Below are 72,089 nucleotides of genomic sequence, written 5' to 3' on the forward strand. Positions count from 1 at the left end.
ACAAAAGACCTTCCAATGGTGCCAGAAATAGGCACGTCGATGGGAGAATACTTGGCTTGATCCTTCTGCTGTGGCTATGCCTTAAGGGACTTCCTGGGCAAGTATGCAAAGGATTTCCCCCGTGGCCTTGGAGCCTTGCGTTGGTGTTCCCTCGAAGCGGAAAGGGTGATGTAGCGTAGCGGTGGTAAGTATTTCCCTCAGTTTGAGAACCAAGGTATCAATCCAGTGGAGGAGTATCTCAAGATCCTGCACAAACACAACAGCTTGCTCCCACCGCTATGAAGGGGTTGTCAATACCTTATAGATTGTTTGCCAAGTGAGAAATGAAAGCAACAAAGTAACAAAGCAAAGTAAAAGCAGAGGTGTAAACGATGGATGTGAATAGACCCGGAGGCCGTAGTGTTTACTAGTGGCTTCTCTCATGAAAGAAAGTAGACGGTGGGTGAACAAATTACTGTCGAGCAATTGATAGAACCGCGCAAAGTCGTGACGATATCTATGCAATGATTATATCTATAGGCATCACGTCCAAAACAAGTAGACCGATACTTTCTGCATCTACTTCAATTACTCCACACGTCGACCGCTATCCAGCATGCATCTAGTGTATTAAGTCCATAAGAACAGAGTAACGCCTTAAGCAAGATGACATGATGTAGAGGGATAATCTCAAACCAATGATAAAAACCCCATATTTTTACCCTTGATGGCAACTACTTGATGTGTGCCTTGCTGCCCCTACTGTCACTGGGAAAGGTCACCACATGGTAGAACCCAAAACCAAGCACTTCTCCCATTGCAAGAATCATAGATCTAGTTGGCCAAACAAAACCCAAGACTCGGAGAGACTTACAAGGATTTCAAATCATGCATATAAGAAATCAGCAAAGACTCAAACATATATCATAGATAATCTGATCACAAATCCACAATTCATCGGATCTCGACAAACACACCGCCAAATGAGATTACATCGGATAGATCTCCATGAAGATCCTGGAGAACTTTGTATTGAAGATCCAAGAGAGAGAAGAAGCCATCTAGCTACTAACTTCGGACCCGTAGGTCTGAAGTGAACTACTCACGAGTCATTGGAGGGGCGATGATGATGATAAAGAAGCCCTCCAACTCCAAAGTCCGCTCCGGCAGGGCGCCGGGAAGGGTCTCCAGATGAGATCTCACGGAAACGGAAGATTGCGGCGGCGGAAAAGTATTTTCGAGGCTCCCCTGATTTTTTGCTGAATATTTGGGAATATATAGGCCAAGGATCTAGGTCAGGGGGCGGCCAGGGAGGCCACAAGCCCTGCCACCGCCGCCTCCCCCTTGGTGGCAGAGTGGGAGCTTGTGGGCTCCCTGGAGCCCACCTGGCTTGGCCCAGAGGCCCCCTGTTCTTCTTCCGTTCGGGAAAAAATCATTTTGGGGGTTTTATTCCTTTGGACTCCGTTCCAAAATCAGATCTGAAAAGAGTCAAAAACACAGAAAAAACAAGAACTGGCACTTGGCACTGAATTAATAAGTTAATCCCAAAAAAGATATAAAAGGTACATAAAACATCCAAAGAAGACAAGATAACATCATGAAACCATCAAAAATTATAGATACGTTTGAGACGTATCAAGCATCCCCAAGCTTAACTCCTGCTCGTCCTCGAGTAGGGAAGTGATAAGGAACGAATTTTGGATGCTTTCATGCTACCTAGCATAGGTGTCCTTTGTAACTCCTCTTATGTGACGTGAATGTTCAGATCCATTAGATTCAAAACAATAGTTTGCTATTGGTGTGGAAACAATAATAATTCAAGCAAACTAGCAAGATAATCATGAACTTTCAAAATAACAAGGCCAAAAGAAAGTTATCCCTACAAAAGCATATAGTTTGGCTATGCTGTGTCATCATTGCACAACGAATTTAAATAATGCACAACCCCGGTATTGGCCAAGTAATTGTTTCACACCTTTACTTTCTCAAACCTTTTCAACTCTCACACAATACATGAGCGTGAGCCATCGGTATAGCACTATAGATGATGTGGAGTGTGGTGGAGGTTGCAAGACAAAAAAGGAGAAGATAGTCACATTAACTAGGCATATCAATGAGCTGTGGAGATGCTCATCAATAGATATCAATGTGAATGAGTAGGGATTGCCGTACAAATGATGCACTAGAGCTACGAGTATGTGAAAGCTCTTAAAGAAAACTAGTGGGTGTGCATCCAACTTGCTTGCTCACGAAGACCTAAGGCAATTTTTAGGAAGCCTATCATTGGTGACAAATATACAAGCCAAATTATATAATGAAAATTTCCCACTAGCTATATGGTGCTGACAAAGCAAGAGACTCTCAATCATGAAGATCATGGTGCTTAATATGCACAAGTGTGGAAAAAGTGGTAGCATTGTCCCTTCTCTCTTTTTCTCTTTTTTTATTTGATGGGCTCTTTGGCTTCTTTTTTTTATTTTGGTGGGCTTCTTTGGCCTCTTTTATTTCCTCACATGGGACAATTCTCCATTAATGATGATCATCACACTTTCAACTCAAAACTTAGAGCAACTATGACTCTATATGGAATGCCTTCGGTGGTGTACCGTGGCAATGATATAGCATGGCATAGACATCAATCAAAACATCATGCTAGCTATCTTATGATCATGCAATGGCAATGTAGACGTGGTGGCACATGTCATGGTGGTAGTTGCATGGCAATATATCTCGTAATGACTTTGAAAAAGCCATAGTAGGTAGGTATGGTGGCTGTTTTGAGGGAGGCTAATGGTGGGTTTTGTGCACCGGCGAAAGTTGCACGACACTAAGAAGATAGTGATGGTGGTAGGTGAAAGTACATCTAAACCATGGACTCAACATTAGTCATGAAGAACTCATATACTTGTTGCAAAAGTTTTATTAGTAATCGAAACAAAGCATTCAACGCATACTCCTAGGGGAAGGGTTGGTAGGTATAAACCATCGCGCGATCCCGACCGCCACGCAAAGGATGACAATCAATATACTAATCATGCTCAGATTTCATCACATAGCGGTTCACCATACATGCATGCTACGGGAATCACCAACTTCAACACAAGTATTTCTAGATCCACAACACCTTACTAGCATGACTTCAATATTACCATAACCACAACTCAAAACTAATTGAGATGAATCAAACTTCTCGAACTATTCAATGCACATGAAGGTGGAAGTTTTCATATCCCTTTGGATAACTACCCCTTTTGAGACTACTTTCAAAGCATAGATCAGCTACCAAGCCACGCACCGCTGTGCTCTAAAAGATATAAGTGAAGCACACAGAGCAAAAGGATCCAGCTCAAAAGATATAAGTGAAGCACATGTGAGCTGAATTGTCTACCAAAAGATATAAGTGAAGCTCGACAAAATCATGGTGAGTGCATGTCTCTCTCTCTAGGTGTGCAGCAAGGATGATTGTGACACAACAAAAATAAAAGACTCCTACGATACAAGACGCTCTAAGCAAAAACACATAACATGTGGTGAATAAAAATATAGCCCCAAGTAACGTTACCGATGGATTGAAGACGAGAGAGGGGATGCCTTCCCAGGGCATCCCCAAGCTTAGGCTTTTACGGTATCCTTGAATAGCTTGGGGTGCCTTGGGCATCCCCAAGCTTGAGCTCTTGCCACTCTTTATCTCTTTGTCCATAAGAACTTCATCCAAAACTTGAAAACTTCACAACACGAAACTTAAACAGAAACTCGTGATAACATTAGTACAAGAAACCAAACCACCACTTCCTTAGGTACTGTAGCAACCTTAAATTCTACTTGTGCTGATGTTGGGTTACTGTACTTTCAATCTTCCATGGCTAATACCCCCCGATACTATCCATAGTTTCATCAAAATAAGCAACCAACACAACAAAAACAGAATCTGTTAATAGCAGACGAGTGTGTAGCAATCTGTATATTTCGTATACCTTGGTACTTCACAAATTCTGAAAAATTACGATAGTCTGAAGAATTTTCGTAGCAATCAGCAGAAAAAAAGAATTAACTCAAAAGCTCTTACAGAAAAAAAATGAAAATTCTTTTCGTGAGCAGAAAGTTTCTGTCTTTTCCAGCATGACCAAATGATCATCCCCAAGACTAATCATAACGGTTTTGCTTGGCACAAACGCAAAAAGAAACACAAAAAACACAATCATAACAGAATTATGAAAGTGTGGAAAACACAAAACAGAAAGAAAAAGGATAGATTCATTGGGTTGCGTCCCAACAAGCGCTTTTGTTTAACGCCCTTAGCTAGGCAAAAAGTGATGGAATCACGTATAGTCATCTTTGGTGCTCAAACCATAAGTAGCCCTCATCATAGATTCATAAGGCGATCTTATTTTCTTTCTAGGAAAGTGCTCCATGCCATTCTTTAAAGGAAATTGAAATCTAATATTCCCTTCCTTCATGTCGATGATAGCACCAATAGTCCTTAGGAAAGGTCTACCAAGAATAATGGGACATGAAGGATTGCAATCTATGTCAAGTACAATGAAATCCACGGGTACATAGTTCTTATTTGCAACAATAAGAACATCTTGGATCCTCCCCATGGGTTTCTTGACAGTAGAATCCGCAAGATGCAAATTAAGAGAACACTCTTCAATCTCATGAAAACCAAGAATATCACATAAAGACTTTGGAATCGCGGAAACACTAGCACCCAAATCACACAAAGCATTACACTCATAGTTTTTTATCTTGATTTTGATAGTAGGTTCCCACTCATCATGAAGTTTTCTAGGTATAGATACTTCTAGTTCGAGCTTCTCTTCAAGAGATTTCATCATAGCATAAACGATATGCGCGGTAAAGGCTTTGCTTTGGCTATAAGCATGTGGAGAGTTTGCAATGGATTGCATCAAAGAAATGCATTCAAACAAGGAGCAATTATCATAATTGAATTCCTTGAAATACAAAGTGGGAGTTTCATTACTACCCAAAATTTTGACTTCTTCTACTCCACTCTCCACACCTTTATCATCAAGATAGGTGGACTCCGAATCATTGGGGCATTTTTCAACCAAAGTGGATTCATATCTAGCCCCTCCATAAGTAGGTTTGACACGCGAAAACAAAGATGCAAGAGGAGACACACCAAGCACTTTAAGATCTTCCTGATTTGCATCACTAGAACGCACCCTTTTAAAACATTCATGTCTAGCGCGAATTTGGGCGGTTCTTTCTTTGCTCTCTTTCATGGAGATACGCATAGCTTTCAAAGTTTCATCCAAGTTGACCTTGGGAGGAGCGCATCTAACTTTCAAAGCTTCAATATCACAAGACATCCTATCAACGCTTTTAGCCAAATCGTCTATTTTGAGTAGTTTTTCCTCTATGGACGCATTGAAAATCTTTGATATTACTCTCTAGACGAGAGGGTAATTTGTTGTGATTTCTATAAGTGTTGCCGTAGGAATTGCCATAATTGTTAGAGGAGTTACTAGGAAAAGGCCTAGGAACATAGTTTCCTCTAAAAGCATTATTGTTGCCAAAATTGTTCCTACCAACAAAATTCATGTCCAAACTAGCGTTGCTACTCTCAATCAAAGAAGGTAGTGGCATGTCATTAGGATCTACAGTAGCATTTCTACTAGCAACCAAATTCATCAACTCGTCCATCTTAGCACTAAGCGAGTTAATCTCTTCTATAGCATGCACCTTTTTGCTAGCAGGCGACGTTTCAGTGTGCCACTGAGATTAGTTGGTCATGATATTGTCTAGGAGTTATGTAGCGTCTCCAAAAGTGATTTCCATGAACGTTCCACCTGAGGTGGAGTCCAAGATATTGCGAGAAGCGGAATTCAAGCCAGCGTAAAAGATTTGTATAATCATCCACAAACTCAAGCCATGAGCGGGACAATTTCTAATCATAAGCTTCATCCTCTCCCAAGATTGCGCAACGTGTTCATGATCAAGTTGCTTGAAATTCATGATATCGTTACGTAAGGAGATGATCTTAGCCGGCGGAAAATACTTGGATATGTAAGCATCTTTGCACTTATCCCAAGAATTGATACTATTTTTAGGCAAAGAAGAAAATCAAGTTTTTGCGCGATCACGCAACAAGAAAGGAAAAAGTTTCAACTTAATCACGTCATTATCCACATCTCTTTTCTTTTGCATATCACAAAGCTCAATGAAGGTATTGAGATGGGATGCGGCATCTTCACTAGGAAGGCCACATAATTGCTCTTTCATAACAAGATTCAGCAAAGTTGCGTTGATTTCATACGATTCCGCACTAGTGGCGGGAGCAATCGGAGTAATAATAAAATCATTATTATTAGTGCTCGAGAAGTCGCAAAGTTTGGTGTTTTCAGCCATGATGACTTCAACAACCAAACAAGCACACAAGCAAGCAAGAAAACCGGCAAAGGGAAACGGCAAAGGCAAAAGAAAATGGCGAAGGAGAAAGGCAAATGAAAACGGAAAATGTGAAGTGGGGGAGAGGAAAACGAGAGGCAACTGACAACAAAAGTAAATGCAAGAGATGAGTTTGTGAGACCTAATTGGATAGATCTTGATCTCTCCTCCCCGGCAACAGCGCTAGAAATACTTCTGCTACTGCAACAAAAGACCTTCCAATGGTGCTAGAAATAGGCACGTCGACGGGAGAATACTTGGCTTGATGCTTCTGCTGCGGCTACGCCTTAAGGGACTTCCTGGGCAAGTATGCAAATGATTTCCCCGTGGCCTTGGAGCCTTGCGTTGGTGTTCCCTCGAAGCGGAAAGGATGATGTAGCATAGCGGTGGTAAGTATTTCCCTCAGTTTGAGAACCAATGTATCAATCCAGTGGAGGAGTATCTCAAGATCCTGCACAAACACAAAAGCTTGCTCCCAATGCTATGAAGGGGTTGTCAATCCCTTATAGATTGTTTGCCAAGTGAGAACTAAAAGCAACAAAGTAACAAAGCAAAGTAAACGCGGAGGTGTAAACGATGGATGTGAATAGACCCGAGGGCCGTAGTGTTTACTAGTGGCTTCTCTCATGAAAGCAAGTAGACGGTGGGTGAACAAATTACTGTCGAGCAATTGATAGAACCGCGCAAAGTCGTGACGATATCTATGCAATGATTATATCTATAGGCATCACGTCCAAAACAAGTAGACCGATACTTTCTGCATCTACTACTATTACTCCACACGTCGACCGCTATCCAGCATGCAGCTAGTGTATTAAGTCCATAAGAACATAGTAACGCCTTAAGCAAGATGACATGATGTAGAGGGATAATCTCAAACCAATGATAAAAACCCCATCTTTTTACCCTTGATGGCAACTACTTGATGTGTGCCTTGCTGCCCCTACTGTCACTGGGAAAGGTCACCACATGGTAGAACCCAAAACCAAGCACTTCTCCCATTGCAAGAATCATAGATCTAGTTGGCCAAACAAAACCCAAGACTCGGAGAGACTTACAAGGATATCAAATCATGCATATAAGAAATCAGCAAAGACTCAAATATATATCATAGATAATCTGATCACAAATCCACAATTCATCGGATCTCGACAAACACACCGCCAAAGAAGATTACATCAGATAGATCTTCATGAAGATCATGGAGAACTTTGTATTGAAGATCCAAGAGAGAGAAGAAGCCATCTAGCTACTAACTACGGACCCGTAGGTATGAAGTGAACTACTCACGAGTCATTGGAGGGGCGATGATGATGATGAAGAAGCCCTCCAACTCCAAAGTCCTCTCCGGCAGGGCACCGGGAAGGGTCTCCAGATGTGATCTCGCGGAAACAGAAGATTGCGGTGGTGGAAAAGTATTTTCGAGGCTCCCCTGATTTTTTGCTGAATATTTGGGAATATATAGGCCAAGGATCTAGGTCAGGGGGCGGCCAGGGAGGCCACAAGCCCTGCCACCGCCGCCTCCCCCTTGGTGGTGGAGTGGGAGCTTGTGGGCTCCCTGGAGCCCACCTAGGATGGCGCAGAGCCCCCCTGATCTTCTTCCGTTCGGGAAAAAATCATTTCGGGGTTTTTATTCCGTTTGGACTCTGTTCCAAAATCAGATCTGAAAAGAGTCAAAAACACACACAAAAAACAGGAACTGGCACTTGGCACTGAATTAATAAGTTAGTCCCAAAAAAGATATAAAATGTACATAAAACATCCAAAGAAGACAAGATAACAGCATGAAACCCTCAAAAATTATAGATACGTTTGAGACGTATCAACAGACAATCTTCAATATTTATGTGTGTATGCTAAGGATGCTCACCATGAATCCAATGACCAACATCGTAAAGGCCCAAAATCTCGACAAACCGGCTATAAGAGATAGTCATATGAACATCATCAATCATCTATGTGAGAGTGTTGTATGGACCAAAGTAACATGTGGTGTAGAAGAGGAGAATGACACCTTCATTCCAGTCACATTTGAAGGTCATGGTTGGACCAAGATCCATGTCATCAACGGTCTTGGCAGTGTCATGTGGGAAATGGACAGGATTGGAGCAGAAAAATGGCAGATCCAAATAGGAATGAGGTGCCACGCCACTCATACGAACCATCCTCGCTTAGAGATCATGCTGCATGCGACTATGAAATCAACTGTCTTCAGCATCATCAGCCATCTCGAACTGATTGATGTCTGAATTCAAGATACGAGGCAGTCTCCATTGTCTTGAAGTGATGAATGAGACGATTACCATAGACATGCACAGTCGTGGAAATGGAACGACCATGAGCCACCGACAGAGGAGAGCCCCGGACTTGAGGCAGAAGTGCCTCCGGAGCCCGTCGGGTTCTTGTCTTAGACTGACCAACTAGAGGCGTGGGAACAAAATCTTCGTCTTCTTCCACAACATAGTCCTCATTATCCGGATCCGAGGCATAGAATGGTTGAGACTGACGGCTGTGACTGGGCCATATAGTGGTCCTCTTGGTGGTCGGCTTCATCTTAGGCCTCACATTCTCCCTAGAATTGGTGGAGCTCTATCGGAGAGCGACTGAAAATGATAAGAGGAGAGGACACCGATGAGAGGTATATAAGGAGGAAATATCCATGGGACACACAACACATAACAAATGAAAATGTTAATATTTTGCCGAAGAACATAGGAAAAGCCTACGATTAGGGGAAAATTTCAACATGACCAAAGTGAATTGGATGACCAATGACATAGAGTGGAATGCCAATGTGAGTGAGGAAGACATGCTGCTACTTCTCAAACAACAGCGCCAGAAATTGACACGTTGATGGAGACTTGCTTGCGTTGGTTTTCCCTTGAAGAGGAAAGGGTGATGCAGCACAGGAGCATTAAGTATTTCCCTTAGTTTGAGAACCAAGGTATCAATCCAGTAGGAGAACCTCGTCAAATCCACAGTACCTGCGCAAACACAAAAGAGCTTGCACCCAACGCTATAAAGGGGTGGTCAATCCCTCCAAGATTGATTGCAAAGTGAGATGTGAAGGCGGAAAGTGCAACGAAGAAAAAGTGTAAGGCTAAAAATATAGTGTGGAGTAGACCCGGGGGCTATAGTGTTCACTAGAGGCTTCTCTCAAAATAGCAAATATTACGGTGGGTGAACAAATTACTGTCGAGCAATTGATAGAACCGTGCAAAGTCATGATGATATCTAAGGCAATGATCATACATATAGGCATCACGTCCGAGACAAGTAGACCGATACTTTCTGCATCTACTACTATTACTCCACACATCGACCACTATCAGCATGCATCTAGTGTATTGAGTTCATGACGAACAGAGTAACGCTTTAAGCAAGATGACATGATATAGAGGGATAATCTCAAACGAATGATGAAAACCCCATCTTTTTACCCTCGATAGCAACAACACGATGCGTGCCTCGCTACCCCTTCTGTCACTGGGTGAGGTCACCGCACGGTATGAACCCAAAACCAAGCACTTCTCCCATTGCAAGAATCATAGATCTAGTTGGCCAAACAAAACCCACAACTCGAAGAGAATTACAAGGATATGAAATCATGCATAAGAGAGATCAGAAGAAACTCAAATAAGATTCATAGATAATCTGATCATAAATCCACAATTAATCGGATCTCGACAAACACACTGCAAAAGAAGATTACATCGGATACATCTCCATGAAGATCATGGAGAACTTTGTATTCAAGATCCAAGAGAGAAAAGAAGCCATCTAGCTACTAGCTATGGACCCGTAGGTCTATGTTGAACTAATCACGCATCATCGGAGAGGTCATGGTGTTGATGAAGAAGCCCTCCGTATCCGAATGTCCCCCTCCGGCAGGGCACCAGAACGTGCCCCAGATGGGATCTTGCGGAGACAGAAGCTTACGGCGGTGCAAAAGTACTTTCGATGATCTCCTGATTTTTTTTGGGATTTTAGGGAATTTATACGCGAAAGACCTAGGGCAGAGGAGGCCCAGGGAGCCCACAAGCCTAGGAGGCGCGGGACCCCTGGCCGCGGCTAGGGGGCTTGTGGGGTCCCTGGTGACCTCTTGCCCTGATTCTCAGGCTTCCCGATCTTCTTCTGTTTCGGAAAAAATCTTTTTGGCAGTTTTGTTCCGTTTGGACTCCGTTTAAAATCCTCCTCTGAAAGGGGTCAAAAACATGGAAAAAACAAGAAGTGGCACTTGGCACTGAGTTAATAAGTTAGTCCCAAAAAATTATATAAAAGGCATACAAAACATCCAAAGTTTGACAAGATAATAGCATGGAACCATAAAAAATTATAGATACGTTGGAGACGTATCCAGCATCCCCAAGCTTAACTCCTGCTCGTCCTCGAGTAGGGAAGTGATAAAGAATGATTTTTTGATGTGGAATGCTACCTAGCATAGTTCTCCTTTGCAACTTCTTTCGTGTGACATGAATGTTCAGATCCGTAAGATTCAAAACAACAGTTTGCTATTGATATGAAAACAATAATACTTCAAGCAAACTAACAAGGTAATCATGAACTTTCAAAATAACAAGGCCAAGGAAAGTTATCCCTACAAAATCATATAGTCTGGCTATGCTCCATCATCCTCACACAACTAATGTAAATCATGCACAACCCCGGTATTGGCCAAGTAATTGTTTTTGCACTCTTACTTTCTCAAACTTTTTATAACTATCACACAATACATGAGCGTGAGCCATGCATATAGCACTATAGGTGGAATAGAGTGTAACGACTAAGATGCGGTCCTTTCCGATCTGGGGATCGAGGCCCCGAATTGGAAAGGAGAGCATCTAAGCGTTTCGCAAACATGGTAACACATCACATACATAATATCAACAGAATGACAATAAGGGATTCAATTGCCATCTCATAAATATATTAGAGTACATCACGCATACAATCAAGGTAGTTCCGCTACGGACTACAAAACAAGGGAAATGGCTACGCTACCCTGCATGCTGGCCCACGATCACGACCACGCCTCAATCTTTTGGATAGTTCACGTACAGGCGGTCGTTCTCCTCGTCGTACTGCCACGCCAGCTGCGTGCCGTCGGGATCACCTGTCTCGGGGGTACCTGAACCTGTTGGTGTTGTGAAGGAATCTGTCAGCCACGGGGACTCAGCAATCTATGACCTCGGTGCCAGAACTAGTCAAGTTATTAGGTTGGATAGGTGGCGTATTTAGGTAGCAGCATCCTAAGCTTTATATGGTGGCTAGCTTACGTAGAACTTGAAATGAAGGTGGTCTATTCTAGCGGTCAATCATAGATGATCACTAAGTGATGCTGAATACCTACCTACGCCAATCATAACCCCACCGTGTTCCCGATCGAAGAGAGATCTTCGTAGGGGAGAATCACGGCTACGCACACAGTTGGCAATTTTGTTATCTTATGTTTAAGTTATCTATTACCGGATGTTAACAAAATATTCCAAGTTGCCTCATAACCGCAGGCACGGCATTCCGAAAGATTAAACCCTGCAGGGGTTCTCCAACTAGTCCATCACAAACGTACATGGGCCGCAAAGTAATCCTCTATCACGAATCTCGTGATCTCGTCGGATTCCTTAGAGGAAAACCTCAACTCTGGGGAGAACCAAAGCTTCACCGGGATTCCTATACGCAAGATATATCGCTAAGGTAAGACAAGACTAGCAGGACCTCCCATCGTGTCGATGACCCTGATAAGAGCCACGTATCTCAGCCTCAGGACACGACGGATGAGCTAGACGTCGGGATGGCTAAAGCTCTGGGTGACCAGTGGGGCCCCGGACATCGCTCAGGTGGGACCAACACTCATGAGGAGCACTGGCCCGGGTTGTTGATTAAATTCCTCGGGGAGGCCATTCCCTATGCAGATTATTATTAAGTGATTAGCAGATTAAAACCAATGTTGGGTCCTACCGGACAAGTCTTAACACTACGCGATTTATCGAGGGGGTCCCCATAACAACCTCGAACGTGTTAGGAGCGATCAATATGGAATCAAACACCGGTAGCCGGTAACTATGGCGACAATAACGGAACAAAACACCCGGCAAAAGGCTAGGCCTTCCATTATTTACCAAGTATATATGTGCATTAATTAAATAACAGAATTAAGATAATGATATCAAACTCATGTTATCACATGAGGCAAAGCACCTGCATCTAGCAACGCAAACATTAGTAGCTGAGCAAAGCCTACTTAGCCATTCAAGTTTGCTAGGAAGGGATAAGCGTTTGGTTTCATGGCATATCAGGAGGCAATTTATTTCAGTGGTAGGCAGCAAGCATAAGATGGAACAAACGTAATCTAGCATAACAAGTCTAGAGATGGAATCAAGGTCATATCATCTTGCGTGTGATATCCTCAGCTTGGATGGTTCTTGATCGTCCTGCACGTACTCTCCCGAATCCACATACTCGTTCTCCGATCCCGGTGCTACCCAACACAAGAATAACATCCAATGAACAACAACACCTCAAGATGCAACAAGCACATGATGCATGAGATGAATATGAGCATGCATCACTATTTCTATCACTAGCACAAGCATGAGGAGTAAATACATGTTCCTGGACAGAACTGCATCCTAAGCTATCTTGACATGTATGAGAATGACATGATCAGATGTGTCTCGTGAAAACGATGCAAAAGCATATAAAGAACATTACAAACGGAGCTACGGATCAACGGGAAACAACGAAACAAGATATGAAGAGCTACGTGTCAAATTCATCGCAACACACACCAATGGCTCAACTCTGGTATATCTAGGTAGCCAAGACATAAAACAATCCAACATGGATGGGGTGGAGCAAAGAAGAACACCACATCATCAACTAAGCACTCACCATCATCAAAATGCGAAAACTACACAATCTGCCATAAACTGCATCATAGCACTTTGTGAGCTACATGCAAAGCAACTACAGCCACCTAAACATGCCAAATAAGATATGTGGCTGTAGCTATCCAAGAGTACTACAATCACAAATAAGGATCTCACACAAAGGAGTTAAACACAGAAAGTTACAAGGCTGCAAACTTGCCCAAAAATATTAGATTTCAGGGACTTGGTGAAAATTCCAGATTCTTACTATATGTCTATGCTCTGAAGCATTTTGACAGCAGTCAAACCAATATCTACAGGACTCCAAATGAAATGAAAATTTACAGGGAGCTAGACAAACATATCAGATTCAACTTTCCAGTTGAAAGCTAAGGCTAAATGACAACACATTGATCTGCACAACCTCATCAACATGAGAAGAAAATATAAACAGATTCTCAGACTTAGTGAAAATCTCAGATTTTCACTAATCTGGAATTTCAGCCACATGCCTACTTTGATTGGGCACAACTTGCACATATGGATTCCTATACATGAAATGAAACCAACATGTGGTAGAGAGGGTCACCCTCTACTACCACAAACAAGAAACAAACCCTTGGGCTCACCACATCACATGGAACCAAGCTCTAAACATGGAACGAATCAGAAATAAGTCATCTTCAGAAAATGTTCCAATGGCAAAAATGATTTCACCAATGGATTCCTGGGATGATTCTACCCCAAAATCATATACAAAACATATGCACTTGTTTGGAACAAGTGAGCACAAACTAGGAAGGAAAAACTACATAGAATCCTATATAGTGAATAGTGCATCATCACATGTGCAAACCACTAGAACAACTCCTACCCAAGATAGTGCACACTCTCACAAGGCCAATGGTGACATGAGGGTTTAGACCCCATGAATGTGTGCCATAGCACATCACCATTCCCACACAAACAACAATAGCACAAGCAAAACTACACTAACACAAGCTATATAGAATTAACTCCCACATAGCTCTCACACAAGCACTTGCAGTACACATGATATCTTGCACATGTGCTCCCCAAGTAATATCTTGCCATGACATGGGTGGGACACACACACATGATCACATACACACACACAAACATACACACTAGATAGGACACACTCACACACATGATATGTGGTGAGGGGGGGGGAACCCTTCCACACACATACACATGCTTGCACAAGGCCTCCACCACATCACATCTATAGCAAGCACTCTTCCAATGTGTGCTACCAAACACATATCTACCAACACCATCACACTCCCACACCACAAAACACAACCTGCACCATCAACTACTTGCACCACTAGCTACAAGGACTAGGCAACAACAAAGAATGACTTGGAGCAAAAGGAATAGGAGCCACATGCTATTGATAGCTGAAAAAATAAATGGCACAATTCAAACTAGTGCAACCTGCAGCTTCACATCCAAGGAAAAGCAGCAAAGGAAGAAAAATGCAGAGCAAAATAAAAATGGGGGAGAGGATTCAAAACCTCAACCCCCTGGTATACCATAATACACTCTAACACTCTCCTAGGAACCATGCACTCGACAGAGGAGGGCCTCCACATAGGAAAACATGCCCTGCTTCTCTACTACTGCGTGAAAAAGGAATACAAAAAAGGGGGAGTGCATCGACAAGGGATCGAACCCTGCACCTCAGGTATACACACATAGACACACACCACTGCGCTACTATACACGAGTCTGACAGTATGGGGGAGTAATTCTAGGTAAGTTAGCAACAACAGCTGGTGCTCTGCTTGCACACAGGGTCATCGGTGACAGGAAGGATGCCGGGCATGCCCTGCTGTTGCTGCGCTGCGCCGCGCTAGGGAGGAAGACTAGCACCTCAACTAGCTACTGCTCCTGCTACACTGCCTGCACCAACACCATCTACTAACTACACAGAGCACCACATGCAACATACAAGCACATCAGATCTACTCCTCCTGCTCGGGATAGGGGTGCATCGCTACAATGCTTGGCCGGATCCATCGATGGAGAAGGGAGGAGGAGGTGACTGGCTCTCCTAGGAAGGAAGAGAGGGAGATCAGAAGGGAAGAAGCCGGTTGGACACGCCTTGAAGCAGCTCCAAAGCTCCCTGCCGCAGAACCGAGGAAGAGGATGGGGTTCACTGGAGCAGAGGTGTTGACGAGCTCCTGGCTGTCGTTGAGGTCGCTCCTCGACCTCAGCGATGGCGGGAATGGAGCGTGGGGAGCATTGCCTCGCTCCTGGACATGGCGGTGGCGCGGGACATCGACGAGAGCGGGGGTAGACGTCGGTGGGCGCTACTCTCTCTCTCTGCTACCCTAGTTTATAGAGGCTTACCGGGAGGGGAGAAGAGAGATGGGGAAGGAGATGGTGGCGGCGCGAGATGGGGGTAGAGTGGAAAACCTAGGGAGGGAGAGGGCACGGACGCCGAGGTATTTAAGAGGGGGCCTCGACGTCTGTGATGCTCACGGCGGCAGCGCGCGCCCTCTGTTGGCCTGACGGAAAGGAGGCAGAGAGATGGACGGCGTCAGATGGAAGAAGGGATGCGGGAGATGGGCCAACGCGCGGGGGGGGGGGGGGGGAGGGAGACTGGGCCACCAGGAGGGAGCAAGCCCACCAGGTGGCGCCACATAAGAGATAAGAAAGACCCTGGCTTATCTATTTACACGAAGAAACAGAGAAGGAAATAAAGCATAGCAAAAATATACTGAGAAGAAAAACCAAACAAAAATACCCGTGGACATGATAAATCATGACCTATTTGAATAAAATGTAAAATGAATATATGGGGCAGATTAATATTTACAAAACAGCAATTGTTTGACCTGTTTTGTAATTATTTGCTCGTCTAAAACAAGTTTTCAAAAATAGCAAATCACATCACAAATACAGCACAACCAAGAGCTAAATGAGGGGCATTTTTAAAATAGCGTAGGAAGAAGTGGATCTTGAGCTTGGAATAAAGGGAGAGGGAAGATTTTCAAACCTATGCCCAAGGTTGAACCTACTAGCACAAGCATACTCCACACAAGATTTCATATCTCACATCACCACATAAGATCACATGAAAACACATGACTCAAAGCAACAACACATGACACAAGGAATGATATTGAATGCATGCATCCAAAGGAAGAAAAATAATAAGGTGACATCACATGAAATGATGAGCATGAACTCTCTCATAGCATTGACAAGGTGGTCCCACATAAGAAGGTTGCAAAAAGGGAAGGATTTACACTTGGGGCATTACATAGAGTGTGGTGGTGGTTGTGAGACAAAAAAAGGAGGAGATGGTCACATTGACTCGGCATTTCAAAGGGATATGGAGATGCCCATTAATAGATATAAATGTGAATGAGTAGGGATTGCCATACAAAGGATGCACTAGAGCTATAAGTATGTGAAAGCTCAAAAGGAGAACTAGTGGGCGTGCATCCAACTTGCTTGCTCACGAAGACCTAGGGCAATTTTGAGGAAGCCCATCATTGGAATATACAAGCCAAGTTATATAATAAAGATTCCCACTAGCATATGGTGGTGACGCAACGAGAGGCGCTCAATCATGAAGAACATGGTGCTATAATGAAGCACTAGTGTTGAAAAAGATAGTATCATTGTCCCTTCTCTCTTTTTCTCTCCTTTTTTTATTTGGGCTCTTTGGCCTCTTTCCATATCGCCTTTTTTTTGGGATCTTTGGCCTCGTTTTTATTTATTTCCTCACACGGGACAATGCTCTAATAATGATGATCATCACGCTTTTATTTACTCACAACTCAAAGCTTGGAACGATGATGACTCTATATGAAATGCCTGTGGCAGTGTACCGGGATGTGCAACAATCTAGCTTGGCGTATGACAATGAAACATCTCGCTAGGTATCTTACGATCATGAAATGGCAATATGAGAGTGACGGCACAAGTCATGAGACGGAACGGTGGGAGTTGCATGGCAATATATCTTGGACTGCCTATGAAAATGCCATAGTAGGTAGGTATGGTGGCTGTTTTGAGGAAGGCATAAGGTGGGTTTGTGTACCAGCGAGAATTGCGCGGCACTAGAGAGGCTAGCAATGGTGGAAGGTGAAAGTGCATCTATACCATGGACTCACATTAGTCATGAATAACTCACATACTTATTGCGAAAGTTTTTATTAGTTATCGAAACAAAGTGCTAAACGCATACTCCAAGGGGAAGGGTTGGTAGGTGTTAACCATCACGCGATCCCGACCTCAACACAAAGGATGACAATCAATAGATCAATTATGCTCTGACTTCCTAACATAGCGGTTCACCATACATGCATGCTACGGGAATCACTAACTTCAACACAAGTATTTCTAGATTCACAACACCCTACTAACATAACTCTTAGTATTACCAAATCCACGTCTCAAAACTAATTGAGAGGAATCAAGACTTCTCTTTCTACTCAATGCACATGAAGATGGATATTTTTGTATCCTCTTTGGGTACCTATCAAGCCAACTACCAACTCACGCACCGCCATGCTCTAAAAGATCTAAGTGAAGCACAAATAGAAAAATTATCTAGCTCAAAAGATATAAGTGAAGCACTATGAGCATTCTAGAAAAATCACGATGAGTTCATGTCTCTCTATAAAGGTGTGCAACAAGGATGATTGTGACACAACAAAAAGAAAAGACTCCTAAGATACAAGACGCTCCAAGCAAAACACATATCATGTGGTGAATAAAAATATAGCTCCAAGTAATGTTACCGATGGATTGAAGACGAAAGAGGGGATGCCTTTCCGGGGCATCCCCAAGCTTAGGTTTTTTGGTGTCCTTGAATTTGCCTTGGGATGCCTTGGGCATCCCCAAGCTTGAGCTCTTTCCACTCCTTATCCCTTTGACAATGAGAACATCATCCAAAACTTGAAAACTTCACAACACAAAACTTAAACAGAAACTCGTGATAACATTAGCACAAGAAAAAAACTACCACCACTTTAGGTACTGTAGCAATCTTGATTTCTATTTATATTGGTGTTGGGCTACGGTATTCTCACTTTTCCATGGCTAGTACCCCCCGATACTAACCCTAGTTTCATAAAAACAAGCAACCAACTCAACAAAAACAGAATCTGTCAAAAATAGACCTGTCTATAGCAATCTGTATACTTCGTATACTTCAGGTATCTCAAAAATTCTGAAACATTATGACTGCTGGGCAAAACGCATATCAACCAGCAGCAAAAAGAATCAACTCAAGAGATCTTTCTGAATAAAAATTAAAAAGATCGGGAAGTAGACCGATGCAAGTAGACCGATACTTTCTGCAACTACTACTATTACTCCACACATCGACCGCTATCCAGTATGCATCTAGTGTATTGAGTTCATGACGAACAGAGTAACACTTTAAGCAAGATGACATGATGTAGAGGGATAATCTCAAACAAATGATGAAAACCCCATCTTTTTACCCTTGATGGCAACAACATGATGCGTGCCTCACTACCCCTTCTGTCACTGGGTGAGGTCACCGCACGGTATGAACCCAAAACCAAGCACTTCTCCCATTGCAAGAATCATAGATCTAGTTGGCCAAACAAAACCCACAACTCGAAAAGAATTAAAAGGATATGAAATCATGCATATGAGAGATCAGAAGAAACTCAAATAAGATTCATAGATAATCTGATCACAAATCCACAATTCATCGGATCTCGACAAACACACCGCAAAAGAAGATTACATCGGATAGATCTCCATGAAGATAATGGAGAACTTTGTATTGAAGATCCAAGAGAGAGAAGAAGCCTTCTAGCTACTAGCTATGGACCCGTAGGTCTATGGTGAACTACTCACGCATCATTGGAGAGGTCATGGTGTTGATGAAGAAGCCCTCCGTATCCAAATCCCCCCCTTCGGCAGGGTACCAGAACGTGCCCCAGATGGGATCTTGCGGAGACACAAGCTTGCGGCGGCGGAAAAGTACTTTCGATGATCTCCTGATGTTTTCTCGGATTTAAGGGAATTTATAGGTGAAAGACCTAGGGCAGAGGAGGCCCAGGGAGCCCACAATCCTGGGAGGCGCGAGCCCCCTGGCCGCGGCTAGGGGGCTTGTGGGGTCCGTGGTGACCTCCTGCCCTGATTCTCAGGCTTCCCGATCTTTTTCTGTTTCGGAAAAAATCTTTTTGGCAGTTTCGTTCTGTTTGGACTCCGTTTAAAATCCTCCTCTAAAAGGGGTCAAAAACATGGAAAAAACAGGAACTGGCACTTGGCACTGAGTTAATAAGTTAGTCTCGGAAAAATATATAAAAGGCATACAAAACATCCAAAGTTTGACAAGATAATAGCATGAAACCATCAAACATTATAGATACGTTGGAGACGTATCACACGCAAACATGGAGCAAATACTAAGATGAACAAATAAATGTAGAAAAGCTGACCCTAAATGAAACTCAGTGGGATCCTAAGGAACGGAGATGGTCCATACCATGGGACGGTTGTCCCTCGACGTGACCCTTGCTTGGATTCTTAGTCCTAGACAACATGGACACCAGAGACTCGCGGAGCACCCGACACCTAGGATTCCTTCTCCCTGAAGAAGCGGACCACCGACCAACAAATGAAGTGGATGAGGAGGTAGACCAGGGGTGGAGGAGGTAGATCGGGGGCCGGGAGCAATGAGGGCGATCGGGGCGACGACGGAGGATGAGTGCCAACATTGGCGGTTGGGAGGAGTGGTGAGCGGGCAGGTAGGTGTCGTAGAAAACTTCCGTGAACCCCCGAGATCCAGGTTTTATACGAGGCCCGACGGAAGGACATCCTGATACGTCCATTTTGCATCATGTTTTGTTACTATTATTTATAGAGTTTTATGTATTTTTCCACTTGGTGTAGTAATTCTAAAGCCTTTTCTCTCATCATATGCAAGGTTTACATCAAGAGGGAGAATGTCGGCAGATGGAATTTTGGATCCAAAAAAGCTACGTCACAGATATCTATTCTGCACATCTCCAAATGGGCTAAAACATTACGGAGATTTATTTTGGAATAAATAAAAATATTGGAGCAAATAAGTACCAGAAGGGGGCTACCGGGCGCCGACTAGGCACCATGACGTGTCAGCCCCCCTGGCACGGCCTGATGTCTAGTGGGCCCCATGGCCCACCTCTGTTGACCATCTTCTCATATAAATTCCCATTTGACTTCAAAAAAATCAAAGGAGGAATTTCGGGACAAAGCGCCACTTCTCGAGGCGGAACCTGGGCACGAGCACTTTTTCCCTCCGACGGAACGATTCCGGTGGAGGAACTTCCCTCCCGGAGCGGGAAATCGAGGCCATCGTCATCACCAACAACCCTCTCATCTTGGGGAGGCCAAACTTCATCAACATCTTCATCAGTACCATCTCCTCTCAAAACCCTAGTTTATCTCTTGTGCTCAATCTTATACCAGAACCTCGGATTGGTACCTCGGTTGTGACTAGTAGTGTTGATTACATCCTGGAGTTGATGCCTTATAGTTTATTTGGTGGAAGGTCATATGTTTAGATCCAATATGCTATTTAATACCTCTTTGATCATCAGAATGTTTATCACTTGTGAGTAGTTACTTTTGTTCTTGAGGCCACGTGAGAAGTCATGTTGCAAGTAGTCATGTGAAGTTGATATTTGTTCAATATTTTGATGATATGAATGTTGTGACTACCTTAGTGGTGAATCGACTACATAACACTTCACCATCTTTGGGTTTAAGGGAATGCATTGTGTAGTAGTAATTAAATGGTGGGTTGCGAGAGTGAAAGAAACTTAAACCCAAGTTTATGCGCTATTCCGTAAGGGGCTGATTTGGATCCCTATGTTTAATGCTATGGTTAGAATTTATTATTAATACTTTTATCATAGTTGCGGATGCTTGCGGGAGGGTTAATCATTAGTGGGAGGTTTTTTCAAGTAAGAACAGGACCCAAGCACTGGTCCACCCACATATCGAATTATCAAAGTACCGAACGCGAATTAACCCAACATGACGAAAATGACTAGTTGAAATTCCCGTGTGCCCTCAAGAACCCTTTGCCTATTATAAGAAATTGTTTCGGCTTGTCCTTTGCCACAAAAGGATTGATCTACATTGCTGCACCTATTGTTACTATTGCTACTTGTCACTTGTTACAATTATCTTGCTATCAAACAACTTGTTATCGCCATTTCAGTACTTGCAGGAATTTCCTTGCTGAAACCGCTTGTCATTTCCTTCTGCTCCTCGTTGGGTTCGACACTCTTACTTATCAAAAATAATATGATTGATCCCCTATACTTGTGGGTCATCAAGACTCCTTTCTGGTGTCGTTGCCGAGGAATGAAGCGCCTTTGGTAAGCGGAATTTGATAAGGGAAAATTTATATTACGTGCTAAAATTTACTGTTACTTGTCAGCATGGAAAGTAAACCTTTGAGGGGTTTGTTCGAGGTATCTTCACCTCGACCGGAAACACCAAGAGTTGTCCCTCAACCTTCTGAACCTGATGAAAATGTTTATTATGAAATTCCTTCTGCTTTGATAGAGAAACTGCTAGCTAATCCTTATGCAGGAGATGGAACAAAACATACAAATATGCACCTAATCTAAGTGGATGAAGTCTGTGGATTATTTAAGCTTGCAGGTTTATCCAGAGTTGAAGTCAAGAAGAAGTTTTCCCCTTTATCTTTGGTGGTAAAAGCATTGTAATGGTATAGGCTATGTGTTGATACATGATCTTGGAAATGGAATCGGGTGGAATTGGAGTTTCACCAAAATTTCTATCCTATGCATCTTGTTCATCGTGATCGTAATTTTATCTATAAATTTTGGCCTCGTGAAGGAGAAAGTATCTCTCTAGCTTGGGGGAGACTGAATTCAATGTTATATTCATGCCCAAATCATGAGCTCCCGAGAGAAATTATTATTCACAATTTTTATGCTCGGCTCTCTCGTAATGATCAAACCATTCTCGATACTTCTTGTTCTGGTTCTTTTATGAAGAATACTATTGAATTCAGGTGGGATCTTTTGGAGGAATTAAACACAACTTTGAAGATTGGGAACTCAATGAACGTAAAGAGTGAATAAATAAAACTTAAGTTTGATTGTGTTAAATCTTTTATGAACACCGATGCTTTCAATGACTTTAGCCCTGAATATGGACTTGACTCTGAGATAGTAGCCTCATTTTGTGAAAAACATTCTGCTGATGTTGATATCCCTAAATAGAAATGGTTTAAATATCATTCACCTATAAGAGAAAAAGTTGAAGAACCAATTAAAGGTTAGGATGAAACTATCCTTTACATTGTTGACCCATTTGTGCCTACTGCTTATATTGAGAAACCTCGTTTCTGTGTTAGGATAACGAAACATGCTAAAGCTTCAACCGTGGTTAAGAAAAGTTATATTAGAACAACCAAAACCTCTGAGAAAATCAAGGTATAACCTAGTATTTCTATGGTTAAAGATCTCTTTAGATAATGTTTATGGGCATGTTATTTATTTATGTGAAGAAACTGCTAGCCAAACCTGGTACTAAAGATAAGAATATGCATGTTGTTGGCATGCCTTTCGTCTGAGTAAAAATATTATATCATTTCTATCATGGTTTATGTGATATGGCTCCTAGTGTTAGTGCCATTACTTTCACCTTATATCAAGAAATTATGCATGAGATAGCATCCACTGAAATAGAAGACATAGTTGTTACTATCAAACTTGCTAATAGAGACACCATCACACCACTTGGGATTGTTAGAGATGTTGAAGTCTTGTGTGCAAAATTAAAATACCCTATTGATTTTCTAGTACTTGGCTCACCACAATATGATTTTTGTCCCATAATATTTGGTAGACTCTTCTTGAACACTGCCAATGCTCAAATAGATTGCAAAAAGGAAATTGTTAGTGTTAATTTTGGTGGTATGTCTCATGAGTTTCATTTCTTCAAATTTAGTAAGCAAACCCATGATAAAGAATTGTCTAGTAAAGATGAAGTAATTGGTCTTGCTTATATTTCCATTCCTCCTATTTATCCATTATAACAATATTTGCTAGACCATGAAAATGATATGCATATGCGTGAAAGAAATGAACTAGATAATATGTTCTTTGAGCAAAAGCCTATCCTTAAACACAACTTGTATGTTGAAACTCTAGGAGGTCCTCCTCCACCCAAGTGTGATCCTGTGTTTGAATTAAAGCAATTACCTATCACTTTCAAATATGCTTATCTTGACGAAAAGAAGATATATCCTCTTATTATCAATGCTAACCTTACATAGCATGAAGAAGAAAGATTGTTAAAAACTTTAAGGAAGCACCGAGCTGCTGTTGGGCATACTCTTGATGATCTTAAGGGCATTAGTCCCACTCTCTATCAGCACAAGATTAATATGGAACCACATGCTAAACCCGTTGTTGATCACCAAGGAAGACTGGATCCCAAAATGAAAGAAGTGGTAAAAATGAAATATTAAAGCTTGTGGAAGCACGTATAATTTGTCCCATAGCTGATAGTAGATGGGCAAGTCCCATTCATTGTGTTCCTAAGAAAGGAGGTATTACTGTTGTTACTAATGATAAAAATGAACTCATTCCACAAGGAATTGTGACTGACTATAGAATGGTAATTGATTTTACAAAATTAAACAAAGCTACTAGGAAAGATCGTTATCCTTTACCTTTCATAGACCAAATGCTAGAAAGATTATCGAAGCACACAGATATTTGCTTTCTAGATGGTTGTTTTGGTTTCTCTCAAATAGTCGTGTCACAACCTGATCAAGAGAAAACCACCTTTACTTGTCCTTTTGGAACTTATTCTTATAGGCATATGCCTTTTGTATTATGCATTACACGTGCTACCTTTCAAAGATGTATGATTGCTATATCCTCTGATTTTTGTGAAAAGATTGTTGAGGTCTTCATGGATAATTTTTCCATTTATGGAACTTCTTTTGATGATTGCTTAAGCAACCTTGATCAAGTTTTGCAGATATGTGATGAGACTAACTTTGTCTTGGATTGGGAGAAGTGCCACTTTATGGTCAATGAAGGTATTGACTTGGGTCATAAAATTGCCAAACGAGGTATTGAGGTGGATAAGGCTAAAGTTGATGCAATTGAGAAGATGCCATGTCCTGAAGATATTAAAGGTTTCCGTAGTTTCCTTGGTCATGCTAGTTTGTGTAGGAGGTTTATTAAATACTTCTCTAAAATTTCTAGGCCTCTTACTAATTTATTAAAAAGGATGCCCCTTTCCTTTTTCATGATGATTGTGTAGAAGCCTTTGAAACACTTAAGGAAGCCTTAACTTCTGCACCTATTGTTCAACCACCTAATTGGAACTTGCCTTTCGAAATTATGGGTGATGCTAGTGATTTTGTTGTTGGTATTGTTCTAGGACAAAGACTTGATAAGAAATTAAATGTTATTCATTAAGTTAGTAAAACTCTAGACAGTGCCTAGAGAAATTATACTACCACTGAAAAGGAATTTCTAGCAGTTGTATTTTCTTGTGATAAATTTAGATCTTGCATTGCTGATTCTAAAGTAATTGTTCACACTGATCATGCTGCTATTAAATATCTTATGGAAAAGAAAGATGCTAAGCCTATACTTATTAGGCGGGTTCTTTTGCTACAAGAATTTTATATGCATATCATTTATAGGGAAGGAGCTAAGAACACCATAGATGATAACTTGTCTAGGTTGGAAAATGTTCTTGATGACCCACTACCTATTGATGATAGCTTTCCTGATGAACAACTAGCTATGGCCAATGTTTCTCATAACATATTGTGGTTTGTTGATTATGCTAATTACATTGTTGCTAAATACATACCACCTATTTCACCTATCAGCAAAAGAAAAAAATTCTTCTTTGATTTAAGACAATACGTTTGGGATGACCCACATATTTATAAAGAGGGAGTAGATGGTATTATTAGACGTTGTATACCTAAGCATGAACAGGAACAGATCCTTCGGAAGTGTCACTCCGATGCTTATGGTGGACAATATGCGGGAGATAGAACTGCACGCAAGGTATTAGAGTCTGTATTTTATTGGCCTACTCTTTTTAAAGATGCTCGTAAGTTTGTCCTCTCTTGTGATGAATGTCAAAGAATTGGTAATATTAGTAGACGTCAGGAAATGCCTATGAATTATTCACTTGCCATTGAACGATTTGATGTTTGGGGATTTGATTATATGGGACCTTTCCCTTCCTCTAATGGGTATACGCATATTTTGGTTGCTCTTGATTATGTCACTAAATGGGTAGAAGCTATTCCAACCAATAGTGTTGATCATAACACCTCTATTAAAATGCTGAAGAAAGTTATTTTCCCATGTTTTGGAGTCCCTGGATACTTAATGACCGATGGTGGTTCACATTTTATTCATGGTGTTTTCCTGAAGTTTCTTGTAAGATATGATGTAACCATAGAATTACATCTCCCTATCATTCTCAGTCTAGTGGTCAAGTAGAATTAACCAATAGAGAAATAAATTTATATTGAAAAATATTGTCTATAGGTCCCAAAAGAATTGGTCTAAGAAACTAGGTGATGCATTCTGGGCCTATATAACTGCTTATAAAAATTCTATGGGTATGTATCCTTATAAAACGGTTTATGAGAAAGCATGTCATTTACCTCTTGAGGTAGAACATAAAGCTTATTGGGCAATTAAAGAACTCAACTATGATTTCAAATTTGCTGGTGAAAAGAGGCTATTTGATATTAGCTCATTAGATGAATGGAGAACCCAAACTTATGAAAATACCAAGCTATGCAAAATAAAAAGTTAAAAGATGGCATGAAAAAAGAATCCAAAAGCAAGAATTTGAAGGTTATAAATATGTTCTATTGTACAATTTTCATCTTAGATTTTTTATAGGAAAACTTCTCTCCAAATGGGAAGGACCATATATCATCAAAGAAGTTTATCGGTCTGGAGCTACTAAGATCAACAACCCTGAAGGCCCTAATCCGAAGGTGGTCAATGGATAGAGAACAAAGCACTATATTTTAGGTACACCAATTAATGTTGAAACAAATATTATCCAAACCATGACATGGGAGGAGCACATTAAGGAGACCTTCCAAAACAGTCCACAACCCTTAAAAGGAAGAGGCATGTGATTCGGTAAGTAAACGAACTCAGAAAAATCCGCCAAAATATTTTGCGTCAGTTTTGGAATATTAAAAAATATAAGATTGAGAAACACACGGGAAGGCAACCCAAGTTCCCACTAGGCACCAGAGCACGCAACTCCCTTGGCGTTGCCTGATGTGTAGTGGGACCCTTGGGCACCTTCCTTGCTCCGTTTTCTTGTGGGACACGTATTTCCTTGTATAAAAATTCTCTATATACATCTCCTGATGATTTGACCCCAGTACAACGAAGAAATCTTGTGTTCTTGTTTCATGTTGTTTTTCTGTGAGAACTATCAAGTCGGGCATCATGTCTCCTCCCTTATCCAACCTCGTAGAAGAGGATGCTTGGCTAATGAAGATGGAACTGAAGGAGGAGGGACTAGTAGGGGCCACTAAGGAGAAGGGCAAGGAAGTCAAGGGGGTCAAACTCCAAAAGAAGGGCAGGCCATGCCACCAAAAGAAGAGGAAGAATAAGATTACCTCCAACCCTACTATGAGGTTCTCGCCCCTATTGTAGTTGAAGCCTTTAGAGCCTTCAAAACGGTTCGTGTTCAAATACCTTACTGGTGAAAATATTTTGTCAAAGGACTGAGTCATCAATCTCCGAAGCGTTATTGAACACCTAGAGAACCTCCTGAGGCTACACTGTGATGGTACTTCATCATCTACACCATCACCACATCCATCTTCATCACCAAAGAAGGAGACTTGAGTACACGGGTATGGGCACTCCCCTTGTCTCGCGCCAAGCTTGGGGGAGGTGCCTGATACGTTTCCATCATATCTACTTTTCCAAACTCTTTTGCCCTTGTTTTGGACTCTAATTTGCATGATTTGAATAGAACTAAACTTGACTGACGTTGTTTTCAGCAGAATTGCCTTGGTGTTATTTTTGTGCAGAAATCAAAGTTCTCCAAACGTCCTGAAAATTTACACGGAGCAGTTTTGGAAAATAAGAAAAATATGTGCGCCAAGTTCCACCTCAGGAGGTGGGCGAGTGGGCCACAAGCCCTTGCTCCGCCACCACCCCCCTGGTGGCGGTGGGCAGGCTTGTGGGGCCCACATGGCTCTACCACCCCCAATCTCAGGTCTATAAGATCCCTTTCGTCCCAGAAAAAATAAAAAGAGAAGTTTTCGACGCGTTTCCGATACGGAGGCGCCGCCACCACCTGTTCTTCATCTGGAGGGCAGATCTGGAGTCCGTCTTGGGCTCCAGAGAGGGGAAATCGTCGCCATCATCATCATCAACCTTCTTCCCTCTCCAATTCCATGAAGCTCTTCGTCGTTCGTGAGTAATCTATTCGTAGGCTCGCTGGGCGGTGATGTGTAGGATGAGATCTATCATGTAATCGAGTTAGTTTTGATGGGGATTGATCCCTAGTATCCACTATGTTTTGAGATTGATGTTGCTACTACTTTGCCATGCTTAATGCTTGTCACTAGAGCCCGAGTGCCATGATTTCAGATATATGTGTGTTTTAGATCCGATCTTGCAAGTTGTAGTTACCTACTATGTGTTATGATCCGGCAACCCCGGAGTGACAATAACCGGAACCACTCCCGGTGATGACCATAGTTTGAGGAGTTCATGTGTTCACCAAGTGCTAATGCGTTGGTCCGGTTCTTTATTAAAAGGATAACCTTAATATCCCGTAGTTTCCTTTTGGACCCCGCTGCCACGGGAGGGATGGACAATAGATGTCATGCAAGTTCTTTTTCCTAAGCACGTATGACGACACACGGAATGCATGCCTACATCACATTGACGAACGAGAGCTAGCCACATATCTCTCCGTGTTATTGCTGTTGCATTATGAATATCATCCAAACAAATCACCGACCCATTGCCTACGAGTTTGTCCTACTGTTGTTACTTGTCTTGCTCTGCTGCTCCTACTACTGTTGCTACTGTTGTTACTTGTCTTGCTCTGCTACTGCTCGTACTACTGTTGCGATTACTGTCGCTTGCTACTATTGCTACTTGCTACTGCTGTCACTACTGCTGTTCCTTGCCACTGCTGTTACTCGTTACACTGGTGCTACCTGCTACAATTTTGGTTCACTAGACGTTGACAGGAACTGACAACTTCCGTCAACGCGGCAACAGAGGCGCCATTGATACAATCGTTAGGAATAGTCTGTCGTCAACAGATCGTTTCTGACACCATCGTTATCATATTACTTTGATGATACTACTGTGCTTGCAGATACTAATCTTTCAGGTGTGGTTGAATCTGACAAATTCAGCTACTTATACTTGAGAGTATTCTCTCACCTCCTATCGGGCTTATCACCAAATTGGGTCGAATACTCTACCCTCGAAAACTGATGCGAACCCACGCGCTTGTGGGCCATCAACAACATTCTTCTAGTTTCATTGCCAGCGAGTGCTAGCAGCATTCTTCTGGTGCCGTTGCAGGAGAAGGTTTGTTGTCATCAGCATTCGTCTAGCTATCGCCGAAGATTGCAATCAGCATTTTTCTGGCACCGTTGCCGAGGAGGTATTGCTATATTCTCTGAGTCACTTGGGATTTATATCTGCTGATCACTATGAAGAATCTGAAGGATCCAAAGACGAAAATCTTGCCCTCAACTAGGAGGGGAGGTAAGGAATTGCCATCTAGCTCTGCACCTGATTCACCTTCAGTTATGAGTAAGTTTGCGACATCACCTCCTGCTAGAAATCTTGATTTGTTGCGTGTGCTTGATGATGCTTATGATACTACTGCTAGATATTCTATGCTTGATACTATGCCTGATGATACTATGCTTGATACTATGCCTCATACTGCTAGAGATGCTATGCTTGATACTATGCCTCATGATACTATGCTTGATACTGCTAGAGATGCTATGCCTGATACTGCTTTGCATGATGATGCTATGCTTGATACTGCTAGAGATACTCCTTTGCCTGATGTTCCACTAGGAGTGTTCCTTGATGCTCATATTGCTAGAGTTACTGCCAATGCTCGTGATGCTTCTGAAACTGCTGATACTATTGAGATAGAACCTGCTTTTGCTCCTGTTAGATCTAGCTCTCCTAGATATGAATTGCCTGATATACCTGAGGGTTAAGTTATGGAGGGAGAGTTAGCTGAGGATTTTCTTGCGTGTAAGGATGCCTATGACGCTGAGAAATTACTTCTCAAGTGGAAGGAAAAATCTCGGGAAGCTAGGATGAAAAATGACCCGAAGTTTGCCACTTCGCCTATCTTTGTCACCGATAAGGATTATGAATTCTCTGTCGACCCTGAGATAATCTCTCTAGTCGAATCTGATCCTTTTCACGGTTATGAGTCTGAGACGGTCATAGCCCATCTTGGCAAACTATCCGAAATAGCCAACCTTTTCACTAATGAGGAGAAGATCTGCCACTACTATATCCTTAAGTTGTTTCCTTTCTCTCTAAGGGATGACCCTAAAGTCTGGTTCACCTCTCTTGCTCCTGGATGTGTGCGTAGTCCCCAGGAGATGGTCTATTACTTCTATGAGAAATATTTCCGTGCCCATAAGAAGCAAGCTACCTTGCACGAAATATACAACTTTGCTCAACTCCAAGAAGAGAGTCTTCCACAAGCTTGGGGGAGGCTCATCCAGCTTCAGAATGCTTTGCCTGATCACCCTCTTAAGAAGAACGAGATACTTGATATCCTCTATAAGGGACTTACCGATGCCTCTAGAGACCACCTAGATAGTTGTGTCGGTTGTGTTTTTAGGGAACGAACTGTAGAGCAAGCTGAGACCCTACTGAATAACCTCTTGATCAACGATAATGCTTGGACTATTCATGAACCACCTCCTAAGCCAACTCCGAAGAAAAGAGGTATTCTATTCCTCAGTCCCAAAGATATGCAAGAAGCCAAGAAATCTATGCAAGAGAAAGGCATTAGATCTGAAGATGTCAAAAATCTACCACCTATCGAAGAGATCCATGGTCTCGATAACCCAATACAGGTAGTGGAAGTGAATTCTCTGTGTAGGTTTGACGAGAGTGATATTCCTTTTGATAAACCTGCTAGCCTATGCTTTGATGAATTTGACAACTTTGTTGCCAAACAACAGAGTTTCAATGATTATGTTAGCACACATTTGGAACAAAGTACTCGTATGCTTAGCCATTTAAGTGCTTGTGTAGACAGAAATGTCAATGATCTGAAGCTTCTGAGTAAACATGCATCTATGATTACTACCCAGGTAGAACAAGTACGTAAAGCTCAGAATGACCTGCTTAATGAATTAAATGACAACTCTCTCAGAGTCATTACTAGAGGAGGCAAAATGACTCAGGAACCTTTGTATCCTGAAGGTCATCCTAAGAGAATTGATCAAGATTCTCAAGGAATCAATGCTGATACACCTAGTCATCCTAAGGAGAAGAAGAAGGATGATAGAAACCTGCATGCCAGTTCACCAAATACTGTCACACCTGAAGAACCTAATGATATCTCTGCGTCTGATGCAGAAACACAATCTGGTGATGAACATGAACCTGGTGACAATATGGACAGTGATATTCATAATAATGCTCAACCTAGCAATGACGAGGATGTGGAGATTGAACCTACGGTTAATCGTGATAATCCACAACCTAAGAGATACGACAAGAATGACTTTACTGCTAGGAAGCATGGTAAAGAAAGAGAGCCATGGGTTCAGAGACCTATGCCCTTTCCTCCTAAGCCATCCAAGAAAAAGGATGATGAGGATTTTGAGCACTTCGTTGAGATGATAAGACCCGTCTTTCTGTAGATGCGGTTAACTGATATGCTCAAGATGTCTCCATATGCCAAGTACATGAAAGATATCATGACTAATAAACGGAAGATACCAGATCTTGAGATCTCCACCATGCTTGCCAATTATACTTTCAAAGGAGGAACTCCTAAGAAATTTGGTGATCCTGCAGTGCCCACTATACCTTGCTCCATTAAAGGAAACTACGTAAGAACTGCCTTATGTGACCTTGGAGCCGGTGTTAGTGTTATGTCGCTTTCTCTTTATCATAGACTTGAATTGGATAAGTTGACACCCACTGAAATTTCTCTGCAAATGGCCGACAAATCAATTGCTTTCCCTATCGGTGTTTCCGAGGATGTGCCTGTTGTGGTTGCTAATACCACTATTTTAACAGACTTTGTTATCTTGGATATTCCGGAGGACGATGCCATGGCTATCATCCTCAGAAGACCCTTTTTAAACACTGCAGGGGCTGTTATAGATTGCAACAAAGGCAATGTCACTTTCCATGTCAACAGTAATGACAACACAGTGCACTTTCTGAAGAAACGATATCGAGTACATTGCATCAGTGCTATCGAAAAGACTTCATCGATTCTTATTGGGAGCTTTGAATGCCCTATTCCTCGTGTCAAGATGAAGTATGATTTGCTTGTTGGGAGATACATATCCCCATTTAGGTGACTTATTGGCTATTCTAAAATTCTCCGTTCTCTCTTGCGATTCAAGAAGGTTTTGACATAAGGACTTGATCAATCGCATTGACGGATTTCTTTCGATGACCATGAAACGGATGAATCAGAGAGTCACATACCTCTGTTTTGAGTTTTCCTTTTCTGTTGCTTAGAAGAAAAATGATAGAATTAGTTTAGCTCTTCCTGTTTTCTGTTTTAGCATCCCGAAGAAAAATACCTCGAAAATAAAAGTTCTCCGATGGTCCTGAAAATTTAGTATGATTTTTTCTGTAATTTTTCAAAATTACTCGGCCTGAGAGCTGGCCTAGGGGCCAGACCAGTGGGCCACAAGCCTTGCCATCGCCACCTACCCCCCTGGTGGCGGGGTGCAAGCTTGTGGGGCCCACAGGCACCCCCTCCACTCATTCCAGCTCCCAGCCTCTTCTTCCACCTCCAGGAAAAGTTGTTTCACAGCTCAAACCCGTGTTCTTGCTCATTTGGCTCTGATTTTTGATCTCCCTGCTCAAAGCACCATTCTCCGAACTGATTTGGGGAAATTACTCCTTGGTAAGTGACTCCTCCATTCGTCCAATTAGTTTTTGCTCTAGTGCTTTATCCTTCGCGTATTCTTGCTACCTTGGTGACCCTGTTCTTGAGCTATAAATGTTGATCTTAGTTGGTCCCAAGTAGTTTTAGCGCGTGATACGGGCTCTAGGCACTAGTAGAAGTAGTTGCTACAAGGTGTGGTGGGTCTTTATTCACTTTTCTCTTGAACTTCAAAAATTTCAGTATAAGGAAATTATGTTCAGGAGGAAGTTTCATGGTGGTTCCTCAAGCAAGAAGGGTCCTCGTCTTTCTTTTCGGGAGCCCGAACCTTTTCAACTAAGGGACGCACCGGTGCAACCATGTGAATGGCCTTCCGATGAGTTCATGATCGAAGCAGGTTTCAAGGATGAGTTTGATGCACTTGTCCGCAATGCCGGGTTAGAAGAATTCCTCTCAGATAAATGTGAACAATATGCTATGCTCACTGCCTCTTTCGTGAGTAGATTTAAATTTTTAGCTGGCCGTGAATCATCCATACTGTTTGATCTCTACGATAAATCCTATACCGTGGATCCGGAGGATTTCAATAGGATTTGCAAGATACCCGATTGGGGTAGTGTTAATGATCCTCCTAAGTCTTCGGTCAGAGACTTTGTCTCCATTATAACTGTTGGAGAAACCAAAGATATCACGCAAGCCACCATAGGAAGCATTCATTTCCCTGCCTTGCACTACCTTGCCCTCTTCACAGGTAGGTGCATTAACGGCAAGGGTGCACATTGTCACCTATGCTCTTCCAACCTTAGTATCCTTAAGAGCGCAGTAACAGGTGATAGGAGCTTCAATATAGGAGCTATTATAGCAAGGAGGCTGAATAAAAATGCCAGTGAGTGGGATTTCTTTGGTGGAGCTTATGCTAAACGCTTAGCAAATTTTCTTGGAGTATCCATCCGTCCAGAAGACCCTCCTCTCCGTACAGCCTACCTTGATCATGTCGCTCTAACACGCTACCAGTTCCTTGAGAGAGATCATGGATCCCTCCTATACCGCTTCATATTTAATCGGCAGCGTGTTTTCCATATTACCCTTCCTGCTCCTGCTTTCTTTGACTTTCAGGTAAAACGAAGATACTACATAACCATAGGAGAGGCAGAGGAGTATGACAGGGAGGCGACTGCTGCTCGACTTCGTCAGGAAGCTATTCAGGTAGTGGCTGCAGCACTCCCGTATAACACCCATTTATGACTTTCGGTTTCGCCAGGATCATCCATGGGAGTAGACCAAGCTAGGCCAAAAGCCTAAGCTTGGGGGAGTACGTGTTCTCATCGACTTTACATTCATGCTTATGCTTTCACTTTGTTATCCCGTGTTTACACTTTGCTACTGTATTATCCATGCTAGTTTCTTTTCGTTTTCTTGTTTTCTTGTTTCGCGTCCTTTTGAGAAAACCCAAAAAGATTTTTCTTTCTTCTTTTGCTTGTTGGGAGCTTTCCCGTGTAAATAGTTTTCTTTTTCTTTGTGTCAAGGTAGAAGATATTGGTTACAATGTTTATTGGTTCTTGCATGCTTACCTGTTTAACTTTCAAAGAGCCATATTATTTTGTCTTCTCCTTTGTGTTTGCCTGCAGATTCAGCTTAGTCCAATGCGCTTATTATTGTTCACATTGTTCGATCGTGCAAATGAAAGGCAACAATGATGATATATGATGAAGTGACTGAGACTGAAATGCTGGTATGAACTCTATCTATTTTGTTTTTGTAAATATGACTAGCTTGTCTACCCAGATTTAGCTTTGTTGTGAGAGAACCATGTTTGCAATGACAACTTAGAGATCATAGTTTCTGATGCCATGCTTATTTAGCTCAGAGCTTATAATGGTTTATCTTGGATGCCAACATAGATTTTGAGATGCCTATGATGTAGTATGATAGGATGGTATTCTCCTTTCAATGTTTCAAGTGGCTTGACTTGGCGCATGTTCATGCATGTAGTTGAAACAAAATCAACATAGCCTCTATGATGTTCGTGTTCATGGTGATTTATATCTTGTTCATGGTTGCATTCCATGTTAGTCAAACTCATTGCATCTTGATGACCGTTGTCGCTCTCTAGTTGGTCGCTTCCCAGTCTTTTGCTAGCCTTCACTTGTACTAAGCGGGAATACTGCTTGTGCATCCACTTCCATAAACCCAAAAGTTTTTCCATGAGAGTCCACCATACCTACCTATTTGCGGTATCTACCAGCCGTTCCAAGTAAATTTGCATGTGCCACTCTCTAAACCTTCAAGAAATAATCTGTTTTGCATGCCCTAACCGCTCATGTGGTGACAGAGGGCTATTGGTATCTTCCATGCTAGGAGTGTTATCCTCGACATGTGTTTATTCACAGTCATTCACGAGAAAGGGGCCGGTATTTGGAATGCCCAGTTCCACGCTTAAATCGAAAACATGACTGTAAAACAAGACTCCCCCCGGATTGATGTTAGTATGGACGGTACCCAAGGATTCGGCTAGCCGTGGAGTGTGATTGATTGGTGGTGGGGGAGTTAAAACTTTACTTTTCTGTTTGGGAACCGCCTATAGCATGAGTAGCATGGAAGATATTGAGAACTATTGGTCATTGCGTTGACAATGAAAGCATGCCACCCAAAATTATTATCTCTGTTTTCAAAGCATGAGCTCTAGCACCTCTGTAAATCAATGCTTCCCTCTGCGAAGGGCTTGTCTATTTATTTTCCTGTTGAGTCATCCTCCTCTTATATAAGCACCAATTAGAGAGCACCTCTGTTATTTTTATGCTTTGCTTTTGATTGATATTGAGTATGACTATGACTGGATCTTCGTTGCTATGAATTACAATGTTTAGTCAGCCCTTGATCTTTGAAAGTGCTCTGCACTTATGTTTTGCGGTCTCAGAAAGAGCTAGCGAGATACCACCTATTCATATTGCTTCATGCTTGTTTTGATTGAAGTGTTGATATTTGAAACTCATTATTATTTGCTCGTTAGTTGATTATGCCATTGATATTAGTTTACCGTGAGACATTTGTGTCATTTGCTTATGTGGTTAACTTGTGATCTTGCTGAAATTCTGGTTATGAGTTAGACATAGTTGGAACAACAAGATCAAACAGAGTTTATCAAAGTTTTTCTTTCTCTCTCAGTTTGTCAACTAAGTTGCTTTAGGACAAGCAAGGTTTTAAGCTTGCGGGAGTTGATACGTCTCGATCGTATCTACTTTTCCAAACTCTTTTGCCCTTGTTTTGGACTCTAATTTGCATGATTTGAATGGAGCTAACCTGGACTGACGCTATTTTCAGCAGAGTTGCCTTGGTGTTATTTTTGTGCAGAAATCAAAGTTCTCCAAACGTCCTAAAATTTACGGGGACCAGTTTTGGAAAATAAGAAAAATGTCTGCGCCAAGTTCCACCTCAGGGGGTGGGCCAGTGGGCCACAAGCCCTTGCTCTGCCACCACCCCCTGGTGGCGGTGGGCAGGTTTTGGGGCCCACACGGCTCTGCCGCCCCCAATCTCAGGTCTATAAGATCCCTTTCGTCCCCGAAAAAATAAAAAGAGAAGTTTTTGTCGCGTTTTCGATACGGAGGCGCCGCCACCACCTGTTCTTCATCTGGAGGGCAGATCTGGAGTCCGTCTTGGGCTCCGGAGAGGGGAAATCATCACCATCATCATCAACCTTCTTCCCTCTCCAATTCCATGAAGCTCTTCGTCGTTCATGGGTAATCTATTCGTAGGCTCGCTGGGCGGTGATGAGTAGGATGAGATCTATCATGTAATCGAGTTAGTTTTGATGGGGATTGATCCCTAGTATCCACTATGTTCTGAGATTGATGTTGCTACTACTTTGCCATGCTTAATGCTTGTCACTAGGGCCCGAGTGCCATGATTTCAGATCTGAAATTATTATGTTGTCACCAATATATATATATGTTTTAGATCCGATCTTGTAAGTTGTAGTTACCAACTATGTGTTATGATCCGGCAACCCCGGAGTGACAATAACCGGAATCATTCCCGGTGATAACCATAGTTTGAGGAGTTCATGTGTTCACCAAGTGCTAATGCGTTGGTCCGGTTCTTTATTAAAAGGAGAACCTTAATATCTCGTAATTTCCTTTTGGACCCCGCTGCCACGGGACGGATGGACAATAGATGTCATGCATGTTCTTTTTCCTAAGCACGTATGACGACACACGGAATGCATGCCTACATCACATTGACGAACGGGAGCTAGCCACATATCTCTCCGTGTTATAGTTGTTGCATGATGAATATCATCCAAACAAATCACCGACCCATTGCCTACGAGTTTGTCCTACTGCTGTTGCTTGTCTTTCTCTGCTGCTGCTACTACTATTGCTACGGTTGTTACTTGTCTTGCTCTACTACTGCTGCTACTACTGTTGCTATTACTATCGCTTGCTACTGTTGCTACTTCCTACTGCTATCACTACTGTTGTTCCTTGCCACTGCTGTTACTCGTTACACTGCTGCTACCAGCTACAATTTTGGTTCACTGGACGTTGACGGGAACTGACAACTTCCGTCAACGCGGCAACGGAGGTGCCATTGATACAATCGTTAGGAATAGTCTGTCGTCAACCAATCGTTTCTGACACCGTTGTTATCATATTACTTTGCTGATACTACTGTGCTTGGAGATACTAATCTTTCAGGTGTGGTTGAATCTGACAAATTCAACTGCTAATACTTGAGAGTATTCTCTCACCTCCTCTCGGGCTTGTCAACAAATAGGGTCGAATACTCTACGCTCGAAAACTGCTGCGAACCCACGCGCTGGTGGGCCATCAACAACATTCTTCTAGTTCCATTGCCGGGGAGTGCTAGCAGCATTCTTCTGGTGCCGTTGCAGGAGAAGGTATGTTTTCATCAGCATTCGTCTAGCTATCGCCAGAGATTGCAATCAGTGCCCCGGTACCATATCACCATCACTCTTATTTTCTTTATCCATCTTAGTTTGATCTTTAGGTATTTCATGATTTAGTCAAATGAAAGTTTAGTTCGATCTATCCTTTCGAGTGCTAGTGTCATGATCTATCTATCTATCTATCTATCTATGTAATTGAGTGTGAGTTATATAATAAAGTTTAGTTTGAGTTTTTCTTCTTTACTCTCTTGCCGCAATCAAAATAAAGGAAAATAATTGAAAAGATCATATGCTAATCTTATAGTAAGTAGTGACATCACATAAGGAAAAGTATAAGTGGTAAAATTTGTTGAAGGTTGACAAACATAGCATTGGTCTGTGATGCAACACATGAAGGAATTAACAAGGCAAGAGAATACTTACATGCAAATACACTATCCTCGACATCTTTTATGATTTTGAACCCCATTAATTATCATATGCCAAAACTGTTAACATCGGACAAGGAAGACAACGTAATGATTTATGCTTGTTCACATTCACGTACAAGTTATATTGTTATAGATCCTCTAACATGTGGTGCTTGCCCAATATCCTTGTTATCCAAAAGTCTGTACTAAGTAGAGATACTACTTGCGCATTCAAAACCTTAAACCCAAATCCATGTTTCAAGAGTCCACCATACCTACCTATGGATTTAGTAAGATCCATCAAGTAAGTTGGCATCGGTGCACAAAGCAATACTAATTGCTTCTAAACATGTTTGATCATTTAGTGTAAGGGAAATTAAGCGTTGTACAAACTTGTGATGGCGATAATAAAAGCAAGAAACTGCATAATAAAGGTTGAAATCATAAGGGGCAATATAACATAATGTTCCTTTGCACTAAGAGATTTTGCATACAACGAAAAAGTGCATGACAACCTTTGCATCCCTATGTGAAGGGCCTATCTTTTACCTTTATGTATTTATTTTTGTGCAAGAGTCAAAGTATTCTCGTCTACTCTCCTTTATCTTCTCTTTGGCAAGCACCATGTGGTGGGGAAAGATCTATACATATATATCCAGCTGAATCTGGGTGGTCATGAGTTATTATTGTTGACATCACCCTTGAGGTGAATATGTTGGGAGGAGACAGTATAAGCCCCTATCTATCTATGTGTCTGGTTGAAACCTTTCGCTCATATATATGCGGTTAGTGTTAGCAATCATAGAAGACTAAATGATGGTTGAGTATGTAGACTTTCTTAAAAGCTCTGATATGTGATCCTTCCTGAAAGTATGATGAATTGTTTTGCAAAGTTGACTGACAATGTAGTTTGTTAGTTTTCAACAGAGTTTATGCTTCATACTTCGATGTTGTGATGAATTGCTACTTGTTTACAAGAAGCCTTTATGATGAAAGTTGTATGATGAAAATGGTGTGATGAAGTATTTTACGAAGTTATATTTGATGTTATAATAATGACCATGATGCAGCTATGCACGTATTTTGTTTTCATCGACACCTCTATCTCAAGGCCCGTGGTCATGATTTTAGTTATCGACTTCCACTTGAGGACAAGCAAGGTGTAAGATTGGGGGAGTTGATACGTCCATTTTGCATCATGTTTCGTTACTGCTATTTATAGTGTTTTTAAGCATTTTGCCACTTTGCGGAGTAATTCTAATGTCTTTTCTCTCATAATATGCAAGGTTTACATCAAGCGGGAGAATGCCGACAAATGGAATTTTGAACATGAAAAAGCTATGCCACAGATACCTATTCTGCACATCTCCAAATGGGCTGAAACTTTACGTAGATTTATTTTGGAATAAATTAAAAATACTAGAGCAAAGAAGTACCAGAGGGGGGCTACCAGGCGCCCACAAGGCACCAGGGCACGCCAGCCCCCCTACCATGGCCTGATGTCTAGTGGGCACCCTAACCCACCTCTCGCGACCATCTTTCGGTATAAATTCCCTTTTAACCTGAAAAAAATGGAGGACGGATTTCAGAATGAAGCGCCGCCATCTCGAGGCGTAACCTGGGCAGGAGCAGTTTTGCCCTCCGGTGGAGCGATTCCGCCGCAGTAACTTCCCTCCCTGAGGGGGAAATCAAAGCCATCGTCATCACCAACAACCCTCTCATCTTGGGGAGGCCAATATTGATCAACATGAATATCAGCACCATCTCCTCTCAAAACCCTAGTTCATCTCTTGTGATCAATCTTGTACCGGAACCTTGGATAGGTACCTTGGGTGTGACTAGTAGTTTTGATTACATCTTGTTGTTCATGCTTTATGGTTTATATGGTGGAAGATCACATGTTCAGATCCAATACGCTATTTAACACCTCTCCGATCATGAGCATGTTTATCACTTGTGAGTAGTTACTTTTGTTCTTGAGGCCACGAGAGAAGTCATGTTGCAAGTAGTCATGTGAAGTTGATATTCATTTGATATTTTGATGATATAAATGTTGTGATTACCTTAATGGTGTTATGTAAATGTCGAATACATAACACTTCACCATCTTTGGGCCTAAGGGAATGCATAGTGGAGTAGTAATTAAATGGTGGGCTGCGAGAGTGACAGAAACTTAAACCCCAGTTTATGCACTATTTCGTAAGGGGCTCATTTGGATCACTATGTTTAATGTTATGGTTAGAATTTATTATTAATACTTTTCTCATAATTGCGGATGCTTGCGGGAGGAGTTAATCATAAGTGGAAGGTTTGTTCAACTAAGAATATCACCCAAGCACCGGTCCACCCACATATCAAATTATCAAAGTACCGAACGCGAATTAACCCAACATGACGAAAGTGACTAGATGCAATTACCATGTACCCTCAAGAATGATTTGCCTATTATAAAATACTGTTTTGGCCTGTCCTTTGCCACAAAAGGATTGGGCTACATTGCTGCACCTATTGTTACTATTTCTACTTGTCACTTTTTACAATTATCTTGCTATCGAGCAACTTGTTATTTTAGTGCTTGCAAAAATTACCTTGCTGAAATCCGCTTGTCATTTCCTTCCCCTCCTCATTGGGTTCGACACTCTTACTTATCGAAAGGACTACGATTGATCTCCTATACTTGTGGGTTATCACATCCGGGCTAGATCCCGGCCGTCCGGGGTTGAGCCCGGAGTTTGGGTTGTTCTCTGGCATCGGGCGGGCCGGATATCTAGTGGAGGTGCTGGATTTCCGATGAATAAGGTCTAGCCCGGACATCTGGCGAATGGGCCGATCATCCGGGCCCTAGACGAAGTTCTGAATAGGTTGGCCTATGGGCACTAGACGGGTCGAAAATCTGGCGGCCAGGCTGGACATCCAGGGCTTGGGGAATCTAAGCCTTTTAGCTTGCCCGGATATCTGGCATGGGGGTGGATATTCAGCTCCTGGACAAGCTGCAATGAGAGGCCTAGTGCCAATATGCCATAAGGACACATCATAGGAAGAGCAGCATATATAGAAAATATAATTGTACAAGGGATATAGATAAGAATGTAATGATAAAGCACACGGATCAAAATAACGGAATTGCCACAAGATCTCGCAAGATGATGATGATCAGAACTACCATGTGTGAGCATATGTGATTTGGCACCGTGAAGATTTGAACCTTGGGCCAACATCACTACTCCATCATTTAAAGTACTATAGTTGTTAAAAAGTATAGTAACTTTGAGAGTGTTTGTTTTATTTGTTCATCACAAAGAGACAAGAAGATTCATTAGTTGAGTTTCTCCCCCTAAATATATGCCTATATCTAGACAAGACATGAAGTAAGTGTATACATAGGTATATGATATCATACGATAATGTTAGCTAGATCCAAGATACCAATTTCACACTATAGTTGGCAAAACCGAGCTTCATCCAAAGTTTTGGTGAAGATGTCTGCAAGTTGTATCTTCGTACCAACATGTGTAATCTCAATATCCCCCTTCTGCACATGATATCAGATGAATGATGATGGATGGAAATATGCTTGGTGTGAGGGTGCTCGACAGGGTTGTTGGTGATCTTGATTACACTTGCATTGTCACATCAAAGAGGTGCCTTCTTATAGGTAATTACATAGTCTTTCAAGGTTTGCCTCATTCATAGCAACGGGGTGGCACAACTTCTGCCGGCGATGTATTCAGCTTCGATGATGGAAAAAAGACACAACAATTTGTTTCTTTGAAGACCAACTTACTAATGAGCGTACAAGAAACTGGCAAGCACCGGAGGTGTACTTACGCTCAACCTTGTCTCCAACCCATTCTGCATCCGACCACCCAATGAGATCAAACTTAGAATCCTTGGGGTACCATATCCCAAATGTTCGGGTGTGAACAAGGTATCTAAGAATGTGTTGAACTGCCAAGTGGTGACTCTCCTTAGGAGAAGCTTGATATCGTGCACATATGCCTACACTTAACATAATATCCGGTCTAGATGCACAAAGGTAAAGCAATGAACAAATCATGGAGCGATAAGTACATGTGTCAAAGGGGGTACCATTTTCATCGACATTGATAACAACTTTGGTTGCCATGGGTGTCTTGCGAGGCTTGGCGTGGGTCATTCCAAACTTCTCAAAATGTCTTTGATGTACTTGGATTGTGATAGAAAAATCCCTTCTTGACATTGTTCAATGTGAAACCCAAAGAAGACCAACAAATTTGCATTGAGTGACATCTCAAAATTCTTGGTCATAGAGGCCTCAAACTTGTTGCAAAGATGAATATTAGGAGAAACATAATGATATAATCTATGTAGTTTTGTCTTAGTATCAAATCACCTTTCTCCCTCTTTGTAAAAAAGGTGGGATCAATTAGTCCTCTCACAAAGCCATCATTGATTAAAACCTTCTTAAAATGATCATACGAAGCACGAGGTGCTTGTTTGAGGCCATACAAAGCCTTATGAAGTTTATAAACATAGTCTTTGTGGTTTGGGATCAACGAACCCGGGTGGTTGTGATACATATACTTCTTATTGTAGAGGACCATTAAGGAAATCACTTTTCACATTCAATTGATGTGATGTAAATCCATTGAAAGCAGCATAAGCAAGTAAGATGCTAATAGATTGAAGACGTGTAACAGGAGCAAAGGTCTTATCAAAGTCAAAACCTTCAACTTGTGAGTACCCTTGGGACACTAACCTTGCCTTGTTTCAAATGATGGTACCATGCTCATATATCTTGTCCTTAAAGATCCATTTTGTTCCAATGAGATTGTGCTCTTTTTTGGCCTTTTAACCAATGTCCACATGTTGTTGCGTTCAAAACTATTCAACTCTTCATGCATGGCCACAAGCCAATCGGAATCCAACAATGCTTCTTGGACCCTAAGAGGCTCAATACTAGACACAAACGAAAAGTAAGCAGAAAAGTTTGTCAATTGCTTACGAGTGACTCTACCTTCCGATAGGCTAGTGAGAATTTTTTTTCAACCTCGACGTGATCGGCCACTCGAGGCATCATGGAGTTTAATGTTTCACTTGGTTCACTCCATTTCCGTCATCAACATCTTCAATGTATGGATCATTCTTCTTCTTCATGCATCATTTTTTGAGGTTGACCATCATTATAAGGTTCACCATCATCAACATTTGCGTGTTCTTGTACTTTTACTTGATGATTATCTTGTTCTCGTGTAGATTCTTGTTCTTGTGAAGATGCTTATTGTTGTTCTTGAATTATGGGATCCTTTTGAGTGATGGTATCTTGTGGTTATATTGGTGTAGTAGTAGGTTGAGCATGAGTGGTGCTTGTGTCCTCATTATCACCTCCAGGAGGAACATGTTCCATTGGAAGGAGATCACCTACACCCATGGTCAAAATATCTTGCGAAGGATCTTCATCACCTACATCACTTAACAGAAATTGCTCCACATGGGAGCCATTAAATTCATCAAACACCACATCACAAGTTTCTACAACGCATACATTGGATTTGTTGTAGACCCTATAGGCATGGGAGTTTGATCCATACCCAACAAATATTCCTTTGGTTGTTTTGGATTGAAATTTTCCTAACCGTTCTCTCTTGTTGAGAATGAAGCATTTGCAACGAAATACCCGGAAACATTTGACATTTGGCTGGTTTCCGGTTAGGAGCTCATATGGTGTCTTCTCCAAGATCTTCCAAAGAAAAATATGATTTGATGCATGGCATGTGGTGTTGAGGGCTTTGGTCCAAAACCTATGAGGTGAATTGTACTCATCCAACATGGACCTTGCCATTTCCACAAGTGTGCGGTTCTTCCTCTCGGCTAACCCGTTTTCTTGTGGGTTATATGGTGCTAAGTATTGATGTTCAATTCCTTCATCACTAAGAAACTCTTCCAAGGTGTAGTTCTTGAATTCTGAGCCATCGTCACTCCTCATTGCCAAGATTTCTTTGTCAAACTTGCGTTGTGCTTTCTTGGGAAGATCAATAAAGGTGATCTTCGTCTCATCCTTGGACTTGAGGAAGAATACCCATGTGTATCTTGAGTAATCATCAATAATAATAAAAACATAATTCTTCCCACCAAGACTATCCCATGAAGGATACCCAAAGAGATCCACATGAAGGAGCTCCAAAGGTATTGTGGTTGATACTATATTCTTAGGGGTGCTTTGATTGATGATGCTTCCCGGAAATGCATGCACTACACACACGATATTTCCCAAAATATACATTGGTTAGTCCAAGGATGTGTTCACCATTTAATAGATCTTGAAGTTCTCTCACGCCAACATGGGCTACCCGGTGATGCCATAGCCATCCCTTGTCGGCCTTGCCCATGAGGCAAGTTGCATGATATGTGCTTTCTTTCGAGAAATCAACCATGTAAATGTTGCCATACAACTCCCCCACAAAGACAACTTCAAGAGTATATCTATTAAAGACTTTCACATCCATTAGTCCAAATAGTGTATCATAACCAACAAAAGCCAATTGACGAACGGAAAGAAAATGATATTTAAGGGATTGGACAAGCATGACATTTGCAAGTGACATGTCATTGGTGATAGCCACCTTGAACAACCCAAATACTTGTCCTTTAAACCCCCCACCAAATATAATGCTCATAAATGGTCGAATAGCTTCCATGAGGTCCATGAGCAATGTGCCATCTCCGGTCATATGATTGGTGCAACCTCTATCCAACACCCATTTGACTCCAGCGGAGATGGCAATCTACACACACTTCAAGTCTTGGTTAGAGGCACCCACTTTACAATGGGACCTCTCATGTTAGTAACAAGGGTCTTAGGTACCCAAATTGCATAGAAACGAGTAGCATTTCGAGGGCTTACAAATTGAGCATAGACATCTCAATCTTTTGCCTTACGAAGCACATATGATGGAGGCATAAATTGTTTTGGATTTTTGGGAGTAGGCTTGCCCCTAGTGGCCTTCCTACTCACAGTCTTGTAAACTTTACCCTTTCCTTTCTCCTTCTTCCCTTCAAGCACAAATGTCTCCTTGAGAGGAGTTGTAGACTTATGTGTCGCTAGTTTTATTCTTGCTTATGCTTGGATCAAATCCAAGCCCTTCCTTTAGCGCTACCTCCTTATGTTGACTCAACACTTCATTGAGGTTCTTTTGTCCTTGGGTACATGGCGTGAACCCTTTTTCAATTTGGGCCTTTAGCAACCGTTTATCCTCAAGCACACTAGCTAGGTCACCACTAGGGTTATTAGCATAAGCATAAACATTTATAATAGGAGAGGAATAAGCTTTGCCAACTGTGTTAAGATAAGTAAGCTTGAGTTCGTCAAACTTCTTTGTGAGGATGTTGATCTCTTCTTCCTTTGTCTTGAGAGACAAATGTAAGATCTCACGATCCTTAGAGAGAGTAGCGTGAGACTCTTCAAGCTTACTCTTACCATTTATGAACACTTTGTAAGAAATTTTAGCCTTTTTCAAGGAGGCAAGTTCTTTAGTGTGCATATCAATGTTTGCACCAATATTTAAGCACAATTCATCTTTACGTGCTTCCTCACATAGGACTTTCCTCTCAAGGATTTCACATTTTACCTTTTCCTCGGTGACGAGGGTTTTAAGTTCCTTAATGGTGATTGTGTACTTACTCACCATCTCCATAAGCATACAAAACATTATGAGCTTATTTCCTTTGAGAGAGCACATGACTTTCTCCATTTAGGAAACATGGCATCATCATTTCACATTCATGATCATGATCCTCTGCATCAATATATTCATCACTAGATGTGGTAGGGGTAAATTGAGTAGGGTTCTTACATGGAGTTAGCTTCATCTTGTCCGAAGAGGCTTGACCCTCATCATCATCTACCATGGTCTTTGCCATGAGACATTTTTGTGCATTGCCCTTGTAGTCTTTCATGTAGTTGTATGTGACAACATCACCACTCTTGTTGACAAGTATCAATGTGGTTTGAGTGTCTTTAGCTAGACCGGCAACACCTCCAACATCATCGGGGTCGGACTCATCTTGGGCAAACAATGCCTTCCCCTCTCTTTTCCTGAACTTGGAGTTCAATTGGTTGGATAATTTATTCTTTACAAAAGTCTTCAGAAATCTTGGTTTGTCTTCTCTCTTGTCATAGGAGCACTCTTTTGAGAAGTGGTTGGTTTCTTCATAATTGTAGCAAGTCCTTACTTTATTCTTTGGGAATCTTTCCTTGAATTTTCCCACACTAAACTTCTTCATGGATAGAGCAATATCTTCCTATGAGTGTTCCTCATCTGAGTCAACTTCATAACATTCTTCTTCATCATCTTCTTCTTCTTCTTCACTAACATCATCATCCCTTACATTCTTGGCCTTCAAGGCAAGGTCTGTCTTGGGTGATGAGGAACCATGCATGGCAAGGTTTCTTGTAGCATTGTTCTTGGATTCTTCAAATAGTTGGAAGGTTGAAAGGACATCATCGGGAGACATGTTATTGAAACCATGCTCTCTTCTTATACCCCATACCATTTGATGGTGATATGGAGCAAGTGAATTTAGCAATTTATCCACAAGAAACCTTTTTGTCAAGTTGAATCCATATTGGCTCTTGTCACAATCATATGACTCAATGTCGGCATCTAGTGTCATCAATCAATCAAGGAGATGCTTGGGGTTTTCACCTTTATCCATGCAAAAATATTGCAATGCTCCTTTTGCAATCTCATACTGTGCAAAATGAAGCGATGATGTTCCCATCTTGGTCATCACAATGATATCCCATAGCTCCTTTACATTGGAGAGGTGAATGTAAGGCCTTTTTTGCTTGTCATGCATGCCCTTTCTTATGAGCATAATTGTGATGTCATCAAGGTGCTTGTCATATGCTTCACCTGGTGTGGGATTCTTGATGTTCACGGGGTTGTCGCCTTTCTGCAAGATCTCTATCATCTCATCATTGGCAACCTAAGATGATCCTGCATACCAACTCTCTACAAAGCAAAATTGGCAATGTCATCAAGTAAAGGGGGCTTGCCCTGAGCATTACACTTTGGTTTCTCCACTCTAAATTTTGCATATAACCAAGTAACACCGGTGTTATCACCACCTTGAGGTTATTGGCAAAAAGTAGAAAGAGGTGCAATTGGTTTCTTTATCACACCCAATGGGTTCTCGTATGATGGAGTTTTTGCAGCTAACACATCCAACCTCATTGTGACCAGGCCTCAATAGAAGCACCATGCTCCTCCTTTTTCTTAGCAAGGGAATTTTATAAATCCTCAGAGGTGAAGGGTTTGTGATTTTCCAAAGAACATGTACCTTTCTCCAGAGGAAGTGCAACAAAGGGGCTCCTATCCTTATCCATCTCGCTCTAGGGCGGTTAAGACACAAGATTAGAGCATGGGGCTCTCATACCAATTGAAAGGATCGAGATGGACCTAGAGGGGGTGAATAGGTACAATTGCAAATTTTAATTGTTACTTAGTAATCTTGGACAATATTGCGGAATATGAAAGTAATACTAACAATTCCTAAGATGATAACGATGCAAAGTAGATTACCAAAGCAACAAATAATAAGATAGGAAATCACAATGTAATAAAAATAAGTGAAAGAGACAAGTAACCACAAGTAGGGACTTAGGGTTAGTAATAACCGCAACTGTGAGAGGCGTGGATGTATACCAATGTTGAACTCCTTGGAGGTAAGTGCTTCACCGTTTAGAGATGTGGATGTTACCACAAAGCCAAACCAACGCCACAAAGGCTCACCTCACCCTATTCTCTCCTTGAGACAACACCACAAAGTCGTTTATCAACCACTAGTGGTAGATCTTGGGGTGGTCTCCAAACCCTCACAAACTTTTCTGGGTAATCACAATGGTTGATTCCTCACTAAAGAACTCCTATCGCCTAGGAGTCTTTGACCTCTGAGAGCAACAAGACGACGGGGAAAGCTCAAGACTTTCTCAAGTCACAAATTCCTTTGGTCAAGAGAAGGGGAATGAGTGGATCTATCATTTGATTGGAGAAGTTCTCACAAATACTCTCAAATGCCTTTGGGATCTTGGATTTGGTTTATGAGGATGTGTGAGATAGAAATATGTGTTCCAGGGTAAGCTCAAAGTGAATGGTTAACCTTATCTTGAGGTAGGAGGAAGCTTTATATAGTGCTAGTGAGAATATGGTCGTTGTGGAGTAAGTGGCTGACACTGGCCGGACATTCGGAGCATGGGTCGGACATCCGACGTGGAGATAATATCACAGAGGTAAAACATACCTAGAGTAGGATATCAAAGGAACCGGACATTCGGGGGTGGCCCGGACATCCGACCCTTCAATGAAGACCTGAACATCCGACATATGTCCGGACATATGACATAGCAGTCCATCAGGACAACACATTTCTGGTGTAGACATGTCGTATTTTCAAAGGGAGGCTCGGATATCCAGGGGGCGTACATCCGACGGGGTGACGAACATCCGGCTCATATTAGGTGAGAATCAGATGCTCTTTGGATAGTGATACATCTCCAACGTATCTATGAAGTAATCATGCCATATTTAGCTATGTTTACAATAGTTTTTATGTTTTTTATGCACTTTTTATGATTTAATTAGAACTAACCCGGACTGACGTTATTTTCACCGAAATTACCATGGTGCTATTTTTTGTGCAGAAAATGAAAGTTCTCAGAATCTTCTAGAACTTTTTGATGATCTTTTCTGGAACATATGAGCCATATTGGAGCAAAGAACAACTAGATGGGAGCCACATGTGGGACACAAGGCAACATGGCGCAGCCACCCCTCTTGGTCGCGCCATGTTGTGTGGTGGGGCCCACGTGGCTGCATTTGGCGTGTTGAAAGCACATATGCTCCCTTGTTGGTTTTCATAATTCATGACAACATACATTGTCTCTTGGACTAATAGTTTTATCTAGATTATTTCAAATATAGTCCACAAAGAGTGTTGACTAAGGATTATGTGGAGAAGCCCCAAGGAAGCAAAGGAATAGTATTGGCCAAGCTTCAAGCTACAAGACTCTGCATTTTATATTTGTGAGAAATCACATTTCAGTCCATAGGAAAGCTAATACTATTACAAGAGGTGACGTATCTATGATGAATTGGTTTCTCAAGTGCTTAGAGATAGCCACCAAAAATACTCATCCATTCTCCACAAAAGTTCTGTGCCAAAAGCCTAAACAGCAAAATCGATGCCACCAAGATTTTCCACTCGGCCATACCAATTTTCCACCAGACAGAACCTTTGCCAAACCCTAGAGTCTCGGTACCACCAACATTTCTTTCGGTGCCATCAAAACCAGTGACCAACTTTCTAGTATGTCATTTTCAAGAATCGGAAATTTCGAGTGGAATCGGTCTCACCGATATTTGGAAACTACCCTAGGTCACCCATATTGGTACCACCAAGCTTCCTATATCGGTATCACCGAGAATACATAAGTTGCCACATCTTGTGCAAGTCGGTGCAACCGAGATTCACTTCGGTTTCACCAAGTTCGGCAATAATGTTGTAACGGTTGGATTTTTAGAGATGCCTATATATACCCATCCACTACATCTCATTCCAAGAGGAAGCACTCAGAACACACGTACACTTGCCATATCCATTTTTCTAAGAGAGAGCCGTGATCACAGAACGTATCATGTGCACCCGACGGACTGGTGCACCAGGTGCTCTGTTGGATCATGGGCCTTTGGATTCAAAAGGTCGGGACTGGATGCGTGATATGTCGCTATCGTATCTATAATTTTTGATTGTTTCAAGCCAATATTCTACAACTTTCATATACTTTTGGCAACTTTTTATACTATTTTTGGGACTAACATATTGATCCAGTGCCCAGTGTGAGTTCCTGTTTGTTGCATGTTTTTTGTTTCGCGGAATATCCATACCAAACGAAGTCCAAACGCAATAAAAACCTACAGGAATTTTTTTTGGAATATTTATGATTTTTGGGAATAAGAATAAACGCGAAACGATGCCCGAGGGGGTCACAAGCCCAGGAGGCGCGGCCCCCCTAGGGCGCGGCTGGCAGGCTTGTGACCAATCCCTAAGGCGGTTGGGGCCCTTCTTTCGCCGCAAGAAAGCTAATATCCGGAAGAAAATCGTGTTAAAATTTCAGCCCAATCGGAGTTACGGATCTCTGGGAATTTAAGAAACGGGGAAAGGCCAGAATCTGGGAGCACAGAAACAGAAGGACACAAAGAGAGAGATCCAATCTCGAAGGGGCTCTCGGTTCTCCGCCGCCATGGAGACCATGGACCAGAGGGGAAACCCTTCTCCCATCTAGGGAGGAGGTCAAGGAAGAAGAAGAAGAAGGGGGCTCTCTCCCCCTCTCTCCCGGCGCCGCCGGAACGCCGCCCGGGATATCATCGTGTGACGGCGATCTACACCAACACCTCCGTCATCTTCACCAACACCTCCATCACCTTCCCCCATCTATATTCAGCGGTCCACTCTCCCGCAACCCGATGTACCCTCTACTTGAACATGATGCTTTATGCTTCATATTATTATCCAATGATGTGTTGCCATCCTATGATGTCTGAGTAGATTTTCGTTGTCCTATCGGTGATTGATGAATTGCTATGAATGGTTTAATTTTCTTGTGGTTATGTTGCTGTCCTTTGGTGCCCATCATATGAGCGCGCGCGTGGATAACACCATAGGTTCAGTAGTATGTTGATAGGACTATGTATTGGAGGGCAAGGGTGATAGAAGCTCCAGCCTAGCATAGAAATTGATCCATACGGGATTGAAGGGGGACCAATATATCTTATTGCTATGGTTGGGTTTTACCTTAATGAACGTTAGTAGTTACAGATGCTTGCTAATAGTTCCAATCATAAGTGCATAGGATTCCAAGTAAGGTATGACATGCTAGCAATGGCCTCTCCACATAAAACTTGCTATCGGTCTAGTAACGTAGTCAATTGCTTAGGGACAATTCCGCAACTCCTACCACCACTTTTCCACACTCGTCAAACTAACATAATTGTTTATTTATCTAGCAGCCCCTAGTTCTTATTTACGTGTTCTTTCTTTTCTTGCAAACCTATCCTATCACTCTTACAAAGTACTTCTAGTTTCATACTTGTTCTAGGTAAAGCGAACGTAAAGTGTGCGTAGAGTTGTATCGGTGGTCGATAGAACTTGAGGGAATATTTGTCCTACCTTTAGCTCCTCGTTGGGTTTGACACTCTTACTTATCGAGAAAGGCTACAATTGATCCCCTATACTTGTGGGTTATCAAGACCTTTTTCTGGCGCCGTTGCCGGGGAGAGATAGCGTGGGGTGAATATTCACGTGTGTGCTTGTTTGCTTTATCACTAAGTAGATTTATTTGTTGTTCTAAGTTGTTCTCTATCTTTAGTTATGGATATGGAACACGAAATACCAAAAACATTAGGTGTACTTGCTACTCGTGGAGATGGGGAACCTCCTAAAACCCTCGATGCCCGTTATGTGGAAAATATTATGAACTTCTTTAATAATCCTGAGAAAACCCCATTAAATTATATAATGGGATACACGTTGGATCAACGTGAATACTTTAGGGATTATCGCTTGACTCAAAAAGGGAAACTATTATGGGATCAAATTCATATGTTGAAATGGTATGCTTGGGAGCTATGCTCGAGATATGATATTACTTGTTGCTCTAGGATGAAGGCTAAACACCTTCCCTTTTCTTGTAAATTTATTAATGAAACCTTGGCTTCTTATGCTAATGGTATATATGATTACTATGATGTGGAACAAATAGAAGAGTTTGCTGCTTTTATGGGTGCTTATGAAATTGAAGCTTTGTTTAAAAGGTGTGATGATAATGATGATGCTGCTTACCGATCTGAAAATTTGGTTATGCTTCGTTATTGTTATACTAATTATGAATATAATGCCCATATTTATTGATTCATGGAGAAATTCTTCGCTGCCCAAGAAGAGATTAATATTTTGCAGGAAACTATGGAAGAAGAAAATGCTGAAACTGTGAGCTCATTAGATGAAAAAGATGACGAGGAGAGCGAAGAACAAAAGGAGGAAGAGCGGACTAGCTACCCGTGCCCACCTTCTAATGAGAGTAACTCTTCAACTCATACATTGTTTAATTTCCCTTAGTTCTTACCGAAGGATGAATGCTATGTTGATTGCTATGATCCCTTGGATTCGCTTGAAATGTCCCTTTTTGATGAACTTGATGCTTGCTATGCTTGTGGCCATGATGCCAATATGAATGATGCTTATGAAGATGAACTTGCTATAGTTCCTTAGGTTAAACATGAAATTGTTGCTATCGCACCCACTTATGATAGTCCTATTATCTTTTTGAACTCTCCCAACTAATCTATATAGGAGAAGTTTGCTCTTATTAGGGATTACATAGATGGGTTGCCTTCTACTATTACACATGATGATTTTGATGAATATAATATGCATGTGCTTGCTGATCCTACTTGCAATTATTATGAGAGAGGAACTACATCTCCACCTCTCTATGTTTCCAATACGATAAAATTGCAAGAAACTGCTTATGCTATGTATTGGCCTTTACTTGATGTGCATGAATTGTTCTTTTATGACATGCCAATGCATAGGAAGAGAGTTAGACTTCGTCATTGCATGATATATGTTACCTTGTGCTCACTACTAAATTACAAATCATTGTTAATTAAAATTAGCTTTGATATACCTTGGGATCCGGGTGGATCCATTACTTGATCACTTTATGCTAGCTTAATGGCTTTAAAGGAAGCGCTGCCTGGGAGACAACCCTAAAGTTTTAGAGAGTCATTTATTTCTGTTGAGTGCTTTTATATAGTTTAAAAACAAAAAAATATAGAGGGGAACTTAAAACGTTTTCAAAAAGAGAAGCGATTGAAAGGTGATGCATTGCGGAAGTGAGGGTCGACCTTGAACACTTGTGTTCATGCTCATGGAAACAATGTAGAATTTTTCATGGAAGTTTATCGCAAAAATAATTATCCCCTTGTACAATTCCATTGTATTATAAAAATAATGTGTCAAGTAAAGCCTTTATGATTCGTTTGGGTGATAGTTGTTTGATCATGCTGAAAAAGACAGAAACTTTGTGCTCACAAAATTATTTTTAGTTCCTATCCAGAAAGAGATTTTGAGTTTACTCTTTTTTCTTCTGATTTATAAGCAAATTTCCCTCATTTTCATAATGTTTCAGAATTTTTGGAGTATCAGAAGTATGGTATAAGTTCAGATTACTACAGACTGTTCTGTTTTTGACGGATTCTGTTTTCTATGCATTGTTCTCTTATTTTGATGAATCTATGGGTAGTATCGGGGGGTATGAACCATGGTGAAGTTGGATTACAGTAGATATAATGCTAATATGAATTTAAAATGAGTTAAAAACAGTACTTAAAGTGGTGATTTACTCTATTATACTAACGGATCTCACAAAGGTTTTGTTGAGTTTTGTGTGATTGAAGTTTTCAACTTTTGGGTGAGACCGCGATGGATGAAGGAATAAGGAGAGTCAAGAGCCTAAGCTTGGGGATGCCCAAGGCACCCCAAGGTAATATTCAAGGAATACTCAAGCGTCTAAGCTTGGGGATGCCCCGGAAGGCATCCCCTCTTTCGTCTACAATCTATCGGTAATTTTACTCACAGCTATATTTTTATTCGTCACATAATATGTGCAAATGCTTGGAGCATCTTTTGTGTTTATTTTTCCTTTTTATTTTATGCACCATGCTGGTATGAGATAGTCCTTGGTTGATTTATAGAATGCTCTTTGCACTTCACTTATATCTTTTGAGTATGGCTTTATAGAATGCTTCATGTGCTTCACTTATATCATTTGAAGTTTGGATTGCATGTTTCCCTACACATAGAAAACCGCCATTTGTAGAATGCTCTTTTGCTTCACTTATATTTGTTTGAGCGGGGCATATCTTTTGTAGAAAGAAATAAACTCTCATGCTTCACTTATACCTATTTAGAGAGTTAACAAGAGTTGGTCATTCACATGGTTAGTCATAAAATCCTACATAAAACTTGTAGATCACTGAATATGATATGTTTGATTCCTTGCAATAGTTTTGCGACATGAAGATGTGATATTAGAGTCATGCTAGTGAGTAATTGTGTATTCGTAGAAATACTTGTGTTAAGGTTTGTGATTCCCGTAGCATGCACGTATGGTGAACCGTTATGTGACGAGGTCGGAGCATGATTTATTTATTGATTGTCATCCTTTGTGTGGAGGTCGGGATCGCTCGATGGTTAATTCCTACCAACCCTTCCCCTAGGAGCATGCGTGTAGTACCTTGTTTCGATGACTAATAGACTTTTGCAATAAGCATGTGAGTTCTTTATGACTAATGTTGAGTCCATGGATTATACGCACTCTCACCCTTCCACCATTGCTAGCCTCTCTAGTACTGCGCAACTTTCGCCGGTGCATTACACCCATCATATACCCTTCCTCAAAACAGCCACCATACCTACCTATTATGGCATTTCCATAGCCATTCCGAGATATATTTCCATGCAACTTCCATCGTTCCATTTATTATGACACGCACCATGATTGTCATATTGTTTTGCATGATCGTAAGATAGCTAGCACGATGTTTTCATGGCTTGTCCATTTTTCTATGTCATTGCTATGCTAGATCATTGCACATCCCGGTACACCGCCGGAGGCATTCATATAGAGTCATATTTTGTTCTAAGTATCGATTTGTAAGTAAATAAAAGTGTGATGATCATCATTATTAGAGCATTGTCCCATGTGAGGAAGTAGTAAAAGAGGCCAATGAAGCCCAAAAAAAGAGGCCAAAGAAGCCCACCAAAAAAGGGGAGAAAAAATTAATAAAAAATGAGAGAAAAGAGAGAAGGGACAATGCTACTATCCTTTACCACACTTGTGCTTCAAAGTAGCACCATGATCTTCATGATAGAGAGTCTCCTATGTTGTCACTTTCATATACTAGTGGGAATTTTTGTTATAGAACTTGGATTGTATATTTCAATGATGGGCATCCTCAATTGCCCTAGGTCTTCATGAGCAAGCGAGTTGGATGCACACCCACTTAGTTTCTTTTTGAGCTTTCATAAACTTATAGATCTTGTGCATCTCTTGCATGGCAATCCCTACTCACTCACATTGATATCTATTGATGGGCATCTCCATAGCTCATTGATACGCCTAGTTGATGTGAGACTATCTCCTCCTTTTTGTCTTCTCCACAACCACCATATACTATTCCACCTATAGTGCTATGTCCATGGCTCATGCTCATGTATTGCATGAAAGTTGAAAAAGTTTGAGAACACTAAAGTATGAAACAGTTTCTTGGCTAAAACCGGGGTTGTGCATGATTTAAATACTTTGTGTGCGGAAGATGGAGCATAGCCAGACTATATGATTTTGTAGGGATAACTTTCTTTGGCAATGCTATTTTGAGAAGACATGATTGCTTTGTTAGTATGCTTGAAATATTATTGTCTTTATGTCAAACAATAGACTATTGCTTCGAATCACTCATGTTTTAGTATTCATGCCATGATTAGATTATATGATCAAGATTATGCTAGGTAGCATTCCACATCAAAAATTATCTTTTTTATCATTTACCTACTAGAGGGCGAGCAGGAATTAAGCTTGGGGATGCTGATACGTCTCCATCGTATCTATAAATTTCTATTGTTTCATGCCAATATTCTACAACTTTCATATACTTTTGGCAACTTTTTATACTATTTTTGGGACTAACATATTGATCGAGTGCCGAGTGCCAGTTCCTGTTTGTTGCATGTTTTTTGTTTGGCAGAATATCCATACAAAACGAAGTACAAACGCAATAAAAAAACCTACGGGGATTTTTTTGGAATATTTATGATTTTTGGGAAGAAGAATCAACGCAAAACGATGCCCAAGGGGGTCACAAGCCCAGGAGGCGCGGTCCCCCCTAAGGAGCGGCTCACAGGCTTGTGACCAATCCCTAAGGCGGTTGGGGCCCTTATTTCGCCGTAAGAAAGCTAATATCCGGAAGAAAATCGTGTTAACATTTCAGCCCAATCGGAGTTACGGATCTCCAAGAATTTAAGAAACGGAGAAAGGCCAGAATCTGGGAGCGCGGAAACAGAAGGACACAGAGAGACCATGGACCAGATGGGAAACCCTTCTCCCATCTAGGGAGGAGGTCAAGGAAGAAGAAGAAGAAGGGGGGCTATCTCCCCCTCTCTCTCGGCGCCGCCGAAACGCTGCCCGGGACATCATCGTGTGACGACGATCTACACCAACACCTCTGTCATCTTCACCAACACCTCCATCACCTTCCCCCATCTATATTCAGCGGTCCACTCTCTTGCAACCCGATGTACCCTCTACTTGAACATGGTGATTTATGCTTCATATTATTATTCAGTGATGTGTTGCCATCCTATGATGTCTGAGTAGATTTTCGTTGTCCTATCGGTGATTGATGAATTGCTATGATTGGTTTAATTTGCTTGTGGTTATGTTGCTGTCCTTTGGTGCCCATCATATGAGCGTGCGCGTGGATCACACCATAGGGTTAGTAGTATGTTGATAGGACTATGTATTAGAGGGCAAGGGTGACATAAGCTTCAGCCTAGCATAGAAATTGATGCATACGGGATTGAAGGGGGACCAATATATCTTATTGCTATGGTTGGGTTTTACCTTAATGAACGTTAGTAGTTGCGGATGCTTGCTAATAGTTCCAATCATAAGTGCATAGAGTTCCAAGTAAGGGATGACATGCTAGCAGTGGCGTCTCCCACATAAAACTTGCTATCGGTCTAGTAACGTAGTCAATTGCTTAGGGACAATTCCGCAACTCCTACCACCACTTTTCCACACTCGTCAAACTAACGTAATTGTTTCTTTATCTAGCAGCCCCTAGTTCTTATTTACGTGTTATTTCTTTTCTTGCCAACCTATGCTATCACTCCTACAAAGTACTTCTAGTTTCATACTTGTTCTAGGTAAAGCGAACGTAAAGTGTGCGTAGAGTTGTATCGGTGGTCGATAGAACTTGAGGGAATATTTGTCCTACCTTTAGCTCCTCGTTGGGTTCGACACTCTTACTTATCGAGAAAGTCTACAATTGATCCCCTATACTTGTGGGTTATCAATGCGGTGCAAAGGCAGCCGCTAGTACATTTTGCAAATTTACCCTTGAAGTGTAACTGAAATCTGTACCCACCGTCTCTCCAATCGTCTCTCTCCCTATGTTCTTCTTTCCTGTGCCGTCGTAAGCCATGGGACCTAGGGTTGGAAAAATATTGTTCGATGTCATGTCACTCCCTCTCCTTTTCTCCTCCCTCCCATGTACCTATGTTAGGATCTCCTGCATAGAAGCTTAACCGCACTCCACGTTTGTCTAAATCAACTTTGTGGATTAATAGATTGATTTAGGCAGCAATACTCTGTGACGTTGATTCTGTAGTGCTACGGGAGTCGAGATTGCTTCCGCGATTCAGGTATCAATGGTACATTTTATTATTCCCTTATTCAAGAGTTCTGACTATATTTTGTTCTTCCACTCTGATCACAGTTTTCCCCAATCCGTTTGAAACAAGTGAAATTGGGAATAATAATGTTATATGCACTAATTAGATGTATGATCTGCAACTATAAGGGTAAAAAGTTATTCTCAATTGCAGAAGTAAGATTGTAAATAGACAAATACGTGATTTCTTGGCTTTCATATTTATAAACTTTCCACATGATTGTTAGTAGTACTTTTTATACTAAGAAATTGGTACCTAGGGGATTGATTACAGGTCGGCAATACATTATTTTGTTACACGAATCTTCTGATTCACTCGAATGTGCATGTTTTTCAGAACAACTACTACTTGTTAATGTACATGAATGCTTTATTTACCCCTAGATAATGATACAATATTTCCTTTTCAAATTCATGTTTTTGAGAAAAAACTTAGTGTGCACTTGCCTTCTAATGAGTTGTTTGCAAGCAGTCCCTGGAATGGGTTTGACATCACACGACGAGGCTCATTAGTTGCAACCTCCTTGGTTAATCATGAAGCAAAACCAAAGCATGTTCCTTTGTTAGAACTTAGAAGTCAAGGTCAATTTTGATATATTTTTATTGTTGGAAATATGCCCTAGAGGCAATAATAAATTAGTTATTATTATATTTCTTTGTTCATGATAATCGTTTATTATCCATGCTATAATTGTATTGATTGGAAACACAGTGCATGTGTGGATACATAGACAAAACACTGTCCCTAGTAAGCCTCAAGTTGACTAGCTCGTTGATCAAAGATGGTCAAGGTTTCCTGACCATAGGCAAGTGTTGTCACCTGATAACGGGATCACATCATTAGGAGAATCATGTGATGGACTAGACCCAAACTAATAGACGTAGCATGTTAATCGTGTCATTTTGTTGCTACTGTTTTCTGCGTGTCAAGTATTTGTTCCTATCACCATGAGATCATATAACTCACTGACACCGGAGGAATGCTTTGTGTGTATCAAACGTCGCAACGTAACTGGGTGACTATAAAGATGCTCTACAGGTATCTCCGAAGGTGTTCGTTGAGTTAGTATGGATCAAGACTGGGATTTGTCACTCCGTGTGACGGAGAGGTATCTCGGGGCCCACTCGGTAATACAACATCACACACAATCCTTGCAAGCAATGTGACTTAGTGTAAATTTCGGGATCTTGTATTACGGAACGAGTAAAGAGACTTGCCGGTAAACGAGATTGAAATAGGTATGTGGATACTGACGATCGAATCTCGGGCAAGTAACATACCGAAGGACAAAGGAAATGACATACGGGATTATATGAATCCTTGGCACTGAGGTTCAAATGATAAGATCTTCGTAGAATATGTAGGATCCAATATGGGCATCCAGGTCCCGCTATTGGATATTGACCGAGGAGTCACTCGGGTCATGTCTACATAGTTCTTGAACCCGCAGGGTGTGCACACTTAAGGTTCGACGTTGTTTTATGCGTATTTGAGTTATATGGTTGCCGAATGTTGTTCGGAGTCCCGGATGAGATCACGGACATCACGAGGGTTTCTGGAATGGTCCAGAAACGAAGATTGATATATAGGATGACTTCATTTGGTTACCGGAAGGTTTTCGGGCATTACCGGTAATGTACCGGGAATGACGAATGGGTTCCGGATCTTCACCGGGAGGGGGGACCACCCACCCGGGAGGGCCCAAGGACCTTGGGGGTGGCGCACCAAGTAGGTGGGGTCAGCCCAAAGCTGTCTTGCGCAAGAGAGAAAGAAAAACCAAAAGAAGAGAAAGGAAAAAAAGGGAAAGGTGGGAAAAAAGAGAAGGACTCCACCTTCCAATCCTAGTTGGACTAGGATTGGAGGAGGACTCCAACTCCTCCTTGGTGGCGCAGCCCTTGGGGCTCCTTGAGACTCAAGGCAAGCCTCCCCTCCCCTCCTCCTATATATATGGAGCTATTAGGGCTGATTTGAGACAACTTTTCCACGGCAGCCCGACCACTACCTCCACGGTTTTTCCTCTAGATCGCGTTTCTACGGAGCTCGGGCGGAGCCCTGCTGAGATTAGATCACCACCAACCTCCGGAGCGCCGTCACGCTACCAGAGAACTCATCTACCTCTCCATCTGTATTACTGGATCAAGAAGGCCGAGATCATCGTCGAGTTGTACGTGTGCTGAACGCGGAGGTGCCGTCCGTTCGGCACTAGATCGGAGCGGATCGTGGGACGGATCGCGGGACGGTTCGTGGGACGGTTCGCGGGGCGGATCGAGGGACGTGAGGACGTTCCACTATATCAACCACGTTTCTTAACGCTTCTGTTGTGCGATCTACAAGGGTACGTAGATCTGAAATCCCCTCTCATAGATGGACATCACCATGATAGGTCTTCGTGCGCGTAGGAAAATTTTTGTTTCCCATGCGACGTTCCCCAACAGTGGCATCATGAGCTAGGTTCATGCGTAGATGTCATCTCGAGTAAAACACAAAAGTTTTTGTGGGCGGTGATGTGCGTTTTTCAGCCCTCCTTAGTCTTTTCTTGATTCCGCGGTATTGTTGGATCAAAGCGGCTCGGACCGACATTACTCGTACGCTTACAAGAGACTCGTTTCATCGCTACGAGTAACTCCGTTGCTCAAAGATGACTGGTGAGTGTCGGTTTCTCCAACTTTAGCTGAATCGGATTTGACCGAGGAGGTCCTTGGATGAGGTTAAATAGCAATTCATATATCTTTGTTGTGGTGTTTGCGTAAGTAAGATGCGATCCTACTAGATACCCTGGTCACCACGTAAAACATGCAACAACAATTAGAGGACGTCTAACTTGTTTTTGCAGGGTATGCTTGTGATGTGATATGGCCAACGATGTGATGTGATATATATTGGATGTATGAGATGATCATGTTGTAATAGTTAATATCGACTTGCACGTCGATGGTACGGCAACCGGCAGGAGCCATAGGGTTGTCTTTAAACTAACGTTTGTGCTTGCAGATGCGTTTACTATATTGCTAGGACGTAGCTTTAGTAGTAATAGCATGAGTAGCACGACAACCCCAATGGCGACACGTTGATGGAGATCATGATGATGGAGATCATGGTGTGACGCCGGTGACAAGAAGATCGTGCTGGTGCTTTGGTGATGGAGATCAAGAAGCACGTGATGATGGCCATATCATGTCACTTATGAATTGCATGTGATTTTAATCCTTTATGCACCTTATCTTGCTTAGAACGACGGTAGCATTATGAGGTGATCTCTCACTAAAATTTCAAGACAAATTGTGTTCTCCCCGACTGTGCACCGTTGCGACAGTTCTTCGTTTCGAGACACCACGTGATGATCGGGTGTGATAGACTCAACGTTCACATACAACGGGTGCAAAATAGTTGCACACGCGGAACACTCGGGTTAAGCTTGACGATCCTAGCATGTGCAGACATGGCCTCGGAACACATGAGACCGAAAGGTCGAGCATGAATCGTATAGTTGATATGATTAGCATAGAGATGCTTACCACTGAAACTATTCTCGACTCACGTGATGATCGGACTTGAGATAGTGGATTTGGATCATGTACCACTCAAATGACTAGAGAGATGTACTTTTTGAGTGGGAGTTCTTAAGTAATATGATTAATTGAACTAATTGTCATGAACATAGTCTAAAGGTCTTTGCGAATTACGATGTAGCTTGCGCTATAGCTCTATTGTTTTTATATGTTCCTAGAGAAAATTTAGTTGAAAGTTGATAGTAGCAAACTTTGCAGATTGAGTCTGTAAAACCGAGGATTGTCCTCGTTGCTGCGCAAAAGGCTAATGTCCTTAATGCACCACTCGGTGTGCTGCACCTCGAGCGTCGTCTGTAGATGTTGTGAACATCCGACATACACGTTTCTGATGACTACACGATAGTTCAGTGCAAAATACTTAATGGCTTAGAAGCAAGGCGCCAAAGACGTTTTGAAACGTCACGGAACATAAGAGATGTTCTAAAGAGATGAAATTGTGATTTCATGCTTGTGCCCTTGTTAAGAGGTATGAGACCTCCGACAAGATTCTTTGTCCACGAAGTAAAGGAGAAGATCTCAATCGTTGAGCGTGTGCTCAGATTATCTGAGTACGACAATCGCTTGAATCAAGTGGGAGTTGATCTTCCAGATAAGATAGTGATGGTTCTCCAAAGTCACTGGCACCAAGCTGTGAGAGCTTCGTGATGAACTATAACATATCAAGGATAGATACAATGATCCTTGAGCGATTCGCGATGTTTGACACTGCGAGAGTAGAAATCAAGAAGGAGCATCAATAGTTGATGGTTAGTAAAACCACTAAGTTTCGAGAAAGGCAAGGGCTAGAAGGGATACTTCGTGAAACGGCAAAGCAGTTGCTGCACTAATGAAGAGACCCCAGATTAAACCCAAGCCCGGGACTAAGTGCTTCTGTTATGAGGGGAACGGTCACTGAGTCAGAGCAACTCTAGATACTTGGTAGATAAAAAGGCTGGCAAAAGTCGAAAGAAGTATATTTGATATACATGATGTTGATGTGTACTTTACTAGTACTCCTAGTAGCACGAGGGTATTGGATACTGGTTCGGTTGCTAAGTGATTAGTAACACGAAATGAAAGCTACGGCATAAACGGAGACTAGCTAAAGGCGAGGTGACGATACGTGTTGGAAGTGTTTCCAGGGTTGATATGATCAAACGTCGCACACTCCCTCTACCATCGGGATTGGTGTAAAACCTAAATAAGTGTTATTTGGTGCTTGCGTTAAGCATGAACATGATTGGATCGTGTTTATTGCAATACGATTATTCATTTAAAGATAATAATGGTTACTCTATTTGCTTGAATAATCACCTTCAATGGTTTATTGAATCTCGATCGTAGTGTTACACATCTTCATGATATTGGTGCGAAAAGGTACGAGGTAATGATGATAGTACCACTTGTTGCACTGCCGCTTGAGTCATGTTGGTATAAATTGCATGAAGAGGCTCCATGCTGATGGATCTATACTCACTTGATTTTCAATCACTAGTGACATGCAAATCATACCACATGAGCAAGGCCTTGTTTTCATTGAGATGAAACAAGATAGTAACTTGTTGGAAGTGATACATTTTGATGTATGTAGTCCAATGGGTGCTGAGGCACGCAGTGGATATCATTATGTTCTTACTTCAATGACGATTTGAGTAGATACAAGAGTATTTACTTAATGAATCACAAGTCTGAAATATTGAAAAGTTCAATTTTGTTTCGGAGTGAAGTTCGTCGTAACAAGAGGATAAACTGTCTACGATATGATCATAGAAATGAGTATCTGAGTTACGAGTGTTGGTACGCAGTTAAGACAATGTGGAAATTGTTTCGCAGTTCATGCCACCTGGAACATCATAGTGTGATGATGTGTCTGAACGTCATAGCCACGCACTATTTGGTATGGCGCATGCTATGATGTATCTTATCGAATTACCACTATCGTTTATGGGTTATGCATTAGAGACAACCGCATTCACTTTAAATAGGGCACCGCGTATTTCCGTTGAGATGACACAGTATAGAACGAGGTTTAGAGAAATCTAAAATGTCATTTCTTGAAAGTTTGGGGCTTCGACACTTATGTGAAAAGGTTTCAGTCTGATAAGCTCGAACCCAAATTGGATAAATGCATCTTCATAGGATATCCAAAACAGTTATGTACATCTCCTATCTCAGATCTGAAAGCAAAGTGTTTGTTTCTAGAAAAGAATCATTTCTCGCGGAAAGGTTTCTCTCGAAATAATTGAGTGGGAGGGTGGTAGAACTTGATGAGGTTATTGAACCATCACTTCAACCATTGTGTAGCAGGGCGCAGGAAGTTGTTCCTGTGGCGCCTACACCAATTGAAGTGAAAGCTGATGATGGTGATCATAGAGCATCGGATCAAGTTACTACAAACCTCGTAGGTTGACAAGGTCGCGTACTACTGCAGAGTGGTACGGTAACCCTGTCTTGGAGGTCATGTTGTTGAGCAACAGTGAACCTACGAGTTATGGAGAAAGCAATGGTGGGCCCGCATTCCGACAAATGGCTGGAGGCCATGAAATCCGAGAGAGGGTCCATGTATGAAAACAAAGTGTAGACTTTGGAAGAACTACTTGATGGTCAAAAGACTATTGAGTAAAGATGGATCTTTAAAAGGAAGACAAACGATGATGGTGATAAGTCACTATTAAGAAAAGCTCGACTTGTCGCAAAGATGTTTCCGACAAGATCAAACAGTTGACTATGATGAGACTTTCTCACTCGTAGCAATGCTAAAAGTCTGTTAGAATTATGTTAGTAGTTGCTGCATTATTTATGAAATATTGCACGTAGGATGTCAAAAAATTATTTCCTCAACGGTTTCCTTGAGCAAACATTGTATGTGATACAACCAGGAGGTTTTGTCGATCCTAAAGATACTAGCAAGTATGCAAGCTCCAGCGATCCTTCAATGGAGTGGTGCAAGCATCTCGGAGTTGGAATATAAACTTTGATGAGATGATGAAAGATTTTGGGTTTGTACAAGGTTTATCAAAAACTTGTATTTCCAAAGAAGTGAGTGGGAGCACTATAGAATTTCTGATAAGTATATGTGGTTGACATATTGTGGATCAGAAGTAATGTAGAATTTCTGTAAACAATACAAGGTTGTTTGAAAGGAGTTTTCAAAGGAATACCTGGATTGCGCTACTTGAACGTTGCGCATCAAAGATCTATGGAGATAGATCGAAAGCGCTTAATAGAAGTTTCAACAAGATGCATGCCTTGACAAGTTTTTGAAGGAGTTCAAAATAGATCAACAAAGAAGGAGTTCTTGGTTGCGTTGTAAGGTGTGAATTTGAGTAAGACTCAAAACCCGACCCCGGCAGAATAAAGAGAATAGACGAAGGTCGTCTTCTATGCCTTGGCCGCAGAATCTGAAGTATGCCATGCTGGGTACCGCACCTGATGTGTGCCTTGACTCAAAGTCTGTTGAGAGGTACAGAGAGTATTTCCGACTAGCAGCGGTCAAAATTTATCCATAGAGTAACTGATGGACTAAGGAATTTTTCTCGATTATGGAGGTGGTTAAAGAGTTCGTCGTGAAGGGTTACGTCGATGCAAGCTTTGACACTAATCCGAATAACTATGGGTAGTGAAACGGATTCGTATAGTAAAGTAGATATTTGGAGTATTTCCGAATAGCACATAGTAGCAGCATCTATAAGATGACATAAAGATTTGTAAAGAACACACGGATCTGAAAGTTTCAGAACCGTTGACTAAAACCTCTCTCACGAGCAAGACGTGATCAGACCCCATAACTATATGGGTGTTGGATTCGTTGGAATCACATGGTGATGTGAACTAGATTATTGACTCTAGTGCAAGTGGGAGACTGTTGGAAATATGCCCTAGAGGCAATAATAAATTAGTTATTATTATATTTCTTTGTTCATGATAATCGTTTATTATCCATGCTATAATTGTATTGATTGGAAACACAGTGCATGTGTGGATACATAGACAAAACATTGTCCCTAGTAAGCCTCTAGTTGACTAGCTCGTTGATCAAAGATGGTCAAGGTTTCCTGACCATAGGCAAGTGTTGTCACTTGATAACGGGATCACATCATTAGGAGAATCATGTGATGGACTAGACCCAAACTAATAGACGTAGCATGTTGATCGTGTCATTTTGTTGCTACTGTTTTCTGCGTGTCAAGTATTTGTTCCTATGACCATGAGATCATATAACTCACTGACACCGGAGGAATGCTTTGTGTGTATCAAACGTCGCAACGTAACTGGGTGACTATAAAGATGCTCTACAGGTATCTCCGAAGGTGTTCCTTGAGTTAGTATGGATCGAGACTGGGATTTGTCACTCCGTGTGACGGAGAGGTATCTCGGGGCCCACTCGGTAATAAAACATCACACACAAGCCTTGCAAGCAATGTGACTTAGTGTAAGTTGTGGGATCTTGTATTATGGAATGAGTAAAGAGACTTGCTGGTAAATGAGATTGAAATAGGTATGCGGATACTGACAATCGAATCTCGGGCAAGTAACATACCGAAGGACAAAGGGAATGACATACGGGATTATATGAATCCTTGGCACTGAGGTTCAAACGATAAGATCTTCATAGAATATGTAGGATCCAATATGGGCATCCAGGTCCCACTATTGTATATTGACCGAGGAGTCACTCGGGTCATGTCTACATAGTTCTCGAACCCGCAGGGTCTGCACACTTAAGGTTCGACGTTGTTTTATGCGTATTTGAGTTATATGGTTGGTTACCGAATGTTTTTCGGAGTCCCGGATGAGATCACGGACATCACGAGGGTTTCCGAAATGGTCCGGAAACGAAGATTTATATATAGGATGACTGCATTTGGTTACCGGAAGGTTTTCGGGCATTACCAGTAATGTACCGGGAACGACGAATGGGTTCCGAATCTTCACCGGGAGGGGGGACCACCCACCCGGGAGGGCCCAAGGACCTTGGGGGTGGCGCACCAAGTAGGTGGGGTCATACCAAGGCTGTCTTGTGCAACAGAGAAAGAAAAACCAAACGAAGAGAAAGGAAAAAAAAGGGAAAGGTGGGAAAAAAGAGAAGGACTCCGCCTTCCAATCCTAGTTGGACTAGGATTGGAGGAGGACTCCAACTCCTCCTTGGTGGCGCAGCCCTTGGGGCTCCTTGAGCCTCAAGGCAAGCCTCCCCTCCCCTCCTCCTATATATATGGAGCTATTAGGGCTGATTTGAGACAACTTTTGCCACGGCAGCCCGACCACATACCTCCACGGTTTTTCCTCTAGATCGCGTTTCTACGGAGCTCGGGCGGAGCCCTGCTGAGATTAGATCACCACCAACCTCCGGAGCGCCGTCACGCTACCGGTGAACTCAGCTACCTCTCCGTCTCTCTTGCTGGATCAAGAAGGCCGAGATCATCGTCGAGCTGTACGTGTGCTGAACTCGGAGGTGTCGTCCGTTCGGCACTAGATTGGAGCGGATCGCGGGACGGTTCATGGGACGGTTCGGGGGGCGGATCGAGGGACGTGAGGATGTTCCACTACATCAACCGCGTTTCTTAACGCTTCTGCTGTGCGATCTACAAGGGTACGTAGATCTGAAATCCCCTCTCGTAGATGGACATCACCATGATAGGTCTTCGTGCGCGTAGGAAATTTTTTGTTTCCCATGCGACGTTCCCCAACATTTATGTTCAACATGGTGTATTTATGGTGTTCAGAGTTGTCTTTCTTTTTTATATACTCCTTAAACAGGTAAACCATGATATGCCAAAATGTACTTCCTTTGACGTCTATTAGACCTTTTGACTATGTTGATTTATACCACTCCTTACTTAATGCTTATTTAAGCAAGTGTTTGTGAGTTTCTCACAATGCGGAATGTGCAAATTGTGTTGTAATATGTAAAATATGTCAACCCTTATGATCTTCCCTCTATTTTCATTTCAAGAAAATTGTGAGTTTAGGGTTGCTTGTTTAGTATTTCAGATGTTGTTCCTTTTTGTGTAAGCATGTGGTCGTGGTGGGAATGGTTCAATAATGTCTTGTTGTCGGTTTCTTCAGTTGGTAAATTTCTTTGTTAAAATAAAAATAAGTTATCCTTGAGTTCACATAAGGAATTTGACTGAAAAAGTAGTCAAGCAACATCCAGTAGATTAGAGCCCAAACTTTCATTAAGTCGAATCAATGTAAAACATTAGTATAAGTGTTCTCGTAAAAATAATGATTTTTTCTTTGAAAGTTCCCATATTGTTCTGTATTTTCACTGATGCTCTTTGGTCCTTGTGTCTCCATCCACTCTTTACCTTACGGTTCTATCATTGATCTACTAAATCTTGCTTCTTCAGGTTTCTTTGTACTTTGGGTTTCACACACAGTTAGCACTACTGGTTATTACTACATCTTCTGGCGTTGTTTTCTATGAACTGTAGTGAACTTTATTTCAGATAACATATTTAGTGCTCATACTATTCGTTCCAAATGCTACTCGTTTCAAACAATTCGAAGAAACTGAAGAGATTAGAACAATAGACTGTATGTGCATAGTAGAAGAACCAAATTTGGAGCTCATACGCGAATCCTTTATTAAGTAGTAAAAGTAAGCAAGACGCTGGTGGACCGCATCTTAACCCTAGCTCGAGGCTTCTACACGATAACATTATATGGAAGGGGAGATTGACGAACTCAGAACAAGGAGGTCAAGCCGCTGGCCTTAGCTAGACGTGAAGGTCTATTTTGCAAAATGTACCAGTAGTTGTCTTTGCACCGCATCTAGACCCTATATTTTGAATCCAAAGGCTCATGATCCATCGGAGCACCTGATGCACCAGTTCGTCGGGTGGACGGGATACATTCTCGTTGAGATAAAGATATTCCAATCCATCCATTTGAAACTTGATCTCTAGCCTCCGCAAGTTTCTTTCCACCCAATCAATCTCTTCTACCCAAGCCAAATCTATGAGAGAGTGATTGAGTGTTGAGGAGACTATCTTTTAAAGCACATGAGTAAGGAGTTCATCGTACTACCGCATCTATTACCTTTTGGAGAGTGGAATCTCCTAGATTGGTTAGGTGTCGCTTGAGAGCCTCCTACTTCGTGTTGTGGAGTTGAATCAAGAAGTTTGTAAAGGCAAGGAGATCGCCTACTTCGTGAAGCTCTACCCTGGGTGAGGCTAGTCCTTCGTGGACGTAAGCCGTGATGGAATATACAAGGTTGCTTCTCCGTGGAACCTTCGTGGGTTGAGCCCTAAGTGGACTCATGCAACTTTTACCCTCTGTGGATTGAGTCTCCGTCAACATGGATGTACGCTAGCACCACCTATCAGAACCACGCCAAAAATTACCATGTCCATCTTTCTATTTGATCTTCCTAAACTCTAAACTTACTTTACATGTGCATGTCTTTACTTTCCGGTACTATACTCGTAGACTTGCATATGTAGGGTGTGATTAACTTGCTATAAATGCTAAAATCTGCCAACAACTAAATTTGGGAAAAGGCTAGGTTCTAATTTATCAAGTAGTCTATTCACCCCCCCCCCCCTCTAGACATCCCTTCTAGCGATCCCTCATGTGTTTCCAATGCTGAAAAATCCTATAAATACCAAAACCCTTAGAAATTAGGTGAGAACTTCCACTCCGTCACCACTACTCTCTGTATCAAAGAAAAATCATCTAGAGTCTTTCCCGTACCGTGCCAAAGAGGGGAAATCATCACCGGTGTCCATCTTCATCATCCCGACAGAGGCCATGACAAGGAGGGAGCAGTTCACCCTCGGGGGTGAGGGTATGTACCATTAGCTATGTGTTTCATCTCTCTATCTCTCTTGTGTTTTTCAGATGGCACAATCTTGATGTATCACGAGATTTGTTAATATAATTGGATCATATGGTGTTCTTCCCTTGCTATCTTGTTGGGATGAATTGAATCTTTCCATTTGATACTTTGTTATGTCGGATTGAATATTGGATTTGAGAACACTTGATGTATGGATTGCATGCAGATACTCGTAGTGACATTGGGGTATTATATTGATTCACTTGATATATGTTATGGCATAAAATTGTGGATTCAGATGACCTTGGGGATCTATGCATAGGGGTTGATTGCGCATTTTCATACTACGTTCTTCGATAGGAATCTCGGGGTACTCTTTGAAGTTCTTTATGTTAGATTGAATATGATGAATCTTAAACTCTTTGATGCATGTCGAATAATTAACCCACAGATACTTGAGGTGACATTGGAGTATCTAGGTGACATTAGGGTTGATTGATATATATCATAGGTGTTATTCTAGTACGAACTCTAGGACTGTTTGTGACACCTATAGGAATAGATCGAAAGATTGGTCAGAAAAGAATAACTTTGAGGTGGTTCGCTGCCTACAACAATTTCTTATTATGTTTTCTGCTAATAGGAACTTTGGAGTGATTCTTTGTTGCATGTTGAGGGATGACCATATGATTCTACTATGTTAGCATTGTTGAGAGATTGCACTAGAGAAAGTATGAACCCTAGGCCTTATTTCCAAGCATTTATATAACATTTTGCTCGATGTTTACCACTTGTCACCTTGCTGTTTTTATTTATTCATACTATAAAAATCTATTTCTACTATCCATACTACACTTGTATCACCATTTTTCGCCGAACTAGTGCACCTATACAATTTGCCATTGTATTGGGTATGTTGGGGACACAAGAGATTTCTTGCATATCCGCCCCGAATTTGATTTTAGGGTTGCTTGAGAGAGACCATATTCATCCTACAACTCCCATGGATTGATAAACCTTAGGTCATCCACTTGAGGGAAATTTGATGTTGTCCTACAAAACTATGCATCTGAAGGCCCAACAACATCTACAAGAATAAAGTTGCGTAATAGACATCACATAGCAGGGGGCACATATTCGGGGCACCGCCCAGAAATCGACGACTATGGAACGCCCGGACTATTGGAAATATGCCCTAGAGGAAATAATAAATTGGTTATTATTATATTTCCTCGTTCATAAAAATCGTTCCATGCTAGAATTGTATCGATTGGAAACTCAAATACATTTGTGGATACATAGACAACACACTGTCCCTAGTGAGCCTCTAGTTGACTAGCTCGTTAATCAAAGATGGTCAACGTTTCCTGGCAATAGACAAGTGTTGTCACTTGATAACGGGATCACGTCATTAGGAGAATGATGTGATGGACAAGACCCAAACTATGAACGTAGCATATGATCGTGTTAGTTTATTGCTACTGTTTTCTACGTGTCAATGTATCTATCCCTATGACCATGAGATCATGCAACTCCCGAACACCAGAGGAATACCTTGTGTCTATCAAACGTCGCAGTGTTACTGGCTAACTATAAAGGTTGTCTACAGGTATCTCCGAAGGTGTCTATTGGGTTGGCATGGATCAAGACTGAGATTTGTCACTCTGTGTGACGGAGAGGTATCTCGGGGCCCACTCGGTAATATAACATCACAACAAGCCTTGCAAGCAATGTGACTAAGGAGTTAGTCACGGGATCTTGTATTTCGGAATGAGTAAATAGACTTGCCGGTAACGAGATTGAACTAGGTATGGAGATACCGACGATCGAATCTCGGGCAAGTAACATACAGAAGGACAAAGGGTACATCATACGGGATTAAGTGAATTCTTGACATAGAGGTTCAACCGATAGAGATCTTCGTAGAATATGTAAGAGCAATTAAGTACATACAGGTCCCTCTGTTAGTTATTGACCGGGGAGTGTCTTAGGTCATGTCTGCATAGTTCTCGAACCCATAGGGTGTGCACACTTAAGGTTTGGTGATGTTTCGGTATTACTGAGTTATGTGTGTTGGTAATAGAAAGTTGTTCGGAGTCACGGATGATATCCCGGACGTCATGAGGATTCCGGAATGGTCCGGAGGTAAAGATTGATACTCCCTCCGTCCCAAAATAACTGTCTCAAACTTAGTACAAGTTTCTACTAGAGCTAGTACAAAGTTGAGACACTTATTTTGGGACGGAGGGAGTATATAGGAAGTCATGTTTTGGTCATTGGAAAAGTTTCGGGCTCATCGGTAGTGTACCCGGAGTGCTGGGAGGGTATCGGGGGCCATCAGGAGGGATGTCTCAACCCAAAAGACCTCATGGGCTGTGGGAGGAGTCAAACCAGCCCCTAGTGGGCTGGCCGAACTAACCACTAAGGCCCATGCGGCTAGAGGTGGGAAATACCAAAGGAAAGGAAGGGAAGGAGTCCAAGTAGGAAAGGAATCCTACTTGGAGTAGGATTGGAGGTGGACTCTTCCACCTCCTCCTAGTTCGGTCGAACCCCTAGAGGGTTTTGGCTGCCTCCTCCCCTCCCTCCCTCCTATATATACTAGAGGATTTAGAGGGAAAAGCTAACCCTAATTGCCACGTGCTCCCTCTACTTCTCTCTAGATCTGTTTCTCCTCTAGTCTAGTTCGGCGGTGCTTAGGCAAAACCCTGCTGGATTAGTTCACCACCAGCTCCACCATGTCGCCGTGCTGGAGAACTCATCTACCTCTACGCCCCTTTTGCTGGATCAAGAAGGCAGGGATCATCATCGAGCTGTACATGTGTTGAACGTGGAGGTATCATCCGTTCGGCACTAGATCGGGATGGATCGTGATGGGATCGCGGGACGGATCGTGATGAGATAGTTGGACGGGCTGCAATTTGGATCGCGAAGATGTTCCACTACATCGCGGTTCGGTGACGTTTCAGTATAGTTGAGTTATAGGTGTTGGTGACCGAAGGTTGTTCAGGTCCCGGATGAGATCCTGGATGTCACGAGGAGCTCTGGAATGGTCCGAAGGTAAAGATTGATATATAGGAAGTCCTGTTTTGGTCACTGGAAAAGTTTCGGGCTCGTCGGTAGTGTACCGGGAGTGCCGGGAGGGTACTGGGGGACCATTGGGAGGGGTGTGACGACCCATTAGGCTCATGTGCTATGAGAGGAGGTGGACCAGCCCTTGGTGGACTGGCCTAAGTCTCTCTCAAGGGCCCATGCGAAAAGGATAAAGGAAAAAGGCAAAAAGGGCCAAATTAGGAAGGAGTCCTAATAGGATTCCACCTCCCTTGTGGAAGGTGGATTCCTCCCTTGTGGCTAGGCTGATCCTCCTTGGAGTGGAGGCCAAGGCTGCCTCCTCACCCCTCCTCCTCCTCTTATATATACTAGAGGTTTTAGAGGTGAGGGATAACCCTAATTGCCACGTACTCC

This window comes from Hordeum vulgare, chromosome 2H (genome assembly GCF_904849725.1).
Source record: "Hordeum vulgare subsp. vulgare chromosome 2H, MorexV3_pseudomolecules_assembly, whole genome shotgun sequence".
NCBI lineage: Eukaryota > Viridiplantae > Streptophyta > Magnoliopsida > Poales > Poaceae > Hordeum > Hordeum vulgare.